General features: G+C 49.9%; 1 protein-coding gene across 2 annotated transcripts; it reads right to left on the reverse strand.

The window, feature by feature from the left end:
* Positions 1 to 2,661: 2,661 nt before the first annotated feature.
* LOC146019719 (uncharacterized) lies at positions 2,662 to 16,106 on the reverse strand. Of its 2 annotated transcripts, none has more exons than XM_083152216.1 (4): positions 15,983 to 16,106; positions 9,635 to 9,667; positions 5,092 to 5,259; positions 2,662 to 2,871 (listed from the first exon to the last, which is right to left on the reverse strand). In XM_083152216.1, exons 1-4 carry the CDS (start codon positions 16,029 to 16,031, stop codon positions 2,768 to 2,770), a joined length of 354 nt encoding a protein of 117 aa, XP_083008342.1. In that variant the 5' UTR covers positions 16,032 to 16,106; the 3' UTR covers positions 2,662 to 2,767. The 2 variants fall into 2 exon arrangements, with proteins under 2 accessions (XP_083008342.1, XP_083008343.1); XM_083152217.1 differs by having other exon boundaries at positions 9,635 to 9,664; positions 15,983 to 16,100.
* Between the last annotated feature and the right edge of the window lie 52,695 nt (positions 16,107 to 68,801).

Here is a 68,801-nt window from a genome sequence, read left to right on the forward strand (position 1 = left end):
TGGGTTATATCTGACCCCTCGCTGTGTGTGTGACCCAGGTTATATCTGACCCCTCGCTGTGTGTGTGACCCGGGTTATATCTGACCCCTCCCCCGCTGTGTGTGTGACCCGGGTTATATCTGACCCCTCCCCCGCTGTGTGTGTGACCCGGGTTATATCTGACCCCTCCCCCGCTGTGTGTGACCCGGGTTATATCTGACCCCTCCCCGCTGTGTGTGTGACCCGGGTTATATCTGACCCCCCGCTGTGTGTGTGACCCAGGTTATATCTGACCCCCACTGTGTGTGTGACCCGGGTTATATCTGACCCCCCGCTGTGTGTGTGACCCAGGTTATATCTGACCCCTCCCCTCGCTGTGTGTGTGACCCGGGTTATATCTGACCCCGCGCTGTGTGTGTGACCCGGGTTACATCTGACCACCCGCTGTGTGTGTGACCCGGGTTATATCTGACCCCTCCCCCCGCTGTGTGTGTGACCCGGGTTATATCTGACCCCTCCCCCCGCTGTGTGTGTGACACGGGTTAAATCTGACCCCTCCCCCCGCTGTGTGTGTAACCCGGGTTATATCTGTCCCCCGCTGTGTGTGTGACCCGGGTTATATCTGACCACCCGCTGTGTGTGTGACCCAGGTTACATCTGACCCCTCCCCGCTGTGTGTGTGACCCGGGTTACATCTGACCACCCGCTGTGTGTGTGACCCGGGTTATATCTGACCCCTCCCCCCGCTGTGTGTGTGACCCGGGTTATATCTGACCCCTCCCCCCGCTGTGTGTGTGACCCGGGTTAAATCTGACCCCTCCCCCCGCTGTGTGTGTAACCCGGGTTATATCTGACCCCTCCCCCGCTGTGTGTGTGACCCGGGTTATATCTGACCCCCGCTGTGTGTGTGACCCAGGTTATATCTGAACCCTCCGCTGTGTGTGTGACCCGGGTTACATCTGACCCCCGCTGTGTGTGAGACCCAGGTTATATCTGACCCCTCGCTGTGTGTGTGACCCGGGTTACATCTGATCCCCCGCTGTGTGTGTGACCCAGGTTATATCTGACCCCTCCCCCGCTGTGTGTGTGACCCGGGTTATATCTGACCCCTCCCCCCGCTGTGTGTGTGACCCGGGTTATATCTGACCCCTCCCCCGCTGTGTGTGACCCGGGTTATATCTGACCCCTCCCCCCGCTGTGTGTGTGACCCGGGTTATATCTGACCCCTCCCCCGCTGTGTGTGTGACCCGGGTTATATCTGACCCCTCGCTGTGTATGTGACCCGGGTTATATCTGACCCCCCTCCCTGCTGTGTGTGTGACCCGGGTTATATCTGACCCCCCTCCCTGCTGTGTGTGTGACCCGGGTTATATCTGACCCCCCCCCCCCGCTGTGTGTGTGACCCGGGTTATATCTGACCCCCCTCCCTGCTGTGTGTGTGACCCGGGTTATATCTGACCCCCCTCCCTGCTGTGTGTGTGACCCGGGATATATCTGACCCCTCCCCCCGCTGTGTGTGTGACCCGGGTTATATCTGACCCCTCCCCCGCTGTGTGTGTGACCCGGGTTATATCTGACCCCTCCCCGCTGTGTGTGTGACCCGGGTTATATCTGATCCCCCTCCCCGCTGTGTGTGTGACCCGGGTTATATCTGACCCCCCTCCCCGCTGTGTGTGTGACCCGGGTTATATCTGTCCCCCCCCCCCGCTGTGTGTGTGACCCGGGTTATATCTGACCCCTCCCCCGCTGTGTGTGTGACCCGGGTTATATCTGATCCCCTCGCTGTGTGTGTGACCCGGGTTATATCTGACCCCTCCCCCGCTGTGTGTGTGACCCGGGTTATATCTGACCCCCCTCCCCGCTGTGTGTGTGACCCGGGTTATATCTGACCCCTCCCCCGCTGTGTGTGTGACCCGGGTTATATCTGACCCCTCCCCCGCTGTGTGTGTGACCCGGGTTATATCTGACCCCTCCCCCGCTGTGTGTGTGACCCAGGTTATATCTGATCCCCCTCCCCGCTGTGTGTGTGACCCGGGTTATATCTGATCCCCCTCCCCGCTGTGTGTGTGACCCGGGTTATATCTGACCCCTCCCCCGCTGTGTGTGTGACCTGGGTTATATCTGACCCCCCTCCCCGCTGTGTGTGTGACCCGGGTTATATCTGACCCCTCCCCCCGCTGTGTGTGTGACCCGGGTTATATCTGACCCCTCCCCCGCTGTGTGTGTGACCCGGGTTATATCTGACCCCCCTCCCCGCTGTGTGTGTGACCCGGGTTATATCTGACCCCTCCCCCCGCTGTGTGTGTGACCTGGGTTATATCTGACCCCCCTACCCGCTGTGTGTGTGACCCGGGTTATATCTGTCCCCCCCCCCCCCGCTGTGTGTGTGACCCGGGTTATATCTGATCCCCTCGCTGTGTGTGTGACCTGGGTTATATCTGACCCCTCCCCCGCTGTGTGTGTGACCCGGGTTATATCTGACCCCTCCCCCGCTGTGTGTGTGACCCGTGTTATATCTGACCCCTCCCCCGCTGTGTGTGTGACCCGGGTTATATCTGTCCCCGCTGTGTATGTGACCCAGGTTATATCTGACCCCCCGCTGTGTATGTGACCCGGGTTATATCTGACCCCTCCCCCTCTGTGTGTGTGACCCGGGTAGATTCAGACACTTAGACGGAGAACTTTTGTTTTAATGTAATTTTATTACATGTTATTTGATGAGATTTCCCAACAGTGGCTCCATCCTCCAGTCACGGCCTCCTGTCGGCAGCGCCCCCTAGCTACTGTCTCAGGCATTGCAGGATGATGTATTGCAGCAGGTGACAATTGTTCTTTTATTTCTATTTTTTGCCTTGTTACACCTGTCCATTGTGGTACACAAACGCTCCCAGACTGAGAGAGAGAGAGAGAGAGTGGGAGAGGTGAGAGCCCTGCTGGAGGGGCTGAGGGAGGACCCTGCGGAAATAGGAGAGGAGAGTGCACTGCGGGAGTGGGAGAGGTGAGGGCCCTGCTGGTGAGAGGAAGAGGTGAGGACCCTGCTGGGGAGAGGGAGAGGTGAGGACCCTGCGGAAATAGGAGAGTGGAGTGCACTGCGGGAGTGGGAGAGGAGAGTGCACTGCGGGAGTGGGAGAGGTGAGGGCTTTGCTGGGGAGAGGGAGAGGTGAGGACCCTGCTGGGGAGAGGGAGAGGTGAAGACCCTGCGGAAATAGGAGAGTGGAGTGCACTGCGGGAGTGGGAGAGGAGAGTGCACTGCGGGAGTGGGAGAGGAGAGTGCACTGCGGGAGTGGGAGAGGAAAGTGCACTGCGGGAGTGGGAGAGGTGATGGCTTTGCTGGGGAGAGGGAGAGGTGAGGACCCTGCTCGGGAGAGGTGAGGACCTTGCAGGAGGGGGAGAGGGGAGGACCCTGCAGGAGTTGGAAAGGTGAGGACCCTGCTGAGGAATGGGAGGGGGAGGACCCTGTGGGTGTGGTAAAGGGGAGTGCACTGTGGGAATGGGAGAGGTGAGGACCCTGCAGGAGTTGGAAGTGAGGACCCTGAGTGGGAGCGGGGAGGACCCTGCGGGAGTGGGAGAGGTGAAGGCCCTGCTGGGGAGAGGGAGAGGTGAGGACCCTGCTGGACTGGGAGAGGTGAGGACACTGCAGGAGTTGGAGAGGTGAGGACCCTGCTGGGGAATGGAAGAGCGGAGGACCTTGTGGGAGTGGGAGAGGTGAAGATCCTGCAGGAGGGGGAGAGGGGAAGACCTTGCAGTAGTTGGAAAGGTGAGGACCCTGCTGAGGAATGGGACAGGTAAGGACCCTGCGGGAGGGGGAGGACCCTGCGGGTGTGGGAAAGGGGAGTGTACTGTGGGAGTGGGAGAGGTGAGGACCCTGCAGGAGTTGGAGAGGTGAAGTCCCTGCTGGGGAATGGTAGAGGGGAGGACCTAGGGGGAGACAGGAGGACCCTGCTGGTTTGGGAAAGGGGAGGACCCTGTGGGAGTGGGAGAGGTGAGGGCCAAGCTGGGGAGAGGTGAGGACCCTGCTGGACTGGGAGAGGTGAGGACACTGCAGGAGTTGGAGAGGTGAGGACCCTGCTGGGGAATGGAAGAGCGGAGGACCTTGTGGGAGTGGGAGAGGTGAAGACCCTGAAGGAGTGGGAGAGGGGAAGACCATGCAGTAGTTGGAGAGGTGAGGACCCTGCTGAGGAATGGGACAGGTAAGGACCCTGCGGGAGGGGGAGGACCCTGCGGGTGTGGGAAAGGGGAGTGTACTGTGGGAGTGGGAGAGGTGAGGACCCTGCAGGAGTTGGAGAGGTGAAGACCCTGCTGGGGAATGGTAGAGGGGAGGACCTAGGGGGAGATAGGAGAACCTGCTGGTGTGGGAGAGGTGAAGACCCTGCAGGAGGGGGAGAGGGGAGGACCCTGCAGGAGTTGGAAAGGTGAGGACCCTGATGAGGAATGGGATGGGGAGGACCCTGTGGGTGTGGGAAAGGGGAGTGCACTGTAGGAGTGGGAGAGGTGAGGACCCTGCTGGGGAATGGTAGAGGGGAGGACCTAGGGGGAGACAGGAGGACCCTGCTGGTTTGGGAGAGGGGAGGACCCTGTGGGAGTAGGAGAGGTGAGGGCCCTGCTGGGGAGAGGTGAGGACCCTGCTGGACTGGGAGAGGTGAGGACACTGCAGGAGTTGGAGAGGTGAGGACCCTGCTGGGGAATGGAAGAGCGGAGGACCTTGTGGGAGTGGGAGAGGTAAAGACCCTGCAGGTCGTAATTATATGGATACTGGATCTTATAAGGGGCCTAATTCAGACCTGATAGCAGGACACATTTTGTTTGCTAATGGATTAAAACCATGCTGCACTACAGGCAGGGCAGATGTAACAGGCGCAGAGAGAGTTAGATTTGGGTGAGCTATAGTATTTTGTTTCCATGCAGGGTAAATACTGGCTGCTTTATTTTTACACTGCAATTTAGATATTAGTTTGAAGTACACCCCCCACCCAAATCTAACTCTCTCTGCACAAGTTACTTCTGCCCCACCTGCAGTGCAGCATGGTTTTATCTATTAGCAAAACAAATGAGCTTTGCGAGTGAACCAGAATTAGTCATATTGTTTGGCCCCTGGGCCTGGGGGACACTTACCTAAGATGCCCTTAGTTGTGGCAGCATAGTAATTTCCTCTGTTCTCAGTGCCATCTGACTGCTGCACCACAGTGTGAGTTCTCTGGCAGGTATCGTACCCTGCGGCACAGACTTCCTCATTGTATTTCAGGCAATCGCGGGGGCCAGCGCAGTAGTGGCATCTTAGCCCTGTGGGTAAAGGAGAGGGAGGGGGTAAATGTACAGAAATTTGTGATTTAAGTGGCCCACACATAGACTAATACAGGTACATGCAGGACAGATGCACACAGACACAGGGCAGGTGCACACAGACGCAGGACAGGTGCACACAGACACAGGACAGGTGCACACAAACAGTAATACACCATTCCCTGCGTGCCCACTATCTATTATGTCACTGGCGCAGCTGAGAGGTGCACACAGACATATGACAGGTACACACAGGACAGGTGCACACAGACACAGGACAGGTACAGACATAGGACAGGTGCACACAGACACAGGACTGGTACAGACACAGGACAGGTGCACACAGACACAGGACAGGTACAGACACAGGGCAGGTACAGACACAGGACAGGAACAGACACAGGACAGGTGCACACTGACACAGGACAGGTACCCACAGGACAGGTGCACACAGACGCAGGACAGATACAGACACAGGACAGGAACAGACACAGGACAGGTGCACACTGACACAGGACAGGTACCCACAGGACAGGTGCACACAGAAATAGGACAGGTGCACACAGGACATGAACAGACACATGGCTCAGGACATGAACAGACACATGGCAGGTGCATACAGGACAGGTGCACACAGACACAGAACAGGTGAACACAGGACAGGTGCACACAGACACAGGACAGGTACAGACACAGGACAGGTGCACACAGACACAGGACAGGTACAGACACAGGACAGGAACAGACACAGGACAGGTGCACACTGACACAGGACAGGTGCACACAGAAATAGGACAGGTGCACACAGGACAGGAACAGACACATGGCAGGTGCATACAGGACAGGTGCACACAGACACAGAACAGGTGAACACGGGACAGGTGCACACAGACACAGGACAGGAACAGACACAGGACAGGTGCACACTGACACAGGACAGGAACAGACACAGGATAGGTGCACATAGACATAGGACAGGTGCACACAGGACAGGAACAGACACATGGCAGGTGCATACAGGACAGGTGCACACAGACACAGAACAGGTGAACACAGGACAGGTGCACACAGATACAGGGCAGGTGCACACAGACGCAGGACAGGTGCACACAGACACAGGACAGGTGCACACAAACACAGGACAGGTGCACACAAACAGTAATACACCATTCCTGCGTGCCCACTATCTATTATGTCACTGGCGCAGCTGAGAGGTGCACACAGACATATGACAGGTACACACAGGACAGGTGCACACAGACACAGGACAGGTACAGACATAGGACAGGTGCACACAGACACAGGACAGGTACAGACACAGGACAGGAACAGACACAGGACAGGTACAGACACAGGACAGGAACAGACACAGGACAGGTGCACACAGACATATGACAGGTACACACAGGACAGGTGCACACAGACACAGGACAGGTACAGACATAGGACAGGTGCACACAGACACAGGACAGGTACAGACACAGGACAGGTGCACACAGACACAGGACAGGTACAGACACAGGACAGGAACACAGACACAGGACAGGTGCACACAGACACAGGACAGGTACCCACAGGACAGGTGCACACAGACATAGGACAGGTGCACACAGGACAGGAACAGACACATGGGAGGTGCGTACAGGACAGGTGCACACAGACACAGAACAGGTGAACACAGGACAGGTGCACACAGACACAGGACAGGAACAGACACAGTACAGGTGCACATAGACATAGGACAGGTGCACACAGGACAGGAACAGACACATGGCAGGTGCATACAGGATAGGTGCACACAGACACAGGACAGGTGCAAACAGACACAGGGCAGGCACACACTGACACTAATATACCACAAACCTCTGAGCGTCTGATGCTCCTGCCATACTTTTACCCTTAAAGAGACTAAGAAACCCCACCCCTTTAAACATCCTCCCTCCCACCCCTTCCCTTTCCCTCTGCTCCCCTTTTTCCTGAAATAACCAAAACAGAGTACATTTATTAATCAGATTACAATATAATCGTAATCGCTTATGTGGCAAAGAAAGCTGAGAGGTGCACACAGACACAGGACAGATACACACAGGACAGGTGCACACAGACAACAGGACAGGTGCACACAGACACAGGACAGGTGCACATAGACACAGGACAGATACACACAGGACAGGTGCACACAGGACAGGTGCACACAGACACAGGACAGGTGCACACAGGACAGGTGCACACAAACACAGGACAGGTGCACACAGGACAGGTGCACACAGGACAGGTGCACACAGACACAGGACAGATACACACAGGACAGGTGCACACAGACACAGGACAGGTGCACACAGGACAGGTTAACACAGATACAGGACAGATGCACACAGGACAGATACACACAGGACAGGTGCACACAGACACAGGACAGGTGCACATAGACACAGGACAGATACACACAGGACAGGTGCACACAGGACAGGTGCACACAGACACAGGACAGGTGCACACAGGACAGGTGCACACAAACACAGGACAGGTGCACACAGGACAGGTGCACACAGGACAGGTGCACACAGACACAGGACAGATACACACAGGACAGGTGCACACAGACACAGGACAGGTGCACACAGGACAGGTTAACACAGATACAGGACAGATGCACACAGGACAGGTGCACACAGACACAGGACAGGTGCACACAGACACAGGACAGGTGCACATAGACACAGGACAGATACACACAGGACAGGTGCACACAGGACAGGTGCACACAGACACAGGACAGGTGCACACAGGGACAGGTGCACACAGACACAGGACAGATACACACACAGGACAAGTGCACACAGGACAGGTGCACACAGACACAGGACAGATACACACAGGACAGGTGCACACAGGACAGGTGCACACAGAAACAGGACAGGTGCACATAGACACAGGACAGATACACACAGGACAGGTGCACACAGGACAGGTGCACACAGAAACAGGACAGGTGCACACAGGACAGGTGCACACAGACACAGGACAGATACACACAGGACAGGTGCACACAGACACAGGACAGATACACACAGGACGGGTGCACACAGACACAGGACAGATACACACAGGACAGGTGCACACAGGACAGGTGCACACAGACACAGGACAGGTGCTCACAGGACAGGTTAACACAGATACAGGACAGATGCACACAGGACAGGTGCACACAGGACAGGACAGGTGCACACAGACACAGGACAGATACACACAGGACAGGTGCACACAGACACAGGACAGGTGCACACAGGACAGGTGCACACAGACACAGGACAGGTGCACACAGGACAGGTTAACACAGATACAGGACAGATGCACACAGACACAGGACAGGTTAACACAGATACAGACAGGTTAACACAGACACAGGACAGATACACACAGGACAGGTGCACACAGACACAGAGAGATACACACAGGAAAGGTGCACACAGACACAGGACAGGTGCACAGGACAGGTTAACACAGATACAGGACAGATGCACACAGACACAGGACAGGTGCACACAGGACAGGTTAACACAGATACAGGACAGATGCACACAGACACAGGACAGGTGCACACAGACACAGGACAGGTGCACACAGGACAGGTTAACACAGATACAGGACAGATGCACACAGACACAGGACAGGTGCACACAGATACAGGACAGATACACACAGGACAGGTGCACACAGACACAGGACAGGTGAACACAGGACAGGTGCACACAGATACAGGACAGATGCACACAGACACAGGACAGGTGCACACAGGACAGGTGCACACAGATACAGGACAGATGCACACAGACACAGGACAGGTGCACACAGACACAGGACAGGTGCACACAGGACATGTTAACACAGACACAGGACAGGTGCACACAGGACAGGTGCACACAGACACATGACAGATGCACACAGACACAGGACAGGTGCACATAGACACAGGACAGATACACACAGGACAGGTGCACACAGACACAGGACAGGTGCACACAGGACAGGTGCACACAGACACAGGACAGGTGCACACAGACACAGGACAGGTGCACACAGGACAGGTTAACACAGATACAGGACAGATGCACACAGACACAGGACAGGTGCACACAGGACAGGTTAACACAGACACAGGACAGGTGCACACAGACACAGGACAGGTTAACACAGATACAGGACAGATGCACATAGACACAAGACAGATACACACAGGACAGGTGCACACAGACACAGAACAGGTGCACACAGGACAGGTTAACACAGATACAGGACAGATGCACACAGACACAGGACAGGTGTGGTACTGGAGGCTTATGCTGGAACCCAGGTAACAAAGTCTGTCACTCACCAGTTGTCTTCTTTTGCGCCTGTGACACAGCTTCTGGGTGGAGAAAGAGAGGATAAGAGGTCAGTAATAATGTTCTCCCCCCAATCACCTACCTGTCTCCTTTCACATCTGCCACACACTACCAATTACAGCAATTACACTTCACACCCAGGTACCAGAGGATGCCCCCCCCCCCCCCCCCCGATGCAGGAGATATCACAGGATGTCCCCCGGTGCAGGAGATATCACAGGATGTCCCCCGGTGCAGGAGATATAACAGGATGTCCCCCCGGTGCAAGAGATATCACAGGATGCCCCCGGTGCAGGAGATATCACAGGATGCCCCCGGTGCAGGAGATATAACAGGACGTCCCCCGGTGCAGGAGATATCACAGGATGCCCCCGCTGCAGGAGATATTCACAGGATGCCCACAGTACAGGAGATATCACAGGATGCCCCCGGTGCAGGAGATATCACAGGATGCCCCCGGTGCTGGAGATAATACAGGATGCCCCCCGGTGCAGCAGATATCACAGGATGCCCCCAGTACAGGAGATATCACAGGATGCCCCCGGTGCAGGAGATATCACAGGATGCCCCCGGTGCAGGAGATATCACAGGGTGCCCCCGGTGCAGGAGATATCACAGGATGCCCCCGGTGCAGGAGATATCACAGGATGCCCCGGTGCAGGAGATATCACAGGATGCCCCCGCTGCAGGAGATATCACAGGATGCCCCCGGTGCAGGAGATATCACAGGATGCCCCCGGTGCAGGAGATATCACAGGATGCCCCCGGTGCAGGAGATATCACAGGATGCCCCCGGTGCAGGAGATATCACAGGATGCCCCCGGTGCAGGAGATATCACAGGATGCCCCCGCTGCAGGAGATATCACAGGGTGCCCCCGGTGCAGGAGATATCACAGGATGTCCCCGGTGAAGGAGATATCACAGGATACCCCCGGTGCAGGAGATATCACAGGATGCCCCCGGTGCTGGAAATATCACAGGATGCCCCCGGTGCAGGAGATATCACAGGATGCCCCTGTGCTGGAGATATCACAGGATGCCCCCGGTGCTGGAGATATCACAGGATGCCCCCCGGTGCTGGAGATATCACAGGATGTCCCCGGTGCAGGAGATATCACAGGATGCCCCCGGTGCAGGAGATATCACAGGATGCCCCCGGTGTAGGAGATATCACAGGATGCCCCCGGTGCGGAGATATCACAGGATGTCCCCAGTGCAGGAGATATCACAGGATGTCCCCAGTGCAGGAGATATCACAGGATGCCCCCGGTGCAGGAGATATCACAGGATGCCCCTGGTGCAGGAGATATCACAGGATGTCCCCGGTGCTGGAGATATCACAGGATGCCCCCGGTGCAGGAGATATCACAGGATGTCCCCGGTGCAGGAGATGTCACAGGATGTCCCCGGTGCTGGAGATATCACAGGATGCCCCCCGGTGAAGGAGATATCACAGGATGCCCCCGGTGCAGGAGATATCACAGGATGCCCCCGGTGCTGGAGATAATACAGGATGCCCCCCGGTGCAGCAGATATCACAGGATGCCCCCAGTACAGGAGATATCACAGGATGCCCCCGGTGCAGGAGATATCACAGGATGCCCCCGGTGCAGGAGATATCACAGGGTGCCCCCGGTGCAGGAGATATCACAGGATGCCCCCGGTGCAGGAGATATCACAGGATGCCCCGGTGCAGGAGATATCACAGGATGCCCCCGCTGCAGGAGATATCACAGGATGCCCCCGGTGCAGGAGATATCACAGGATGCCCCCGGTGCAGGAGATATCACAGGATGCCCCCGGTGCAGGAGATATCACAGGATGCCCCCGGTGCAGGAGATATCACAGGATGCCCCCGGTGCAGGAGATATCACAGGATGCCCCCGCTGCAGGAGATATCACAGGGTGCCCCCGGTGCAGGAGATATCACAGGATGCCCCCGGTGCAGGAGATATCACAGGATGCCCCCGGTGCAGGAGATATCACAGGATGTCACCGGTGCTGGAGATATCACAGGATGCCCCCGGTGCAGGAGATATCACAGGATGCCCCGGTGCAGGAGATATCACAGGATGCCCCCGGTGCTGGAGATATCACAGGATGTCCCCGGTGCAGGAGATATCACATGATGCCCCCGGTGCAGGAGATATCACAGGATGTCCCCGGTGCAGGAGATATCACAGGATGCCCCCGGTGCAGGAGATATCACATGATGTCCCCGGTGCAGGAGATATCACAGGATGCCCCCGGTGCAGGAGATATCACAGGATGCCCCCGGTGCGGAGATATCACAGGATGTCCCCGGTGCAGGAGATATCACAGGATGCCTCCGGTGCAGGAGATATCACAGGATGCCCCCCGGTGCAGGAGATATCACAGGATGCCCCCGGTGCAGGAGATATCACAGGATGCCCCGGGTGCAGGAGATATCACAGGATGCCCCCGGTGCAGGAGATATCACAGGATGTCCCCAGTGCAGGAGATATCACAGGATGTCCCCAGTGCAGGAGATATCACAGGATGCCCCCGGTGCAGGAGATATCACAGGATGCCCCCAGTGCAGGAGATATCTCAGGATGTCCCCCGGACCGGTGCAGGAGATATCACAGGATGCCCCCGCTGCAGGAGATATCACAGGATGCCCCCGGTGCAGGAGATATCACAGGATGCCCCCGGTGCAGGAGATATCACAGGATGCCCCCGGTGCAGGAGATATCACAGGATGTCCCAGGTGCAGGAGATATAACAGGATGCCCCCGGTGCAGGAGATATCACAGGATGTCCCCGGTGCAGGAGATATAACAGGATGCCCCCGCTGCAGGAGATATCACAGGATGCCCCCGGTGCAGGAGATATCACAGGATGTCCCCGGTGCTGGAGATATCACAGGATGCCCCCGGTGCAGGAGATATCACAGGATGCCCCCGTGCAGGAGATATCACAGGATGTCCCCGGTGCAGGAGATATCACAGGATGTCACCGGTGCTGGAGATATCACAGGATGCCCCCGGTGCAGGAGATATCACAGGATGCCCCCGGTGCAGGAGATATCACAGGATGCCCCCGGTGCTGGAGATATCACAGGATGTCCCCGGTGCAGGAGATATCACATGATGCCCCCGGTGCAGGAGATATCACAGGATGTCCCCGGTGCAGGAGATATCACAGGATGCCCCCGGTGCAGGAGATATCACATGATGTCCCCGGTGCAGGAGATATCACAGGATGCCCCCGGTGCAGGAGATATCACAGGATGCCCCCGGTGCGGAGATATCACAGGATGTCCCCGGTGCAGGAGATATCACAGGATGCCTCCGGTGCAGGAGATATCACAGGATGCCCCGGGTGCAGGAGATATCACAGGATGCCCCCGCTGCAGGAGATATCACAGGATGCCCCCGGTGCAGGAGATATCACAGGATGTCCCCGGTGCTGGAGATATCACAGGATGCCCCCGGTGCAGGAGATATCACAGGATGCCCCCGGTGCAGGAGATATCACAGGATGCCCCGGGTGCAGGAGATATCACAGGATGTCCCCGGTGCAGGAGATATCACAGGATGCCCCCGGTGCAGGAGATATCACAGGATGCCCCCGGTGCAGGAGATATCACAGGATGCCCCCGGTGCAGGAGATATCACAGGATGTCCCCGGTGCAGAAGATATCACAGGATGCCCCCGGTGCAGGAGATATCACAGGATGCCCCCGCTGCAGGAGATATCACAGGATGTCCCCGGTGCAGGAGATATCACAGGATGTCCCCGGTGCTGGAGATATCACAGGATGCCCCCCGGTGTAGGAGATATCACAGGATGTCCCTGGTGCAGGAGATATAACAGGATGCCCCCGGTGCAGGAGATATCACAGGATGTCCCTGGTGCAGGAGATATCACAGGATGCCCCCGGTGCAGGAGATATCACAGGATGCCCCCGGTGCAGGAGATATCACAGGATGTCCCCGGTGCAGGAGATATCACAGGATGCCCCCGGACCGGTGCGGGAGATATCACAGGAGATATAACAGGATGCCCCCGGTGCAGGAGATATCACAGGATGCCCCCGGTGCAGGAGATATCACAGGATACCCCCGGTGCAGGAGATATCACAGGATGTCCCCGGTGAAGGAGATATCACAGGATACCCCCGGTGCAGGAGATATCACAGGATGCCCCCGGTGCTGGAAATATCACAGGATGCCCCCGGTGCAGGAGATATCACAGGATGCCCCTGTGCTGGAGATATCACAGGATGCCCCCGGTGCTGGAGATATCACAGGATGCCCCCGGTGCTGGAGATATCACAGGATGTCCCCGGTGCAGGAGATATCACAGGATGCCCCCGGTGCAGGAGATATCACAGGATGCCCCCGGTGTAGGAGATATCACAGGATGCCCCCGGTGCGGAGATATCACAGGATGTCCCCAGTGCAGGAGATATCACAGGATGTCCCCAGTGCAGGAGATATCACAGGATGCCCCCGGTGCAGGAGATATCACAGGATGCCCCTGGTGCAGGAGATATCACAGGATGTCCCCGGTGCTGGAGATATCACAGGATGCCCCCGGTGCAGGAGATATCACAGGATGTCCCCGGTGCAGGAGATGTCACAGGATGTCCCCGGTGCTGGAGATATCACAGGATGCCCCCCGGTGAAGGAGATATCACAGGATGTCCCCGGTGCAGGAGATATCACAGGATGTCCCCCGGTGCTGGAGATATCACAGGATGCCCCCGGTGCTGGAGATATCACAGGATGCCCCCGGTGCAGGAGATATCACAGGATGTCCCCGGTGCAGCAGATATCACAGGATGTCCCCGGTGCAGGAGATATCACAGGATGTCCCCGGTGCAGGAGATATCAGAGGATGCCCCCGGTGCAGGAGATATCAGAGGATGCCCCCGGTGCAGGAGATATCACAGGATGTCCACATTGCAGGAGATATCACAGGATGTCCCCAGTGCAGGAGATATCACAGGATGCCCCCGGTGCAGGAGATATCACAGGATGTCCCCGGTGCAGGAGATATCACAGGATGCCCCCGGTGCAGGAGATATCACAGGATGCCCCCGGTGCAGGAGATATCACAGGATGTCCCTGGTGCAGGAGATATCACAGGATGTCCCCGGTGCTGGAGATATCACAGGATGCCCCCCGGTGTAGGAGATATCACAGGATGTCCCCGGTGCAGGAGATATCACAGGATGCCCCCCCGGTGCAGGAGATATCACAGGATGTCCCCGGTGCTGGAGATATCACAGGATGCCCCCCGGTGTAGGAGATATCACAGGATGCCCCCGGTGCAGGAGATATCACAGGATGTCCCCGGTGCAGGAGATATCACAGGATGTCCCCCGGTGCAGGAGATATCACAGGATGTCCCCGGTGCAGGAGATATCACAGGATGTCCCCGGTGCAGGAGATATCACAGGATGTCCCCGGTGCAGGAGATATCACAGGATGCCCCCGGTGCAGGAGATATCACAGGATGCCCCCGGTGCAGGAGATATCACAGGATGCCCCCGGTGCAGGAGATATCACAGGATGCCCCCAGTGCAGGAGATTTCACAGGATGTCCCCGGTGCAGGAGATATCACAGGATGTCCCCGGTGCTGGAGATATCACAGGATGCCCCCGGTGCAGGAGATATCACAGGATGCCCCCGGTGCAGGAGATATCACAGGATGCCCCCGGTGAGGAGATATCACAGGATGCCCCCGGTGCAGGAGATATCACAGGATGCCCCCGGTGAGGAGATATATTTATTTAGCAAATTCTAGAAGATAAGTCTCTGATTGGTTCCCATAGCAACATGCCAATTGAAATAGAAGTCCCATATTAGTAAATTTCCTCCTATTTATGCCCCGAATTACAGCTCCTGTGTACATCGCATTACTCCTCTCCCTGATGTCTCCATCTTATCCTATTCCCCCATATATAAAGTGATATAATGGCATTATCCTGTGTGCTTCTGCCAGTATTATTACCTTAACCAGTGTCATCTCCAGTCCTCTTACCCTGTATACCTTACCCCATCCATAACACCCTCTCTTACACCTGTACCCCTTCCCCTAATATCCCCTCTTACCCATGTACCACTGTCCATAATACTATTCTTACACCATCCGCTAATACCCCTTCTTACCCCCTGTACCCCTTTCCCTATCACCCCATGTACTACTTAATCCCATCCCTGGTACCTCTTCCTGATATTCCTGCATCACTTACCCTATCTCTAATACCCCTTCTTCCCCCTGTACCCCATCTCTTCTACCCCTTCTTCCCCCTGTACCCCATCTCTTCTACCCCTTTTCCCCCCTGTACCCCATCCCTCTTACCCTGCAGCAGGACGGCCGCCAGCACCACACATAGAATAATCACTTTCATCTCCTCTCTCTGTCTACAGGAATCTGTCTCTGGGGCTTATATATCAGACAGCCCCTCCCCGGCCTTTGTCACTCCCTACCCCTCCCGACCCCTGGTGATTATCTACCTGGCCTCAGAGAGTACACACAGCACACAGTCACCGGCCTAGTATATACCGTGCAGTACTATATACACCTGTACATAACACCTGGCCTGTATACACAGCACACAGTCACCGGCCTAGTATATACCGTGCAGTCCTATACACACCTGTACATAACACCCGGCCTGTATACACAGCACACAGTCACCGGCCTAGTATATACCGTGCAGTACTATATACACCTGTACATAACACCTGGCCTCAGAGAGTACACACAGCACGCAGTCACCGGCCTAGTATATACCGTGCAGTCCTATATACACCTGTACATAACACCTGGCCTGTATACACAGCACACAGTCACCGGCCTAGTATATACCATGCGGTCCTATATACACCTGTACATAACACCTGGCCTGTATACACAGCACGCAGTCACCGGCCTAGTATATACCGTGCAGTCCTATATACACCTGTACATAACACCTGGCCTCAGAGAGTACACACAGCACGCAGTCACCGGCCTAGTATATACCGTGCAGTCCTATATACACCTGTACATAACACCTGGCCTGTATACACAGCACACAGTCACCGGCCTAGTATATACCATGCGGTCCTATATACACCTGTACATAACACCTGGCCTGTATACACAGCACGCAGTCACCGGCCTAGTATATACCGTGCAGTCCTATATACACCTGTACATAACACCTGGCCTCAGAGAGTACACATAGCACGCAGTCACCGGCCTAGTATATACCGTGCAGTCCTATATACACCTGTACATAACACCTGGCCTGTATACACAGCACAAAGTCACCGGCCTAGTATATACCGTGCAGTACTATATACACCTGTACATAACTCCTGGTCTGTATACACATCACACAGTCACCGGCCTAGTATATACCGTGCAGTACTATATACACCTGTACATAACACCTGGCCTGTATACACAGCACACAGTCACCGGCCTAGTATATACCGTGCAGTACAATATACACCTGTACATAACACCTGGCCTGTATACACAACACACAGTCACCGGCCTAGTATATACCGTGCAGTACTATATACACCTGTACATAACACCTGGCCTGTATACGCAGCACAAAGTCACCGGCCTAGTATATACCGTGCAGTACTATATACACCTGTACATAACTCCTGGTCTGTATACACAGCACACAGTCACCGGCCTAGTATATACCGTGCAGTCCTATATACACCTGTACATAACACCCGGCCTGTATACACAGCACACAGTCACCAGCCTACTATATACCGTGCAGTCCTATATACACCTGTACATAACACCTGGCCTGTATACGCAGCACACAGTCACCGGCCTAGTATATACCGTGCAGTACTATATACACCTGTACATAACACCTGGCCTGTATACGCAGCACACAGTCACCGGCCTAGTATATACCGTGCAGTACTATATACACCTGTACATAACACCTGGCCTGTATACACAGCACATAGTCACCGGCCTAGTATATACCGTGCAGTCCTATATACACCTGTACATAACACCTGGCCTGTATATACAGCACACAGTCACCGGCCTAGTATATACCGTGCAGTACTATATACACCTGTACATAACACCTGGCCTGTATACACAACACACAGTCACCGGCCTAGTATATACCGTGCAGTACTATTTACACCTGTACATAACACCTGGCCTGTATACACAGCACACAGTCACCGGCCTAGTATATACCGTGCAGTCCTATATACACCTGTACATAACACCTGGCCTGTATACACAGCACACAGTCACCGGCCTAGTATATACCGTGCAGTACTATATACACCTGTACATAACACCTGGCCTGTATACACAGCACATAGTCACCGGCCTAGTATATACCGTGCAGTCCTATATACACCTGTACATAACACCTGGCCTGTATACACAGCACACAGTCACCGGCCTAGTATATACCGTGCAGTCCTATATACACCTGTACATAACACCTGGCCTGTATACACAGCACACAGTCACCGGCCTAGTATATACCGTGCAGTCCTATATACACCTGTACATAACACCCGGCCTGTATACACAGCACACAGTCACCGGCCTAGTATATACCGTGCAGTACAATATACACCTGTACATAACACCTGGCCTGTATACACAACACACAGTCACCGGCCTAGTATATACCGTGCAGTACTATATACACCTGTACATAACACCTGGCCTGTATACACAGCACACAGTCACCAGCCTAGTATATATCGTGCAGTCCTATATACACCTGTACATAACACCTGGCCTGTATACACAGCACACAGTCACCGGCCTAGTATATACCGTGTAGTACTATATACACCTGTACATAACTCCTGGTCTGTATACACAGCACACAGTCATCGGCCTAGTATATACCGTGCAGTACTATATACACCTGTACATAACTCCTGGTCTGTATACACAGCACACAGTCACCGGCCTAGTATATACCGTGCAGTACTATATACACCTGTACATAACTCCTGGTCTGTATACCCAGCACACAGTCACCGGCCTAGTATATACCGTGCAGTACTATATACACCTGTACATAACACCTGGCCTGTATACACAGCACACAGTCACCGGCCTAGTATATACCGTGCAGTACTATATACACCTGTACATAACTCCTGGTCTGTATACCCAGCACACAGTCACCGGCCTAGTATATAACGTGCAGTGCTATATACACCTGTACATAACACCTGGCCTGTATACACAGCACACAGTCACCGGCCTAGTATATACCGTGCAGTACTATATACACCTGTAAATAACAACAGCCCTGTATACACAGCACACAGTCACCGGCCTAGTATATACCGTGCAGTACTATATACACCTGTACATAACACCTGGCCTGTATACACAGCACATACTGTAGTCACACACCTGTATACACTGATACATAGTCATGGCCATGTTTGCACATTTGGATTCACCCCTGTATTACTGACAGCTGAACACTGGAAATTTATTTAGTACCGTCAGCAATGCCATGGTTAGTATGCGCATTATGCCATTGCAGGTATATGTGTGGTATATGTGTACACAACCTCAGACTTTTACCCAGCACAGTGAGGAAATGTCCCGACAGTGAGACAATATTTACTGAATAAGAACGGGAGGTGATTGTCCGCTCTGTCACTGTCCTGTGTCCTCTAACGTCTGTCTGTCCTCTGTGTCACTGTCCATCTCTCCTGTGTGTCCCTCTAGCGTCTGTCTGTCCAATGTGTCCTATAATGTCTTTCTCTCCGATGTCTGTCTGTCCTGTGTATTCTCTAACGTCTGTCTGTCCTCTGTGTCACTGTCCATTTTTCCTGTGTGTCCCTCTAACGCAGGGGTGTCAAACACAAGGCCCGCGGGCCAAATCCGGCCCTCCAGACCTCTTCATGTGGCCCGCGCAGCCGCCGCCAGCCTTCACCTTTTATTCTCGATTTTTTTTTTAAACAAGAAAGCCGCCTCTTCAGCGCATGCGCGGCAGCCTACAAGCCAGAGAACGTCTGCCCTCTAGCGCAGTGCCGCCGGTCGTCAACCCCTCCTCCGCTCCCACCTGCTGTATAGGAGCCAGAGAGAGGAAAGAGCAGGTCCGTCGTGGTGAATGGTGCTGCTGCTGCTGTGCGCTCCAGGTCACTTACAGCTGAGTGTGCACTGCACAGTGACCGGGAGCACGCTGCCCCCCACTCCTGGATAGATAGTGCGAGGAGCGCTACTCACAGGAGGGAGGGGGAAATGCGCCTGTGTGAGAGCGCAGCTGCGGTGGCGTAAGTTTGACCAAGTTGCCCGGAGGCAAGATAAATATTGGTCCCCCCCCCCCACACACACAAACACACATACACCACCTTAAATAAATACATGTTATGTATATTATGTTTAAAATTTAGAGTGTAACATTTATGGTCCTGCTAGGAGGTGGAGTCAGCCACTTAACCGTTATCGACGACTTTCAATTCACTGATTCAAATGTGCAGGGGAAGAGAGGTGCCCCTTTGGGAGCAGGAGCCCGGCGGCAGATGACTCCATTGCCTCCCAGAGTTCTGCCTCTTAAACTCCTGGCAATAATAATCTAATCCCTTGGCAATGAGCATGTAACTCCTAGGAACGAGCATGTGATCTCCTGGCAATGTGCATGAAACTCCTGGCAATGAACATGTAAACCCTGGCAATGAGCATGTAAACCCTGGCAATGAGCATGTAACTCATGGAATTAAGCAGAGAACTTTTGGCAATGAGCATGTATCTCCCTTGAAACAAGCATGAAGACCCTGGCAATGAGCAGGAACCCATGGACATGAGCAAAGACATTTTGGCAACAAGCATGAATCCCATGGCAATAAGCATGAAACCCCTGGAAATGAGCATGTAACACAAGGAAACAAGCAAAGAACCTTTGGCACAGAGCATGTATCCCTCTGGTAACAAGCATGTAACCCCTTTTTTTTTTTTTTTTTTTTTAATTCAGTAATTTTTATTGAAGATTTTGACAATAATAAACATAGGCAGAGCGACTGGACGCATTAATTATGGCTTTGTGCATATGCAATAAAGATACCTCGTGCTTAAACATTTACGTGTATAAAAGCAAATCAAGGATGTACATGTACATGTTAGCAGGATTATTCAGTATAGAAGTAAAGTCAGTGCCCGAAGGCGCCATTCGGGCAGACACTTACAAGGAGGGGGGAATATAGAGACAAGTCCCACGTATCACAGTTGGCACATATGACCATCTTGCAACCATTATGATTATGAAAGATTCGTATATCGCAAAAGCCACAAAATACAAGAAGGAATATTAGACGTCCAGCCACTAAACATCCTAAATCTACCCTACCCTCAACTAACAAAACAAAATCCCAAAAAACCCAAAGCAAATCACCCCATAACCCCCCACCCTGTATGACCTAACCCCAACCTAGGTATACCTGGATCCCATTAACATAACCCCTACTCTAACCCCAGAGGAGAAAAAGTTAGTGGCCTTTAGCTGGCGAAAGCAGCTACTCTAGCCAAAAAGAAAACCTAACTTACCCCTCCCACCCTAATCCCCCCACCTACTAACTATCCCACTAATTATCCCCTCCCATCCACCAAAATAAAGAATGTTCAAAGGAGAACTACCAGGGGCATAGAAAAAAAAAAAAAGGATATCACTACATCTATACTAGACAGACCCCCCCCCCCCCCCCCCCCCCCTGTATCGGATGATAAACGGATGGGCTAGCTGGGGCAATGACCCAGAAGGATACAAGCATATTAAAATAAAAGAGAAAAGAGATCAGGATGTCAGCTCTGCAAAATCAGTTATGGCACACCCAACTCCCCCACCAACGATAAGCTGTAGTGAAGGAATAACACATCACGCTAATAATAACTAATTAAACGAAGTTGTTAGTCCGGCCAGTCCCTCCTCCATAACAGAGCCAATTAGTCATCGGTCTCCTCATCGTATATCTAAGGATGCACACAGTCAACTGTAGTATGAAAAGAAGCGGAGTGACCGGGGCAATGGTTCGGTAATAATTAAGTTATAAAATATAGTTAGGATGTTGCACAACAGAATCAGGATATAAGTATAACAACACGGAAATATCAAAGAGAATAGAAGGGAAAATATATGGGTACACATTTTACGATTGGGCACTTGAGCTTAAAGCATCAGTCCGGCCAGCTCTCAACATCCTGGCGATAGACAGGGATAAAGTCCAGGTTTTTCCAGAGTCCCCTATAGTGAAAGGCTGAATAAGCAATATAATTAACTACCAAGTCTTGATATCGTATGTTATCCAGCGGAGATACATAAGGAATCATCAAGTGGAGTGCGGCCTCCGCAGAGTATCCAGGCTCATAGGAGTTATAAACTTTGCTAGGACTGCACCAAAAATTCCAGGGCTGTTCCATCCGGCCAAGGGTATCGCAATGGGACAAAGGTTTCAGCAGCGCCTCCATAAACCAAGGATATGGACGTAGAGAAAAATGGCAGGCAGGAAAGGAGTTTTTTAACTTCAACCCAACCGCTGGGGTCAAAGAACATAGCTGCAGGGAGTACCCATAATCAGAGGCTGGAACTGCATCAGATATAACAGGAGATATTTCCTCATGATGGAGAAGGTCCCTAGAGGTTGTAGATGGAAATGCTTCCATTGTAGGATTTACAAGTACAGTGATCACGCCGTCCAGCATATCAGCAATCCTCTGTGTTGAGGCACTAATGGCCTCTAGTATTTGATATAAGGAGCCAGACATCTCCGTAGTATAACTGAGGAATATCACCCCCGTAAAATACTGACAGTATAATGGTGGCTAGCACACCACACACTGCCAAAACAGTGTAATTATCCCAGGTACACTGTGTATGTGTCTGGATTTGTATAATAAGGTCACAGCTATATACTGCACAGTACCTGGTTAAGTCAGGGGTGTTGGTCAGGCAGGAATCGGGAAATGGTGCCGGCTGGTGTGGACCTGGACTCTCCAAGATGGCCGCAGTTCCCACTCACCACATCAGTTGTGCCGTGCTGGGTCCAGATGGCCAGGGGCAATCAGAGACAGCAGCTGGCCTGGGTGTACAAAGCGGCGGATCAGGCAGCTGACGATGCGAACAGTCAGATGGCCAGGAGCTCTGATGGCGGCCACCCCCCCCCGTACAGGAGCAGCGGCAAGATGGCACCTGCGCCTGATCTCCACCCCGCAGCAGTGTCTCGGCGGGCCGGATAACTCGGCAGCGGGTGGCTCGGGATATCAATCACAGGAGCAGAGACAGCGGGAGACTGTAGTGTGCACTGCGAGGATCCAGAAGGAGGCAGTCCGCAGATGTAGCGCGGCAGGCTATAAGACGCCACGAGGACACTCCAAGATGGCGCCCGCTCACCTGAGAAGCTCAGAACGCCTCAGGCCAAATGAGCCGCCGCGTCCACAGGAAACCGTCTGGTCGGGCTCCGAGCAGTGAGCCAGGTGCAGGGGAACTTCAGGGGCACCAGTGAACGGGTCTGGACCGCCGACGGTCCCTCAAACAGGATTATTAATAGGATGAATAGAGGAGCTCGCCTACCCTGCGACTGCTCCCAAGCTCGGCCAAGCCACGCCCCCCATGTAACCCCTTGTTAATGTGCATGCAGTCTCCTGGCAATGATCATGAATGCCCTAGCAATTAGTCTTAAACTCATGGATGAATCCCCTGACAACAAGCATGTAATTCCCTGGCAACGAACATGAAACACTTTGCAATGAGCATGGAACCCCCTGGTAACAAGAATGTAATCTGGCGATTACATGCTAATTGCCAGATTACATGCTTGTTAGCAGGGGGTTCCATGCTCATTGCAAAGTGTTTAAGTGCAAAGCATGTAACCCCCATTAATGAGTATGAATCCCCTGGCAATCAGCATGTAACCTCTGGCAATGACCATGTAACTCCTGACAACAAGTATGAAACCCCCTAACTATGAGCATGAAACCCCCTGGTAACAAGTATGTAACTCCTTGGTAATGAGCATGTCACCACCTGGCAATGAGCACAAAACCCCTGGCAATGACCATGGTACTCATGACAACAAGTATGAAACCCCCTAACAATGACCATGAAAGCCCCTGGTAACAAACCCCCTTGGCAATGAGAATGTAATTACCTGGCAATGAGCATGAAACTCACTGGCAACAATCATGTAATCTCCTGGCAATGAGCATGTATTCCCTGACAATGACCATATAATTCCTTCTGCAATGAACATGAAACCCCTGGCAACAAGCATGAAACCCCTGGCAATGAGCATGTAACCCCTGGCAATGATAATGTAATCCCCTTGCAATGAGCATGAATTACCTGGCAACAAGTATGACACCCCTGGCAATGAGCATGAAATACCCTGGTAGTGAGCATATGACCCCTGGCAATGAGCATGTAACTCTTTGTAATGACCATTTAACTCCTGGCAACAAGCATGAAACCCCTGGCAATGAGCATGTAAACAAGCATGTACCTTGTTATTGAGCACAAAACCTCTGGCAATGAGCATGTAATCCCCTGGCAATGAGCATGAAACACATGGCAATGAGCATGTAACCCCTGACAATGACCATGTAATTCCCTGGCAATAAGCATGAAACACCTACCAAAGAGCATCTAATCCTCTGGCAATGAACATGAAATACCCTGGTAGTGAGCATCTAACTCCTGGCAACAAGAGTGTAACCCCCTGGCAACGATCATCTAATCCCTGGCATTGAGCATGTACCCCTGTTAATAAGCATGAAACTTCCCCGTAACAAGCCTGTAATCTCCTAGCAATGAGCATTAAACATCTGGCAATGAGCATGTAACCCCTGACAACGAACATGAAACCCCTGGCAACGATCATGTCATTCCCTGACAATGAGAATGTAACCCTTCTGGTAACAAGCATGAATCCCCTGGCAATGATCATGTAATCCCCTGACACTAAGCATGAATCTCCTTGGTAATGAGCATGTAACCCTTGGTAATGAGCATGTAATCTCCAGACAATGAGCACAAAACCCCAGGCAATGAGCATGAAACACATGGCAATGAGCATGTAACCCCTGGTAATGAGCATGTAACCCACTGGCAATGAGCATGTAATCCATACAATAGCATACATAGTATACAGTAATGAAGGCTGAAAAAAGACGTTAGTCCATCGATGCTCAACCTATATCGCTTGCAACTACTGACGTGAGTAAGTCATATCTATAGGATTCCCTTAGTGGCTGCATCCAGTTATAGTCATATCTATAGGATTCCCTTAGTGGCTGCATCCAGTTTTGATTTGATTTCAGTAACAGTAGTTGCTGTAACCACCCCACCGGCAATGAGTTCCAGAATGTTACTGCTCTAATGGTGAAGAATCCTTAATTCAGTACGGAATTTCTATTCCTCGAGCCTCAGTACATGCCCGCGTGTCCTAAGTATAGGCCAGTAGCGTAACTAGAAAAGTAACTCCCCCCGCCCTATAAAATTCTTACCCCCCCCCAAACACGCTGATAGCGCAGGTACAGATGAACAGTACCTGCACTGCTTTAATCCGTCAGGGCCCGGGAGGAGAGCATCCTGCTCTCTACAAGTGAGGAAGGGGAAGTGGCGACCACGGTGTAAGGGGGACTCGGAGAGCAGCGGCCATGGTGTAAGGGGGACTCGGAGAGCAGCGGCCATGGTGTAAGGGGGACTCGGAAAGCGGTGGCCATGGTGTAAGGGGAAGTGCAAGGCAGGGTGGAAGGGGGAGCGGCAGCTGCGATGTAAGGGGGACTCAGGGAGCAGCGGCCAAGGTGTAAGGGGGACTCGGGAAGCGGTGGCCACAGTGTAAGGGGGACTTGGGGAGCAGCGGCCGCGGTGTAAGGGGGACTCGGGGAGCAGTTGCCATGGTGTAAGGGGGACTCGGGGAGCAGCGACCATGGTGTAAGGGGGACTCGGGGAGCAGCGGCCATGGTGTAAGGGGGACTAGGGGAGCAGTGGCCACGGTGTAAGGGGAAGTGCAAGGCAGGGTGGAAGGGGGACTCGGGCAGCAGTGGCCACGGTGTAAGGGGGACACAGAGAGCAATGGCCATGGTGTAAGGGGGACTCGGGGAGCGGTGGCCACGGTGTAAGAGGGACTCGAGGAGCGGTGGCCACAGTGTAAGGGGGACTCGGCCAGCAGCGGCCACAGTGTAAGGGGGACTCGGGGAGCAGCGGCCACGGTGTAAGGGGGACTCGGGGAGCAGCGGCCATGGTGTAAGGGGAAGTGCAAGGCAGGGTGGAAGGGGGAGCGGCAGCCGCAATGTAAGGGGGACTCGGGGAGCAGCGGCCAAGGTGTAAGGGAACTCGGGGAGCGGTGGCCACTGTGTAAGGGGGACTCGGGGAGCAGCGGCCACGGTGTAAGGGGGACTCGGGCAGCAGCGGCCACGGTGTAAGGGGGACTCGGGCAGCAGCGGCCACAGTGTAAGGGGGACTCGGGCAGCAGCGGCCACAGTGTAAGGGGGACTCGGGCAGCAGCGCCCACGGTGTAGGGGCGACTCGGAGAGCAATGGCCACGGTGTAAGAGGAAGTGCAAGGCAGGGTGGAAGGGGGAGCGGCAGCCGCAATGTAAGGGGGACTCGGGGAGCAGCGGCCATGGTGTAAGGGGAAGTGCAAGACAGGGTGGAAGGGGGAGCTCTCTGGCTGTCTTTATGAGGACATTCAGTGGCAGCGGCGGGTCACTGAGCGTCCGACTCCTCACACCGACAGCCAGACAGAGAAGTCTGCTAATCCTTACTTACTGGCTGGAGTGGCTGCTGCTAATCCTTACTTACTGCTGTGAGCGCCGTGACCCTGCGCCCCATTGGCTCCGGTTCCCCCACCACTGCTTAGGCTGCTGAGCCCTAGATACGCCACTGGTATAGGCCTGTTAGTGAACAAATCATCTCCCAGTTCCATCTGATTCCCAGTCCTGTATGTGAACATAGTAATCATATCACCTCTCAGCCTCCGTCTCTCCAGTGAGAACATATTCAGCCTGATATAACCTATCTTTGTATCTGTGACCGGACGCCTGCCCTTAGCTCTGGCTACGCCCTTCGGGTCCACAGATAGCGGTTCCTGGTCTCACGGGACCTGGCCAATAGGGGATTCCCTGTTACCGTCAGTAACCGCCTGTTACTGACTCCACCCACTACGCAGTGGGCGGGGTTATCGCTGCCACCACCAGACTCCTCCTACGTGGCGTCTGGAACCACGGATACCTCCTCGGGCCCAACCGCGGGCACCTGAGTACTACCTGCGTCGACACGCTGCTGGTGTCGACTGGTCCCCCACTAGTCACGGACCAGGCCTCTGCTTTGGTAGCTGGCAGAGCGGAGACTTAGAGACGCTGGATGCTATGCCCAGAACAGCCGGAGAACGGAATTATTGCAATTAATTCTGTTGGTCGCAGATGAAGCAGGCTTCTTGGGCAAAAGATGGTTTATTTGCTCAAGTAGAAGCTCTGAAAAGAGCCCTCTCCTAGGTCCCTAGGAGGTACAGCATACAGGTAATGTTACAGCATTCAGATACAGGCAGAAGTACAACAACTTGGGCTCACAGGCCCTGCTTATATAGGCTGGCTGACAGAAAATACACTGCATTGTCAGATCCTCCCACATACATTCAGGGCCGCCGAGAGGCAGGGGGGACGGGTACATTTTACCTGGGCCCGGGCCTATCAGGGGGCCCGGGTCCGAGGACACACACACACACTGTTTTTTAAAGTCAATTGGTGCGTACACACACTGTTTTTTAAAGTCAATTGGTGCGTGCACACCGCGCGGTTCTGTGTAGCGGGACTCGGGCGACAGTAAATTAATGGAGAAGAGGAGAGCGGCTGCTTACTGTCTATCTGTCACTGTCAGTGAGTGTGCAGTCACAGTGTGCACGGACAGTGGCAGAGGCGTCCGGTCCACCGCTGCGGAGCTTCCGTGCAGAGAGAGAGAGAGACTCTCACGAGATGATTATTTTAACATCTCGCAGGTCTGACTGTGTATCTGCTGCAGACTGCAGCAGCTGGGAACGGAACGGATGCTAGTACAGCCTGCACGTGGGTGAGGGAGGGGAATGTGCGGTGAATCCGGAGGAGCTGAGAGCCTGAGCCCTGAGGTCACTGTGCACTGACCCAGTAAATTCTAAAAACGCTGCAGTGCGTGCTTCTTGTAAGTACATTTGTCTGACCTGCCTGGCTTTATATATAACATATAGGTTCTGGCTATAAATGATCTGTGTGTATATATATATTTATATATATATATATATATATATATATATATATATCTATAGATATATATATCTATATATATATATATATATATATATATATATATATATATAGATATATGTCTATCTATATATATATAGATATCTATCTATCTATATATATATATATATATATATATATAGATATCTATCTATCTATATATATATATACAGTAGATATCTATATATATATATCTATATATATATCTAGCAGGTGTGAGATACCGCACTCAATATACTCCTGGTTCAACTCGGCGGTGCACCACTTTTAAAGGCAATTAAGTCCCAAATATATAACAGTTTTGTGGAAGCAGGCACTCACCATAGGCAATTTTTCTGGTTGAAGCGAAAAAACTTTTAATCAGTCATAGCTGGAGTCGACGTTTCGATCCTCAACAGGGACCTTTGTCAAGACAGCAAGTATCCAAAGGACTGGAGGCACAAGGCAGTGTGACCAAACAACTTCTCCACTGGCCATTTATAGCACACAGGTGCTGATTAGCAAACACTCCCACTTCCTGCCACAATTTAATGCAGGAAGTGGCCAAAAGCACCATATATATATAATTAGCCTGGTGTATACGAATATGTGTCGCCAGATACAATGGCGATTAATAACTGTGTTCAATTGCGGCAGCATGTGTTCAAAAACACTCTAAAGAAAAGCAAAATACGCTGACAGCGCGATACCGGAAGTAGCGTGCGTTCCAGAGCCCTGGAACGCACGCCAATCACGGAAGTGACGCGTGCCTCCGTCACTATGGGGGAATTCTAGAAGTGTCATGCGCTCCAGAGCCCTGGAGCGCACACGCGCGCGCCAATGGGCGCTGTGACGGATATATACAGGAAGTGCCATGCGTTCCAGAGCCCTGGAACACATGCACAAACGCGAAAAACCGGCTAAAATTATCAAAATGTGCCAGTATACGGACCATAACGGAGCGGTTTGCCTACCAGAGCCCTGACAAGCAAACATAAAAAATGATAAGGGGACAAAAATTATTACTAGAATCCCTATATAACAAAACGGGGGTGTCATGCGTTCCAAAGTGTTGGAACGCAAGACTGCGCTGAATACCATAGTAAATATGGTTAAAAATAGCACAAATTTATAATGTTCTGAACACATGCAATGTCACAATATCTAATAAAATTATATAAGATATATTATGCCTCAAATAGCCAGCAGAGAACTGCCTCATCATACGTCATACAAATGACCAAATCACTTATCCAGTATCTACATATAATAAACATATACTATAAAAACTAAAGAAGGGAAAGGAAAGAATGTGAAAAATGGGGACTACTATATAATGCACGCAAAACCACTTATGTGCACCAATAGTCTCATCCCAAGACCATATCAATTTGTGAAAAATAAAAAAATAGAAAAAATAGAAAAAATTGGGAAAAATAACATTTGCTGCATTGTCAAAAGAGATTCTTTTCAAAGAAATACATTGTAGCTTATCTGTTCATTAAGGCCCCGAGGGGCAACTGTCCCCAAGTCATAGATCCAACGGGCTTCTTTTTGATGAAGCTTTCTACTTCGATCTCCACCACGAAGTAGAGGGGGAACAAAGTCAATTAACATGCATCTTAGACTCGCCACTGAATGTCCCATTGTTAAAAAATGCTTTGCCACCGGTTTATCAGATTTTTTCTGTTCCAAAGCCTGTCGGATTGACAAGCGATGGTTTGCCATCCTTTCACGAAACCCCCTTGTAGTGAGTCCAACATAGTAGAGTCCACATGGACAGATGAGGATATAGATGACAAACGATGCCATACAAGAGAGCCTATGGCAAATTTTTATCTTCCTCCCTGTGTGTGGATGTGGGAAGGTCTGGCCCACCAACATTGATCTGCACGTAGTGCAGTCTGGACATCGGACACAGCCCAGGCGCTGTGAAGGTAACCACGTCTGTTTACTTATGCTTGGTTGCATATGTGGCCGCATAAGTAGTTGCTTTAAGTTCGGCCCTCGACGGAATGACTGCATCGGAGGTCTCTTATCGAGATGACCCATTCTGGAATCAGTCGACACGATCGGCCAGTATTTTTTAATAGCCTTTTCCATGTCGACCGAGGCCGTATTAAACGTAGATGTGAAAATCATACGATTAGGACCACTTCGTGCCTGCTTTACTTGCTTAGTCTGGTGCCTGGTGAGTGCCTTATGTAGACATCTGTTAATTGTTTTGTTCTTATAACCTCTTTCTCGAAAGCGTTCGCTCATCTCATCCAACTGGATTTTTGCAGTGCTCTCGGATGAGTTGTTACGCAGCACACGAGTGAATTGCGATATAGGCAAACTTTCTTTCAGAGAGCTCGGGTGGTGGCTGGTGGCATACAGCAATGAGTTTCGGTCAGTCTCTTTTCGATAAAGAGTGTATCCGACCTTGCCATTTTCCTTAAATAGCGTGACATCAAGGAAATTAATACTGGTAGAGTCAATGCAAGAAGTAAAACGAATGCTAGTGTCGAGGGAATTAAGACAGGACAGCATATCAGAGAACTCCTCCTCCGTGCCCATCCAAAACAAAAATATATCGTCTATATATCTTTTTAGACAAAGAATTTTGCTAGAAAACATAGGCATAATATGTACATTTTCGTATTGATGCATATACAAGTTAGCGTATGAAGGAGCCACGGATGACCCCATAGCGGTCCCTGATCGCTGTATGTAGTAATCTTTATTGTAGCAAAAATGATTATGTCTCAGGACAAGCTCAGCTATCTCCAATAGAAATTCAATGGGAGGACCATTGTGCACATTGTGTTGTAAAGCTTGACGCAGTGCTTCCAACCCACCTTGGTGGGGGATCACCGTGTAAAGCGATGCAACATCCATTGTTGCAAAAAACACAGTATCTGGAATATCACCTAACAGTTGTATCTTTTCCAAGAAATCGGAGGTGTCTCTCACATAACTCCACATTTGTTGCACGTGAGGCTGTAAAAAGCTGTCAACAAACTCAGCGAGTGGCTGCAGTATAGAACCAACCGCAGAGATGATGGGACGCCCAGGTGGATCATCCAGTCTCTTATGAATCTTAGGAAGTGTATATATATACGGACAGACTGGATGATCCACCCTCAGGTAGTCCCCCACCTCCTTTGATATCCAGCCAGCCTGAACTGCCGTAGTGACAGAAGTGTCAACCAGACGTTTCACATTCGCCATAGGGTTAGGAACAACTTTTTCATAAGTGTCTGTATCAGACAACTGTCGCCGTATTTCGGCATCATAGGCGGAGTAGTCTTGTACGACAATCCCTCCGCCTTTATCCGCCTGACGGAACACCAACTCTTTATTTGACACAAGGTCCCGCAAAGCCAAACGCTGTTGCGAGGACAGATTATCATATCTCGGCGACAGATGCTGCACAGACATCTCTTGCTCAACCAACCTAGAAAAGGTACGAATGCTTGGATTGTTTGAATGTGGATCAAACATACTAGCCCTTGAAAATGGTTTCTTGGTCTCAGATGATTCAATTGGACGTGGTCCAAAAAACTCACGAAGACGTAATTTACGTCCAAATTTGAAGCCATCTACAGACCAATCAAATTTATTGGGCTTAACAGTCGGAACAAAAGAAAAACCTAGCGTTAACAATTCACACTCAGCCTCCGAAAGTGTCTGACTAGAAATATTAAAGATCAAGTTGTTCATTTGCCCTTTGCTCCTCTTTTTCTTCCCCCCGCCGCCCCTCCTCGTGGGGTACTTTGAGGGCGATTCGAAGGGTCTGGGAATTTCCGGGTTACCCGACCTAAAAAAGATGACGAAGAGGCAGAGGACGTAAGATCCCGTGGGGGTCTGCCCTCTCCCTCAGAGTTTGATTGAGAAGAACTGTTATACCCAGAATTAGGTCTAGAGTGGTAAGGGCGATATTCTCTTCTACCTTGTGGCCTAAAGGATTCACCCTTGAGCCACCTATACACCTGGTGGTTGGTATAGTCTTGATTAACTATGTCAAGTTTTTTCTTTTTAAATGAAATAAGGTCAGCCTGGTAGGTATTGATCTGTTCTCCCAATTTTTCTAACCAATTTGTATCGGAATCGCTAGTCAGAGTCGGTAAGGAGGCTGAGTTGAGTGTTTCAATTTCTGTTTTGATTTTAGTCAATTCTGATCCCACTTCTTCAATTACTAATAGTAAGAGGTCAAGGGAACATTTATTCAACACACCACACCATCGGGTGCAAAAAGCGAGATTACCTCGCCCGATGGTGGGTGTGTTGTTAACCCTAAAACCTCTAGGGATCTTTTTGTTCCTATAGTAATCGGACAAAAACTGACCGTGTAATGTGAGGTCTACCTCCCTTTTTCTCAACTTCAACAGTTTATGATATACATCAACTGCTTTATCATTAGGTAATGACAAGAAATCAGAATGATTGAACAACACCTTTTCTGCCTCATCATCCGTAAGTGATACTAGCAATGACTGTGCTCTATTGAGAATGACATCATCTACCATAGAAATAGCAGCCTGAGACATACCTAAAACACACAGAATAATCCAACAGATAATCACGAAAAATTATTATCAGGATGGCAGGAGTGACTGAGCATACTCTGAATGTTTAGACCTGTCCAATGACCCAATGACACAAAAAGAAAAACAAAAATTGACAATGCAGCAATGCAATATTTAAAAAGCTTGATATCACATAGGCATGATGAAGCTAGGGCACACTCCTATATGCAGAAAGTCCATCAATAATTCAATTCCTTTGAAATTACTCAAGTATCACCCATCTAGGGTGAATAATGTAGGTGCTGGTATAAAGAGATCCATGTATATCATAGCTTCTCCATAAGTAGCAGGTGTGAGATACCGCACTCAATATACTCCTGGTTCAACTCGGCGGTGCACCACTTTTAAAGGCAATTAAGTCCCAAATATATAACAGTTTTGTGGAAGCAGGCACTCACCATAGGCAATTTTTCTGGTTGAAGCGAAAAAAATTTTATTCAGTCATAGCTGGAGTCGACGTTTCGATCCTCAACAGGGACCTTTGTCAAGACAGCAAGTATCCAAAGGACTGGAGGCACAAGGCAGTGTGACCAAACAACTTCTCCACTGGCCATTTATAGCACACAGGTGCTGATTAGCAAACACACAAGAGGTTATAAGAACAAAACAATTAACAGATGTCTACATAAGGCACTCACCAGGCACCAGACTAAGCAAGTAAAGCAGGCACGAAGTGGTCCTAATCGTATGATTTTCACATCTACGTTTAATACGGCCTCGGTCGACATGGAAAAGGCTATTAAAAAATACTGGCCGATCGTGTCGACTGATTCCAGAATGGGTCATCTCGATAAGAGACCTCCGATGCAGTCATTCCGTCGAGGGCCGAACTTAAAGCAACTACTTATGCGGCCACATATGCAACCAAGCATAAGTAAACAGACGTGGTTACCTTCACAGCGCCTGGGCTGTGTCCGATGTCCAGACTGCACTACGTGCAGATCAATGTTGGTGGGCCAGACCTTCCCACATCCACACACAGGGAGGAAGATAAAAATTTGCCATAGGCTCTCTTGTATGGCATCGTTTGTCATCTATATCCTCATCTGTCCATGTGGACTCTACTATGTTGGACTCACTACAAGGGGGTTTCGTGAAAGGATGGCAAACCATCGCTTGTCAATCCGACAGGCTTTGGAACAGAAAAAATCTGATAAACCGGTGGCAAAGCATTTTTTAACAATGGGACATTCAGTGGCGAGTCTAAGATGCATGTTAATTGACTTTGTTCCCCCTCTACTTCGTGGTGGAGATCGAAGTAGAAAGCTTCATCAAAAAGAAGCCCGTTGGATCTATGACTTGGGGACAGTTGCCCCTCGGGGCCTTAATGAACAGATAAGCTACAATGTATTTCTTTGAAAAGAATCTCTTTTGACAATGCAGCAAATGTTATTTTTCCCAATTTTTTCTATTTTTTCTATTTTTTTATTTGGTACTTGTTTCCTATCTGGGCGCCCACGATCAAAAACGCGGTCATCGGGGGTAAAAATCGCGGTCATCGCGGTCATCGCGGGCATCGCGGGTAAAATTGGATGGTCGCGATGCCCGCGATGACCGCGATCACCGCGATTTTCCCATAGGGAACAATAGGGAACATAAATGTACCCGCGATGCCCGCGACGGGCGCCCAGATAGGAAACAAGTACCTTTTATTTTTCACAAATTGATATGGTCTTGGGATGAGACTATTGGTGCACATAAGTGGTTTTGCGTGCATTATATAGTAGTCCCCATTTTTCACATTCTTTCCTTTCCCTTCTTTAGTTTTTATAGTATATGTTTATTATATGTAGATACTGGATAAGTGATTTGGTCATTTGTATGACGTATGATGAGGCAGTTCTCTGCTGGCTATTTGAGGCATAATATATCTTATATAATTTTATTAGATATTGTGACATTGCATGTGTTCAGAACATTATAAATTTGTGCTATTTTTAACCATATTTACTATGGTATTCAGCGCAGTCTTGCGTTCCAACACTTTGGAACGCATGACACCCCCGTTTTGTTATATAGGGATTCTAGTAATAATTTTTGTCCCCTTATCATTTTTTATGTTTGCTTGTCAGGGCTCTGGTAGGCAAACCGCTCCGTTATGGTCCGTATACTGGCACATTTTGATAATTTTAGCCGGTTTTTCGCGTTTGTGCATGCGTTCCAGGGCTCTGGAACGCATGGCACTTCCTGTATATATCCGTCACAGCGCCCATTGGCGCGCGCGCGTGCGCTCCAGGGCTCTGGAGCGCATGACACTTCTAGAATTCCCCCATAGTGACGGAGGCACGCGTCACTTCCGTGATTGGCGTGCGTTCCAGGGCTCTGGAACGCACGCTACTTCCGGTATCGCGCTGTCAGCGTATTTTGCTTTTCTTTAGAGTGTTTTTGAACACATGCTGCCGCAATTGAACACAGTTATTAATCGCCATTGTATCTGGCGACACATATTCGTATACACCAGGCTAATTATATATATATGGTGCTTTTGGCCACTTCCTGCATTAAATTGTGGCAGGAAGTGGGAGTGTTTGCTAATCAGCACCTGTGTGCTATAAATGGCCAGTGGAGAAGTTGTTTGGTCACACTGCCTTGTGCCTCCAGTCCTTTGGATACTTGCTGTCTTGACAAAGGTCCCTGTTGAGGATCGAAACGTCGACTCCAGCTATGACTGAATAAAAGTTTTTTCGCTTCAACCAGAAAAATTGCCTATGGTGAGTGCCTGCTTCCACAAAACTGTTATATATATATATCTATATATATATCTATATATATATATATAGATATATATATATATCTATATATATATATAGATATATATATATATATATATATATATATGCTGCAACGAATAGGCACTCTGGACACTTTCAACATTCAGTCAAATAGAAAATAAGACACAGCTCACACTAGCTGCAGTTGTCAACGTTTCGGGTTACTACCCTTTATCAAGACATAAAAGAAATACAGAGTGGTACTTACATATATAGCCTGTGGCTGTGACAAAAACCCGTGCTGTACAATTAACTCTAACACGCTGCAGCAGGGAGCCGGGTGACGTCATAGATGCGACTGGGCGTCGACGGGTCCGGACTCCCACTAGTGGGCGTGTCAGAGGGTGTGAGTTACCATCACCTAGGTGATACAAAAATAACAAATACATTTAAAATTTTCAGACAGTAGCAGGATAACAGTATCATGTGTATAACAATGCTCTAATGACTCACTTTTAACGGACTCATCAATGATTATACTTATGTAGCTAGAACATATTATGAAGACAAAGTAAGTGGTCCGTGGTATAGAGATAAACTATAAATTAAATAGAGACACTAACGGAGGGAAAAGCAGTATGACACAAACTGACTGGGAGCAACTACAATGTTGCTCAGGCTGAGGTGAATGATGGGCTTAATTGGAATCAGAACAAACCAGTGCAATGACCTTTAAGCAAATGGGCTGCACAGCTGTAATCAATAATCACCTTATTACAAACGGAAAACATGAATCAAATGTTGAAGCTAGGATGAGGCAGATTCACAGAAAGCAGGTGTATGAAAAATATTCATTTAAACCAAGTGGTTTTACTGTTTGTAGCCTATCTATCCATTTTGCTTCTAGTTGTAATAATAGACGGCCTCTGTCGCCTCCTCTACTATTAGGTGGAATGCAGTCTATAATTTTGTATCTGAGTGTGGGCAGAGAATGTTTAAATTCTTTAAAGTGTCTGGCCACCGGTTGGTCAGACCCTTTGCCATCCAGGGCTGCACGGATACTTGATCTGTGCATGGCTATTCGCTCTTTGAATTGCCTAATGGTCTTTCCTATATATAGGAGACCACACGGACACTTTATATAGTAGACGACGAAACGGCTGCTACATGTTAAAGGATGTTTGATCGAAATTCTTTCACCAGATCTTGGATGGAAAAAGTGGTCACCAACCTCAAGGTTGGAGCAAGTAATACAGCCTAGGCATTTAAAGTTGCCATTTTTGCGGCTAAGGAAATGGACATTGGCAGTTGGTTTTAACAGGCTAATATCATTGTGTACTACTTTATCTTTGATATTCTTGCCTCTTCTGTAAGAAGGCAAGATCTTAGTATTTTTTAAGGCTGGTAAATTCCTATCGGTGGAAACAATTGGCCAGATTCGTTTCGCTGTTTGCATCAGCGCTTCACTCTGTGTGGTGTACCGCTGGGTCCACACAATCCTGCTGTCATTATTAGTGTTGGTAGTGGAGTTCAGGGTCGTTGTCCTGTCTAACTTGAGTACTATATATATATATATATATATATATTGAGTACTATATATATATATATATTAGAGATGTGCGGCGGCCACTTTTTCGGGTTTTGGTTTTGGATCTGGATCTCCCTTCGTGTTTTGGATCTGGATTGGTTTTGGCAAAACCACCCTTGCGGGTTTTGGTTTTGGATCTGGATTTATTTGGAAAAATGCTAAAAATTGCTAAAATAATAGTTTTCAGGCCTGTTTTTGCCCCTAAAGTGTTATTAAGCTCAATAACATTAGTTTACACTCATTTCTAGACAATTTTGATCACTTCACAGCTCACAAAATCGTTTTCATTTACTGTAGTAGGGCCATAAGGTTATCCCGATGTAGCTGGATGACTAAGCTAGGCGACAGCAGTGGGCATCACATACATGTGGACCTTACACTTCCAACCTGGCACATGTCGGAAGCAGAGCAGCACTACAGGGGCAGACATTGTGGCAGTTTAATAACCCCCCCCCCCTTGTAGCTGCACTCCTCTTTTAGAACCTCCACACCATTAGCAAGAGAAGAGAACATTTGATTAGTTTAATATCTAACAAGACCCCTATCTGGCGTGAGGTCACGTGGTTTGTGAAGATACCTCCTTATCAAACTTGATCAGACAGGCTAGGCGTACGTTTTCCATTTCCTCCCTCACCACTTCACCACATTACATGTGTTCCTCCCGAAGGCACGCACTTGGTCTAGTACACTGACCATCAGCAGCTGTTGGGACTACTTCTTCCCAAACATTTATCAATCCATCCATACTATCCCAAAAGGAGGATATACTCTGGATGTCACTGATGACATCTATTCTTCCCCAATAGAGAAGGACCGATCTTCGTTCAAAGCTATACTAGTAGCTGCGCTCCTCTGGTAGAAGATCCAATCAAGTACCAAAACCCCTGTTTGGCTTGATTGAGCACTCTTCCTCATATTCAGCCAAGGAGCAGTGGGCGTTTCGTGCAGCACTTATTTAGTCTGCAAGGTAGTATCTGATTATATCAGTTTAATATCTAACAAGACCCCTATCTGGCGTGAGGTCACGTGGTTTCTGAACGCTGGGAGCATTACCAGTTGCCTCCTCATCCATCACCTAATGGGTGGAGGGGGGTGGGGTAATTGGTGGCAGGGGTGGGGTAATTGGTGGCCTCCACCTCTCTAGGACCCCAGGTTAGGAGATCCCTATATAGGTCTACCCTTATAGACCGCTATCTATGTAGTAGGGTCAATTAGTCTGCTACATCTGTCACCCAATTCACCGCTAAGGTTAATTTGTTTGAGCTGGCTGGCTAGGTGTGTTTTCCCTTACCTCCCTCACCACTTCACCAAATCACGTGTGTTCCTCCCGAAGCCACGCACTCGGTCTAGGAATGAATAAGACCATGGATGTCCCTGAGGACATGTTTTCATCCATTATGGATGGGGTGGAGAGCGAATCACCCATCTCCCCACCATTCATCCATCAAAGATTTAAAAATTTATGACGCTACAAAGAGCCAACAAATGACGCAGAAAGAGGTGCAAGAAAAAGATTTGCTGGGGCCCTGCCACCCAGCCATCCATCCATCCGGGACATCTTATCCAAAAAGAAGTACGATAGGAAGGGATAAGACCATGGATGTCCATGAGGACATATTTTCATCCATAATAGATGATGTGGAGAAAGACACCACCCATCTCCCCACCATTCATCCATCAAAGATTTAAAAATTTAGGACGCTACAAAGAGCCAACAAATGACGCAGAAAGAGGTGCAAGAAAAAGATTTGCTGGGGCCCTGCCACCCAGCCATCCATCCGGGACATCCCATCCAAAAAAGAAGTACGATAGGAATGGATGAGACCATGGATGTCCATGAGGACATATTTTCATCCATAATAGATGATGTGGAGAGAGAAATCACCCATCTCCCCAACATTCATCCACCAAAGAGGTAAAAAAATTAGGACGCTACAACAGCCAACAAAACGACGCAGAAAGAGGTGCAAGATGACATTGTCCTTGGGCCCTCCCACCCACCCTTATGTAGTATACAGGACATGCACAGTTTAACAAACCAATCATTTCAGCGACAGGGACTTCAGCGGCAGGGACTGTCAACTGTGGCTGAAATGATTGGTTTGTTTGGGCCCCCACGAAAAATAAATGGCAATGGCCATTGCACAAACTGGCTTTACAAGATGTCATCCTCAGCATCAGATTCCTCAGCCTCATCCTCTTCTTCACACACAATTAATTCGTCGTCGCTGGAATCAACCAATACAGGAGGACTGTGTGTATTAGGAGGACATAAGTGCTGGTGAAGGAGGTCAAGTTCGTGGAATTTGAAATTCATTTTTATGAACATCATCTTCTCCACGTTTTGGGGAAGTAACCTCCTACGCCGATCGCTTACAAGGTTCCCAGCTGCGCTGAAGACTCTCTCAGAATATACACTGGAGGGTGGACAACTTAAGTAAAGCAAAGCCAGTTTGTGCAAAGGACGCCACATTGCCTTCTTTTCTTGCCAATAATGGAATGGACAATCTGACATACCTATATCGATGCTATCGGCAAAGTAGTCATCCACCATTCTTTCAATTGTGATAGCATCATAGTCAGTAGCAGTCGACATGTCCATTATGCTAGGAAGCTCCTTCAGTCCGGACCAGATGTCAAATATATTTCCGGACTGAATAGCAGTGGGTCTCCTAGGAAAATTTAGCTTTTTCCTCGCAACCCCAGTGGTAGAAATTGAAGGAGAAGTTGTGTGCCTGCCACATTCCGCTTCAGCTGACAAATTTTGGAGCAAGAGGTCTTTGCACCTCTGCAGATTTGTTCCCATTGGTAACAAAGACACAATGTAAGACTTAAACCTAGGATCCAGTATTGTCGCCAAAATATAATGATCTAATTGTAAGAGATCGATGACCCTTGGATCCTTGCTAAGTGAACTAATAGCGTGATCTACTAGTCCTACATATTTTGCAGATTCACTGTGCTTCAACTCCTCCTTCAATTTCGCCAACTGCTTTTGCAAAAGGCCTATCAAGGGAATGACCTGGCTCAAGCTGGCAGTGTCAGAACTAACTTCGCGTGTAGCAGCCTCAAAGGGCTGCAGGATCTTGCACACCACGGAAATTATTCTCCACTGAGCTTGACTCAGGTGCATTCCCGTTCCTCTCCCTATGTCATAGGTCGAGGTGTAGGTTTGGATGGCCTTTTGCTGCTCCTCCATCCGCTGAAGCATATAGAGGGTGGAATTCCACCTCGTGACCACCTCTTGCTTCAGCTGATGGCAGGGCAAATTTAGCTTTTCTTGCAAGTCTTGCAATCTCCTGCACGCACTTGCAGAATGGCGAAAATGTCCACAAATTTTCCGAACAACGGACAACATCTCTTGAACACCCCTGTCCTTTTTCAAGAAATGGTGCACCACCAAATTTACTGTGTGAGCAAAACATGGGACATGTTGGAATTCGCCCACATGTAATGCACTCACAATATTGGTGGCATTGTCGGATACCACAAATCCCGAGGAGAGTCCAAGTGGGGTAAGCCATTGCGCAATGACTTCCCGTAGTTTTTCTAGGAGGTTTTCCGCTGTGTGCCTTTTACTGAAACCGGTGATACACAGTGTAGCCTGCCTCTGAATAGCAATGGGAGATGATGTTGCTGTTGCTGCTGCTGCTGTTGGTGCTGCTGCTGAAGGCAATACATCCACCCAGTGAGCAGTCACAGACATGTAGTCTTTTGTTTGCCCTGTTCCGCTTGTCCACATATCCGTGGTTAAGTGGACAGTGGGTACAGAGGCATTTTTAAGGACAGTAACAACGCTTTTTTTAATGTCCGTGTACAGCCTGGGTATTGCCTTCCTGGAGAAGTAGAACCTAGATGGAATTTGGTAACGGGGACACAGGATCTCTAGCAACTGGATTAATTGCGGATACTGGACGCACGTCTATTACCAACATAGTTGTTATGGCGTCAGTAATACGCTGTGCAACGGGGTGACTGCTGGCATACTTCATCCCCCTTTCAAAGGATTGACTTACAGTCAGTTGCTTGGCTAAGTGATCAGGACTAGCATTCCTGGTCCCCTTCCTGGAAGCAGCAGCAGCAGCACCAGCAGCAGCAGCAGAAGCAACAGGTGTACCTGATAAGGATGCTTCTGAGGAATCCAGGATAGGAGAGGATTCAGTCAGGATCATGACATTGGGTGCAGGACAACTTCCCAATCCCATAATCTCTGAGGATGGGGATGATGCAGTTGTTTGAGGAGATTGCAGGACCTTGGATTTAACAGAGAAAGGGGAGCAGGACGGTGACGCTGGGCGGGCTGCTACATGTTTGTTCACAGTTTCTTTTGACAAAAACTTCTGATGGATGCGCTGCAAATGCCGTAACAGTGAGGAGGTCCCAAGGTGCTGCACGTCCTTACCTCTACTTACAATAGCTTTGCAAACGCTACACACGGCTTGACAGTTGTTGTCCGGATTTGGGTAGAAATAATTCCATACATACGAGGTGGATTTTTTGGTCTTTTGCCCTGGCATGACAATGGGCTTTTCCACACCCCGGACAACAACTGTCTCCGTCGGTGCCTTAAAACAAACAACATCATCCCCAACATCGTCATCATCCGCATCCCTCTGTGTGCCAGCTTCACCAACAGAATCCACATCCAATTCCTCAGAAGCATCCTCAATAACCAGGTCAAAATCTTGACTGGGGATGCTCTTGCACACACTTGCAGAGGGCATGCAAATGGTGGAATGAACCTCCTCTTCACAAACAGTATTTGAAAGGTCCGGCTCACATATGGCATCCGCGGACACACTTAGACTCTCCTCTGGGATTTGTGACATTTGTGAACTCGCCTTTGTCTTAAAAACTTTCATTCTTTTTTTTGTAGTAGCAGAAGGGCTACCATCATTCTTCTGAGACGCTGTACCATCAGTCAGAAACAAAGGCCAAGGCCGTAGCCTTTCCTTCCCACTGCGTGTGGTGAACGGCATATTGCCAATTTTATTTTTCTCCGCACGTGACTTAATTTTTTTTTATGGACCATTGTAAAATTTGATTTCTGCTTTGCTTTTACATGGCCTCTAGGCCTTTGACCATCGGCCTTGCCATCATGAATCTGACTGGTGTTAGCAGCTTCAGAAGTTCTATCAGGTTGCTGATCACCCACTATTTCCTCCTCCATCATCCTCCCCCCCAAAATTTTTTTTAATACTTTTATTTATTTTTCTGATTTTTTACACTGGACACAGCCTGTGACACTGGACACTGCCCCTGGTCACTGGACACTGCAGCACGACACAGCCCGTTACACTGGATATATGTCGTCACACTGGACACAGGATATATGTCGTCACACTGGACACAGGATATATGTCGTCACACTGGACACTGGATATATGTCGTCACACTGGACACTGGATATATGTCGTCACACTGGACACAGGATATATGTCGTCACACTGGACAATGGATATATGTCGTCACACTGGACACAGGATATATGTCGTCACACTGGACACAGGATATATGTCGTCACACTGGACACAGGATATATGTCGTCACACTGGACACTGGATATATGTCGTCACACTGGACACAGGATATATGTCGTCACACTGGACAATGGATATATGTCACGCTGGACACAGGATATATGTCATCACACTGGACACAGGATATATGTCGTCACACTGGACAATGGATATATGTCGTCACAGTGGACACAGGATATATGTCGTCACACTGGACACAGGATATGTCGTCAGTCGTCACACAGGACAGGACACAGGATATATGTCGTGAGTGACTTGTGACACTGGACAATGGATAAGATATAGGCCGTCACACTGGACACAGCCCCTTGTATTAATGCTGCCCCTGTACACAGTGTACTACTCAGCAGCACTGCAGCCCCTGTGTGTGAGCACTGCAGCACTGAGTGTTAGTTAGTTAAATCACAAAAAAAACAAAGGGTTCAGGGCTAAACACAGGGCTTAGGGCTAAATAAATCACATCAGGGCACGGGCCACAGGACAGCCCCTGGACAGTGGACACTGCAGCCCCTGCGTGTGAGCACTGCAGCACGACACAGGATATATGTCTTCACACTGGACACAGGATATATGTCGTCACACTGGACACAGGATATGTCGTCAGTCGTCACACAGGACAGGACACAGGATATATGTCGTGAGTGACTTGTGACACTGGATAAGATATAGGCCGTCACACTGGACACAGCCCCTTGTATTAATGCTGCCCCTGTACACAGTGTACTACTCAGCAGCACTGCAGCCCCTGCGTGTGAGCACTGCAGCACGACACAGGATATATGTCGTCACACTGGACACAGGATATGTCGTCAGTCGTCACACAGGACAGGACACAGGATATATGTCGTGAGTGACTTGTGACACTGGACAATGGATAAGATATAGGCCGTCACACTGGACACAGCCCCTTGTATTAATGCTGCCCCTGTACACAGTGTACTACTCAGCAGCACTGCAGCCCCACAGGGTTCAGGGCTAAATAAAATAAATCACAACACAGGGCTTAGGGCTAAATAAATCACATCAGGGCACGGGCCACAGGACAGCCCCTGGACAGTGGACACTGCAGCCCCTGCGTGTGAGCACTGCAGCACCTAGTTAGTTAAATCACACTACAGGGCTCAGGCCACAAGTCTACAACACAGGGCAGTGAGGGCAGGTCACGGAGCACAGCACAGCCTGAAGCACATGGCACCGAGCACAGCACAGGGCAGTGAGGGCAGGTCACGGAGCACAGCACGGAGCACATGGCACGGAGCACAGCACAGGGCAGTGAGGGCACAGGTCAGGTCACGGAGCACATGGCACAGAGCACAGCACGGAGCACACGGAGCTTCCCAACCACCCTCTTCCCTCTCCAAGATTGGAGTGAAGATGGCGGGCGCGCGTGCGTCTTTTATAAGATCCCGCTCCCGCGAGAATCCGACAGCGCGATGATGACGTTCGGCCTCGTTATTGGTCCGGAATTCAGGCGGGAACACCCGAGCCGGCTCGGATCTGGCCCGGATCCCCGATATTCGGATCTGTCGGATCTCGGGGATCCGGACCCGCTCATCTCTAATATATATATATATATATATATATATATATATATATATATATATATATATATATATATATATATATATATACATACACCGTACAATAAGCTGATTTCAGTTTCAGGGCTACTAGGACATTTTTGTCAAGGTATACATGCTCCAAATGGTGCTGACTACAAACTATAGGACCTTGATCTATAGAAAATTTATTCAATGGTTGTTTCCAAATTGAAGTTTTTTTTTTATAAAAACACACTTCAATTCAATATCTCATTGTGGCCTTGTGGGTGCATATATTTGTAGTGTTCACACTAGGTTTGTAGGCCGCGCCCTGCGCATTTTTCTAACTTGTGAATGCACCCTGCCCTTATTTTGTTGCGGTAATGTGCACCCTTCCACAACCCCCCACCACGCTGACAGGACTTTGTTATCTGCAGCTCTTCCTGCTGCCACTGTGCTGAAAGGCCTGCCCCTCTCAGCCCTCCGGTGTTCCCCGGCGCCACTGCAGCTGCAAGTGTATGAGAGCGAAGCGCAGGGCCGCAAACTTCCCTCACCCCTCTGGTGGCTCTCGGCCATTTCAAATGCTGTGCTACTCCTGAGCCAATCATAGCTTGCGTAGCGGCAGCTGCAGTGATTGTCTGCTGGGCCGCGAGCTCCGATTGGCTCACTAGTCAGCGCACCATATTTGAAATGGATAAGAGCCGCCGGATTGGTGTGGAAAGCCTGTGGCGCTGCTATCTGCTCTCATACAGTGGTGGAGGGGGAGGCCAGACCCAGACTACCGGGGTGAGTCTACACTACAGGAGGCATTAAGTAGAGGCACTACAGGGGGCATCAAGCAGAGGCACTACAGGGGGCATTATTCAGTGGCACTACAGTGACATGATGTGGCCACTAAGAGAAAATCTCTACTTCCACCTCTGCATAGTACACACACACTCCATGCCCACTGATGACAGCTTTGTGCATGCTGTCAGTAATACGCCACAAACAGATTAATCTAGCAGCCTGAAATTAGGTGTTTAAATGTACCCAATTGTCTTGTATTTTTCTGCATTGAGGCTGTGACTGGTGTTCTGCTGAGATCGACAGGTCAGCTATTCCAAGTACCCTTCCATCTAAGAATTGGGAGTGAACACTATATTTGTATGTCTATACTATAGTGAAATCCCACCTTGCAAATTAATGTGCATGCTGTGTACTGCTGCTAATCTTTTCGTAGCGGAGCAAAAATGTCTACAGTAAATCCATTTGTGAGACGCTCACTATGAAATGATTTTTTTCACTGGTCACCACCGATTGCAAGCTCTGAGTAGTCAGGGATTTACTCGACGGCTGCGATAAAATAGCTTAATCATGGCTGGAGCTGAAATCAAAAACCTTTCCCTAACAGGCTTGGGCACTTGTGTGCTATCTCTGACACCCCCAATGGTTTTTTGGGCACGGCTAGCACTTTCTAATTAATGGTCGGCTACCAGCCCCAGAAGCCAGCTTCCTATGAATCGCCTTTTCAATGGATTGCTAATAGAAAAAGTATTGACTTAATCACTGGATGGAATTGCACGCACACATTGAAGCCCATAGGCATGCACAGTACATCGATAATCGTCCACTGTGCAAATTTGCAGCCATGCGATTAGGTCTGAATTGAGCCCTATGTGAGTGTGTTTGTGTGTACAGATGTGTCCCTCTATGTTTTCTGCAGCTTATCAAAGCGGTATTGATATGTGAAATGGGGGCCCTGGGAAGTTGTTGTACCGGGGCCCAGGATTTCTCTTGGCAGCCCTGCATACATTTACAATTTGCATCTCAATCTGACATGTTGGGGGAAATTTACCAAAATGGATTCGTAAAAAATAGGTGTATTCATAGGCAGAAATACACCTATTTTTTACACATTTCGTATTCCTAAAGATGAAACATTCGAATTTGTATTTACTAATACGAATGTCTACACCAGTCATGTCCAATGTTGGCCCTCCAGATGTTGTGAAACTACACATCCCAGCATGCTTTGCCACAGTTTTGCTATTAGAGAATGCTAAAACTATTGCAAAGCATGCTGGGATGTGTAGTTTCACAACATCTGGAGGGCCAACGTTGGACATGCCTGGTCTACACCATCGATAGGATACGACAGAAATCACCATTCAAAAGAATGGTGATTCCTGATGTACTAAGCAGCCGTACTGATAATACAGCTGCTAAGTGGTGTGAAACACCCACGCAAATACGACAGGAAAATACACCTTGCTTTCCCTGTCGTATTTGCTTTAAGCCTGCACGGATCAGTCAGATCCGTGCAGGCTTTAGTGTAAAAAAATATAAAAAATAAATAAATATTAAAAAAAAAACGGCGTGGGGTCCCCCCCACAGCTGTAACCAGCACCAGGCTGAAGGAGCCGGGGCCGGTAATTAAAAATCAGGGAACCCGACAAATAGGGGTTCCTTCATTGGGACTTGGAGAACCACAAGTCCCAGCCTGCGGGGCATTAAAGGGCCCGCTGGGTCTTGTAGTTCCACAGTATTAAAAATAATAAAATAAAACACACTGACACACACTTAAAATAAAACTTTAATACATACAAAGCCCTTACATACTGATACTTACCTATCTTCATCCCGTAGGTAGCCGTGGTCCTGACGTCCTGGGTCGGCGTTCTGCTCCATGTCGGCATCCCTGTCGGCGATGGCGTCGGCGTCCGGAGTCCGACAAAATCCATGGTGGAAGCTGTGGAAGGAAACCATACTCACCTGTCCCAGGGCGACGTAGTCCAGGGATGGGTCCTGCTGTGTTTTGGACACTCACAGACCTTCTGACAAGAGGGGCAGATTAGCATTTCATTTCCTCAAGATTTGCTAAATTCCTTCCCCCAGAAATGTACTAAGTGCATTGTAAAGGCCCCCATACATTAGGCCGACTTGTCCTTAGGACAAGTCGGACCCAATACTCCTGTGAGCCGCCCGGCAGCTCCCCGGGAGGCTCAAATACAATTTGGCACTTGATGAGCCAAATTTTACATGTGATAAATCGCTTGCGATTTATCACATGTACGGGGAGCTGCAGCGGGCGGTGAGGGGCATGGGGGCCGGTGGTGATCAGGGGCAGCAGTGGGGCGGGCAGCGGGGGTACTGAGTGCTGACCTGGGGGCGGTGTGGTCAGCAGCAGGGCTCATCAGGGGGACGCCGGAGCGGGGAGCGTGTCCTGACGCTGTAACTAGCCGGCAGCGCCTGTGTGTGATGATCTGGCCGGGCGGCGGGCGCTGTGATCATTCACATATATCATTCATTCAGCAGCGCTGTGGGACGGACGGGGCCGGGCAGTGGCGGGTATTATATTTTTAAAACACCTGTCAAATGACTAGCCGTTCTCTGATTGGCTGAGAGCTCTCAGCCAACGGTCAGTCATTGGCTGAGAGCTCTCAGCCAATCAGAGAACGGCTAGTCATTTGACAGGTGTTTTAAAAATATAATACCCGCCACTGCCCGGCCCCGTCCGTCCCGCAGCGCTGCTGAATGATATATGTGAATGATCACAGCGCCCGCCGCCCGGCCAGATCATCACACACAGGCGCTGCTCCCCGCTCCGGCGTCCCCCTGATGAGCCCTGCTGCTGACCACACCGCCCCCAGGTCAGCACTCACCGCCAGCTAAAGGTCCCAAGTCGGGTGGTCGGACGTGCAGCAGGTCCGACCACCCGACGCAGATCCGATGCGCACGGGACCGCGCATCGGATCTGAGGGGACATCAAAAGTAGCCGATTTTGGTCCGATTTCGCCCAGATCCGACTGATCTGGCCTAAATCGGACCAAAATCGGCTAGTGTATGGGGGCCTTAAGTGTAGAATGCATTCCTCAATATTCAATACAATATACACAATATATGATGCAGTCCTAGCTCAGTGCCAAACACATACCTCCCAACAGTCCCGATTTTATCGATTTTATGGGGACAGTCCCGATTGGCAGGGCCTGTCCCGCTGTCCCACCCGTGGGCGGCAGTGTCCCGCGGTGTGGGGGGGCTGTTGGGAGTCCCCCCTGTCAGCTGCTAAGCAGCGGGGAATAAACGCTGTGCGCATGCGCACAGCGTCTATTCCCGCAGCCAGGGGGCTGGGGGCATGGCTAGAGGCTCACAGAGCCTCTCGGTCATGCCCCCATAGCGGCAAAATGGGGGCGTGGCCTCGCGGGGAGCCGCGAGTATAGGCCACGCCCCAAATTAGGTCACGCCCCAGAAAAATTTGGCACGCCTTCGGCGCGCAGCAGCAGCGTCCCACCTGCTGAGCTGCAGAAGTTGGGAGGTATGCAAACATATATTCCATAAGTACATATAATCTGTGCCTGGTGCCCAGCAGCAGGCTACAACTTACATCAGCACTGCAGAAGGGGTCCTCTCCTAGCTCAGTGCCTGGTGCCCAGCAGCAGGCTACAACTTACATCAGCACTGCAGAAGGGGTCCTGTCCCAGCTCAGTGCTGCTCATACAGTTTAAAACATGTCAAGTGCCCTTGTTCTGAATAACGGCAAAGCACGGAGAGTTAACCCCTTCAGTGCTGTAGCCGCCATTAACTCTGTGTGTCCGGCTCTCCGGCCACAGTATTCTAGTGATTCGAGACCTTTAACTAGCTTAGTCGCCATTCTCTGTACCTGTTTCAATTCATTTAATGTCCTTTTTAAGGTGCGGTGCCCAGAACTGAACACAATATTCCAAGTGTGCTCTCACCAATGCCTTGTAAAGAGGCACTATCACATTGGCATCCCTTAAATCCATGCCCCTTTTAATTAATGCCAGTGTCCAGTTTGCTTTTGCTGCTGCACTTGAGCAGGGTGCACTATTACCCAATTTTTAATCTATGATGACCCCCAAGTCCTTCTTGACAGAATAATTCCCTATAATAACTCAAATTAGCCTATAAATAGCTTGTTCATTTTTGTTCCCATAATGTATTACTTTACATTTATCAACATTAAACTACATTTTCCACCTTTCTGCCCACCTTTCCAGTTTATTGAAGTCACTTTGTAGTGTTTCCACATCCTCTCCTGGGTTAATTTCTTTACTCAATTTTGTGTTATACACAAATATTGCAATTTTACGTCACTTCCTATATCAATAATTAATATTATAAATAAGGTGGTTCCCAATAATGAACTTTGCAGGTCTCCACTTTGGACCTTACACCAGCTGGAATGTATGCCGTTTACTACCACTCTCTGTCCCCGATTGTGCAACCAGATTTTAATCCAATTACAAATTGTGTCTCCCAACACTAAATTACCTAGTTTCATTAATAACCTTTTATGAGGCACCATGTCAAAAGCTTTAGATAAATCAAGCAGTATTACATCAACAGATTTCCCTAAATCCAGAACCCTACTGACTTCCTCATAGAAGCTAATTAAATTAATCTGACATGATCTTTGATGAACCCATGCTGAGCCTTACTTATCACTTTCTCCTGTTCTAAGAAATTTTGGATACTATCTCTTCTTATTCCTTCTACTATTTTCCCCACAATGGATGTAAGGCTGACTGTTCTATAATTTTCAGGGTTAGTTTGGCTACCTTTTTTTCCATATTGGTACTACGTTATCTAATACATTAGCTATGTGCCAGTCCCTTGGTACCGCCCCTGAGATTATTGATCCCCTTGTCAATGAGCATGTAATCCCCTTGGCAATGAGCATGTAACCCCTGGCAATGAGTACAAAACCCCTCACAACGAGCATGAAACACCTGGCAAAGATGATGTAATCCCCTGTAACGAGCATGTAACGCCTGGAATTGAGCATGTAACCCCCTCTGGCAATAAGCAGGTTACCCCTGGTAACGAGAATGCATTACAATGACATTGTAATTCCCTGGCAATGAGTATGAAACCCCCTGGAAATGAGCATGTAATGTCCTGGCAACTAGCATGTAATCTGGCAACGAGTATGTAACCCCCGATAAGAAGCACAAAACCCCTGGCAATGAACACAAAACACCTGGCAAGGAGCATGAAACTCCCTAATAATGAGCATGTATATATTTGGCAATGAGCCTGAAACTCCAAGTCATGAGCCTATAACCCCTTGCAATAAGCATGCAACCCCTGGAAATGAGCATGTAACCCCTTGGTATGAAGCATGTACCCCCTGGCAATGAGTACAAAGCCCCTGGTAACAAGCATGAAACACTTGGCAAACATCATGTAATTCTTTGGCAATAAGCATGAAACACCTGGCAAGGAGCATTTAACCTCTTGGCAATTAGCATGAAACCCCCTGGCAATGAGAATGCAATCTCCTGGCAACGAGCATGTAATCTCCTGGAAACAAGCATGTATTCCCCCGGAAATGAGCACACAACACCTAGCAACAACCATGAAACACCTGGCAACAATCATGTAATCCCCCGGCAATGAGCACAAAACTCCCTGATAATAAGCATGTAACCCCTGGCAACAAGCATGTAATCCTTGGCAATGAGCATGTAACCCCTTGGTACTGAGCATGTAACCACTGGCAATGAGTACAAACCCCTGGCAATGAGCATGAAACAGCTCGCAAAGATCATGAAATACCTGGCAACGATCATGTAATCAGCTGGCAATGAGCATGTAACTCCTTGGTACTGAGCATGTAACCACTGGCAATGAGTACAAACCCCCTGGCAATGAGCATGAAACACCTAGCAAAGATCATGAAATAACAATAGATTGCCTCTCGGCAATATTCAGGCGCTGCGTATGTCCTCCCCCTACAAATCAAGCAGCAGTTACGTTTAGGGATCGTCAGTCCCAATGTAAAAAGCAGAAAAGAGAAAAGGAAACTGCGCTATTTGAGGAACGATTACTACAATCAAATATTAAGAATGGTATAAATTTATTCACATGGATCTTTTACATAAATTGGTGTAATTGATAAAATAGCAAAAAATTAAAATTACATAAAGTGTACACTTAATAACCGGTTGGGAGATTAAATCTGTGCATACAGTAAATGGCACTTAGCGGCTCCACTTGTGTGGTGGGCCCTTATTTCTCTGAAAGAGTGTCCCCGCTTTTTCTACCTGTTTGGGGATGAGGTTGGCTTACTCCTCATCCACAAACAAGCGGGGACACTCTTTCAGAGAAATAAGGGCCCACCACACAAGTGGAGCCGCTAAGTGCCATTTATGCACAGATTTAATCTCCCAACCGGTTATTAAGTGTACACTTTATGTAATTTTAATTTATTGCTATTTTATCAATTACACCAATTTATGTAAAAGATCCATGTGAATAAATTTATACCATTCTTAATATTTGATTGTAGTAATCGTTCCTCAAATAGCTCAGTTTCCTTTTCTCTTTTCAAAGATCATGAAATACCTGGCAAGGAGCATTTAACCACTTAGCAATTAGCATGAAACCCCCTGGCAATGAGCATGTAATCTCCTGGCAATGAGCATGTAATCTCCTTACAATGAGCATGTAACCCCCAGAAATGAGCACACAACCCATAGCATCGACCATGAAACACCTGGCAATGATCATGTAATCAGCTGGCAATGAGCATGTAACCCCTTGGTACTGAGCATTTAACCACTTGCAATAAGTACAAAACCCCTGGCAACGATCATGAAACACCTGGCACTTCCCTGATAATGAGCAAGTAATCCCTGGCACTGAGCATGCAGTCTCCTGGCAACTAGCATGTAATCTGGCATCGAGCATGTAACCCCCTCGAGATGAGCACACAGTCCCTAGAAACGAGCATGAATCACCTGGTGACGATCATGTAATCCCCTGGCAATGAGTATGAAACTCCCTGGTAATGAGCATGTAAACTTCTGGCAATTAGCATTTAACCCCTGGTAATGAGCATGTAATATCCTGGCAATTAGCATGTAACCCCTGGCAATGAGAATGTAACCAATGGAAACCAACGAAGAACGTTTGGCAACAAGCATGTAACCCCTTGCAATTAGCATGTAACCCCTTGCAATGAGCATGTGACCCCTGGCAATGAGCATGTAACACCTGGGAATGATCATGTAACCCCCTGGCAACAAGCATGTAACCCCCTGGCAATGAGCATGAATCTCCCTGGCAATGAGCATGTTATTCCCCTCGTAAGGAGCATGAACCTCCCTGGCAATGAGCAGGTAATCCCCCTGGCAATGAGCATGAAACTCCCTGGCAATGAGCATGAAACAACTGGCAATTATCATGTAACTCCCTGGCAATGAGCATAAAACTCCCTGGTAACAAGCATGTAAACTTCTGGCAATGAGCATTTAACCCCTGGTAACGAGCATGTAATATCCTGGCAATGAGCATGTAACCCCTGGCTATGAGTATGTAACCAATGGAAACCAACAAAGAACTTTTGGCAACAAGCATGTAACCCCTTGCAATTATCATGTAACCCCTTGCAACAATCATGTGACGTGTGGCAATGAGCATGTAACACCTGGCAATGAGCATGTAACCCCTGACAATGAACATCTAACCCCTGGCAATGAGCATGAAACCCCTGAAATGACAGTGTAACACCTGGCAACGAGCATGCAATCCCTGGCAATGAGCATGTAACCCCTGGTAATGAGCACAAAACCCCTGACAATAAGCATGTAATCCCCCTGGCAATAAGCATGAATCTCCCTGGCAATGAGCATGTTATTCCCTTTGCAAGGAGCATGAACCTCCCTGGCAGAGAGCATGTAATCCCCTGGCAATGAGCATGAAACTCCCTGGCAATGAGCATGAAACACCTGGCAATGATCAAGTAACTCCCTGGCACTGAGCATAAAACTCCCTGGTAACAAGCAAGTAAACTGCCAATGAGCATATTACCACTGGTAACGAGCATGTAATCTCCTGGGAATGAGCATGTAACCCCTGGCAATGCGCATATAACCTCTGGCAACGGGCAAGGAACCTTTGGCAACAAGGTAGGTAAATATAATATTGTCATTCATTTATGTCAGTGATTGTCTGCAGGGCTGTGAGCTCCATATCTGAAATGGGTGGTGGACAAAGCACCGGGGTGTGGGGATCCTAAACACAATGTGGCTGGAGAAAAAAATTGGTACTTGTTTCCTAGCACGGCCACAATCGCGCCGGTCAAAATCGCGTCGGTCGCGTCGCAGGCGGCTAAAAAAGACTTAAATGCTCCAGACGCGATGCCCCCGATTTCCCATAGGGAACAATGTTAAATGCCTCAATTTACCCAAATCATCATAGGGAACAATGGTAAATGGGTCAGAAACCCCCCAAAACACCCCTGAACAGTGAAATGGCCCCTCAAAAGTAGTTTACGCCACCCCACGATCAACGTGAACCCGAAGCATGGCGAGCGCAGCGAGCCCGCGAGGGGCGGCTTTACGCGTCCTCCGACCTTTTCATACAGTGTGATGAGATTGATGACCCATAAAGATACCTTTACAGGCATATAGGGCACTGCCCAAAGGTGAGCATACATGTAAGGGGACGAGGGGCCCTTGGTGACATATACCTGCATACAGTGTGATGAGATTGATGATCTATAAAGATACCTTTACAGGCATATAGGGCCTGTTAATCAGGTCAGTAAAGGAGTGAGCCAGTGTATCTACATTGTGTTACTCTGTGAGTCATCCCCTCATCAGTGTATCTTTACTGCTTGTATGACCATCATCACCAGTGGAGAAACATCACTGCAAAGAAGAGTGAGACTCTTTATTATAGAGACAGCGCGTCATTGGCCACCACTGTTGTGTTTTGTGTACAATGTGGCTGGAGCCTGACTGACAGGAAGCCGGTGTTTGGTGGTGGGAGGGTCGGTGATGTCAGTACCGGCCCCGGTCACAGATTAGTGGAAGCAGTGGTTACTCACAGACGGTACAAACCTCTAGATGGTTTGGGAATGGTGTATGGATCAGCAAGGGAATATCGGTTAGCGATCCATTAATAATTCCCTCATAAATGTGCGCAGGGCAGGTTTTCCTCCTGTCTGGGTGGTCGCTTATTCCTCGCAGTCATTTACATCCTTGAACGAGTGGGATCTGAGGAAGAAGAGGCTCAGCCTGGTTACTTGTGACTCATGCTCACAGCCACCAATAGGAGACAGCAGGGGTGGGGGGGGGGGGGGGGTGGATACAGATGTCGGGGAATGATGGAGGGCAGCTGAGCATTTCCCATGTGGTGCATAGTACCACGTCAACGCGGCACCAGGCTGAAGCCATTACAGACATTGCGCAGACCAGAGCTGGATTAACAACATGCTGGCTGAGGTGGTCACCAGCTCCCCCCTCCCAAACACACACAGAGCTATAAGCTATATCATCATTCTGAAGGGGCACTGTGGCATTATGTGCAATGGGGGCACTGTGGCGTTATGTGCAATGGGGGCACTGTGGCATTCTGTGCAATGGGGCACTGTGGCATTATGTGCAATGGGGGCACTGTGGCATTACATGCAATGGGGGCACTGTGGCATTTATGTGCAATGGGAGCACTGTGGCATTACGTGCAATGGGGGCACTGTGGCATTATGTGCAATGGGGGCACTGTGGCGTTATGTGCAATGGGGGCACTGTGGCATTCTGTACAATGGGGCACTGTGGCATTATGTGCAATGGGGGCACTGTGGCATTACGTGCAATGGGGGCACTGTGGAATTACGTGCAATGGGGGCACTGTGGCATTATGTGCAATGGGGGCACTGTGGCATTTATGTGCAATGGGGGCACTGTGGCATTATGTGCAATGGGGGCACTGTGGCATTATGTGCAATGGGGGCACTGTGGCATTTATGTGCAATGGGGGCACTGTGGCATTATGTGCAATGGGGGCACTGTGACATTATGTGCAATGGGGGCACTGTGGCATTATGTGCAATGGGGTACTGTGGCATTATGTGCAATGGGGTACTGTGGCATTATGTGCAATGGGGGCACTGTGGCATTATGTGCAATGGGGGCACTGTGGCATTATGTGCAATGGGGGCACTGTGGCATTTATGTGCAATGGGGGCACTGTGGCATTATTTGCAATGGGGGCACTGTGGCATTATGTGCAATGGGGGCACTGTGGCATTATGTGCAATGGGGGCACTGTGGCATTATGTGCAATGGGGGCACTGTGACATTATGTGCAATGGGGGCACTGTGGCATTATGTGCAATGGGGTACTGTGGCATTATGTGCAATGGGGTACTGTGGCATTATGTGCAATGGGGGCACTGTGGCATTATGTGCAATGGGGGCACTGTGGCATTATGTGCAATGGGGCACTGTGGCATTATGTGCAATGGGGCACTGTGGCATTATGTGCAATGGGGGCACTGTGGCATTATGTGCAATGGGGCACTGTGGCATTATGTGCAATGGGGGCCCTGTGACACCAGGTAGTACTTATATACACACTATACAGATGGGTTTCTGCACACCACATGATCACACCAATCACATCACAGATGCAACAAAACATCACTCACCTTGCGCCAGAGACTATGGGCTGTGACTTTGGTTTAACGCACGTACAGAGGGCCTGATTCAGACGTTCTCGCTAGGCTTCGTATATTTGCTGCCTATCAAGCGAATCCCCGCGCTACCACACATCCGCTCGCATGTGGCCGCGCGGAGGAAAAATCATAAGATGGCCGCTTCCCGCAGAGTTGGCGGCAGGTGCTGACGTCATGTGACATCACCCCGAGCAGGCAGGGGCACACCTGCATTCTGACAGCGTTTCTATGGGCGCGACCGCACATGAGCAAACACCCAACATGGCCCGGGGCCGCGGCTTCTATACACAGTCACACATAGCCCGCGTGGACAATGCCGGTTCTGTATGATCTAGATGTGGGAATCCCAGTGTGGCCATAGCGCTGAGAGTGGCTGGAAGACAGGCCTTCATTTCTCACTGCTTGGTCTAGTTATATAGGAGGAATAACAAGGACAAACATCATGGACAAGGAGAGCTGAGGTCACAAGCTCTTCCAATGGAGGGAAGTGGCCGCGTGCAGCATCTCAGAAGTGATACCGATAGATTAGTATCTGGGAATCAGCGATTCGGCTACATAGGTCTGTTAATCAGTGCCGGATTAACATGGGCCTGATGGAGCTACAGCTCCAGGCCCACTCTCCAAATAAGCGGTAACTGAGGGCTGGAGCTTTCCATCGAGCCCGGCCCCGCGTCGCTAGCCCCCCGGGAACCAGAGATAACGCAGGGCAAATCTGGAACAGTTTCCCATAGGATAACATGGGACCCGCTAATTCCGACCCCACCCGGTTCCAACGGCTGCCAGTTCCCCCTCTGGCATCATAGAAGCTCAGTCAAACCCAAATCGCTGGGCCTTCAATCTGATACTAGGCTGGTCCATATGGGTTAATTGGTTTCAGAGATATTGCGTGTAAACCGATTTTTTCATTTCAGAAATGTAATTTCATGGCTGTTTATGTTCTTTGAGGGCAGATTTCTCTGGAACCAAACAGCCCAGTTTCACGGGACCAAAATCATTCGAAGCCAACTCAAAAGTTCTTTAATATGATACTGGTCTCATGTAAATGGATCTGTTGGTTTCGAAGCTATAGCCAGTTGGTTAAAGGGGGGGGGGGAGGGGGGGGTTTCTCTCCCCCTCACACCAGAAAATGCAGGGACTAGGCTGCTGTAAAAGGGGCCCACATGATCCTGGGACCATATTCCCAGGTAAATCCCTACATTTTCTGGTGTGAAAGGGGTATTATTTCAAATAGCCAGGACCTGCAGTGTTCTGAATACAGCCGGGCAGCCCCCTGCTCTCTGCCAGGCTGTCACTTCTGCCCAACAGCGGCTGTCCCACAGTTACCGCGAGCATGTATTCTCTCTTAGCAATGAGAATGTAATCCCACATGGCAACAAGCATGGAGCACCTGGCAATGAGCATGGAACCCCTTGCAATGAGCATGTAGGTAAGCAACACTTATGTAGCATCATATTTAATAGGCAATATGGTGTTTGGCATAATACATAATGGACATTATCGTGTGTGGCTTAATATGTAATGGGCATTATGGTGTCAATTTTTAATGCGCGCCTTTGTCACGCAATGTCCCTGTTTATGAAGCATATTGTGAATTTTTGCTCAATTCATTTGGTATAGTGTGTATTTTGGCTCAATCTATGTGGCAAAATGTGAAATTTGCCTTAATCAGTGTGACTCATAGTGTGAATTTTGGCTAAGTCATTGTGAATTTTGGCTCATTCCATGTGGCATAATGTGTAAGAAGCAAGTACAGTATAAGGGGGTTACTATTGTGTTGCATGATTTGTATAAGGGGTACATGGTGTGGTAAACTTAGGTGATGAAATGTTGTCTACCAAGTTTTGGCAAAGATATTGTGTGTGCGTGTGTGTATGTATGTATGTATGTATGTATATATGTGTATGTATGTATGTATATATGTGTATGTATGTATATATGTGTGTGTATGTATGTATGTATGTATGTATGTATGTATGTATGTATGTGTATGTATGTATATATGTGTATGTATGTATGTATGTATATATGTGTATGTATGTATGTATGTATGTATGTATGTATATATGTGTATGTATGTATGTATATATGTGTATGTATGTATGTATATATGTGTATGTATGTATGTATATATGTGTATGTATGTATGTATGTATATATGTGTGTGTATGTATGTATGTATATATGTGTATGTATGTATGTATATATGTGTATGTATGTATGTATATATGTGTATGTATGTATGTATGTATATATGTGTATGTATGTATGTATATATGTGTATGTATGTATGTATATATGTGTATGTATGTATGTATATATGTGTATGTATGTATATATGTGTATGTATGTATGTATGTATATATGTGTATGTATGTATGTATGTATGTATATATGTGTATGTATACATATATAAGTGACTTGAGAACAGTTAATAAACTGAAACATTGTCAGTTGGAGTAGTCATCTTTTTATTTGACCTGTTTTGACCTATGCCAGCCCCCTGCCTTTTCCAGGCATATGTAATTAGTTGTAATTAGTTGTGTAGTTACACAAATAGAGAGCATGAGCAGACCACCTATCCTGAACACGGGTCACGCCCCCCACATTAGGCACTGGCCACACCCCCTATTATTGTGCATAGTAGGCCATTGATCATTTTCAGCTCCAGGCCCATTTAGACCTTAATCTGGCACTACTGTTAATAAATAACTATGTTCCCATCCTGATGTCCTGGGGAACACTAGGTACAAAGTTACTTGGCAATGAAACAAAGATGAACCACCAAATGCGGTAACCGAAGTCCAGCGCCTGTCATTAGGTCGTGTGTCTGTCCAGCGCCTGTCATTACGTCGTGTGTCTGTCCAGCACCTGTCATTAGGTCGTGTGTCTGTCCAGCGCCTGTCAGTAGGTCGTGTGTCCAGCGCCTTTTTAGTAGGTCGTGTGTCTGTCCAGCACCTGTCATTAGGTCGTGTGTCTGTCCAGCACCTGTCAGTAGGTCGTGTGTCTGTCCAGCACCTGTCATTAGGTCGTGTGTCTGTCCAGCGCCTGTCAGTAGGTCGTGTGTCTGTCCAGCACCTGTCAGTAGGTCGTGTGTCTGTCCAGCGCCTGTCAGTAGGTCGTGTGTCCAGCGCCTTTTTAGTAGGTCGTGTGTCTGTCCAGCACCTGTCATTAGGTCGTGTGTCTGTCCAGCACCTGTCAGTAGGTCGTGTGTCTGTCCAGCACCTGTCATTAGGTCGTGTGTCTGTCCAGCGCCTGTCAGTAGGTCGTGTGTCTGTCCAGCACCTGTCAGTAGGTCGTGTGTCTGTCCAGCGCCTGTCAGTAGGTCGTGTGTCCAGCGCCTTTTTAGTAGGTCGTGTGTCTGTCCAGCACCTGTCATTAGGTCGTGTGTCTGTCCAGCGCCTGTCATTAGGTCGTGTGTCTGTCCAGCACCTGTCAGTAGGTCGTGTGTCTGTCCAGCACCTGTCATTAGGTCGTGTGTCTGTCCAGCACCTGTCAGTAGGTCGTGTGTCTGTCCAGCACCTGTCAGTAGGTCGTGTGTCTGTCCAGCACCTGTCAGTAGGTCGTGTGTCTGTCCAGCACCTGTCAGTAGGTCGTGTGTCTGTCCAGCGCCTGTCATTAGGTCGTGTGTCTGTCCAGCACCTGTCAGTAGGTCGTGTGTCTGTCCAGCACCTGTCAGTAGGTCGTGTGTCTGTCCAGCACCTGTCATTAGGTCGTGTGTCTGTCCAGCACCTGTCAGTAGGTCGTGTGTCTGTCCAGCACCTGTCAGTAGGTCGTGTGTCTGTCCAGCACCTGTCAGTAGGCCGTGTGTCTGTCCAGCGACTGTCAGTAGGTCGTGTGTCTGTCCAGCACCTGTCAGTAGGTCGTGTGTCTGTCCAGCACCTGTCAGTAGGTCGTGTGTCTGTCCAGCGCCTGTCATTAGGTCGTGTGTCTGTCCAGCGCCTGTCAGTAGGTCGTGCGTCTGTCCAGCGCCTGTCATTAGGTCGTGTGTCTGTCCAGCGCCCGTCATTAGGTCGTGTGTCTGTCCAGCACCTGTCATTAGGTCGTGTGTCTGTCCAGCGCCCGTCGTTAGGTCGTGTGTCTGTCCAGCGCCCGTCGTTAGGTCGTGCGTCTGTCCGGCGCCTGTCGTTAGGTCGTGCGTCTGTCCGGCGCCTGTCGTTAGGTCGTGCGTCTGTCCAGCGCCTGTCAGTAGGTCGTGTGTCTGTCCAGCGCCTGTCATTAGGTCGTGTGTCTGTCCAGCGCCTGTCATTACGTCGTGTGTCTGTCCAGCGCCTGTCAGTAGGTCGTGTGTCTGTCCAGCACCTGTCGTTAGGTTGTGCGTCTGTCCAGCGCCTGTCTTTAGGTCGTGTGTCTGTCCAGCGCCTGTCATTACGTCGTGTGTCTGTCCAGCACCTGTCAGTAGGTCGTGCGTCTGTCCAGCGCCTGTCATTAGGTTGTGCGTCTGTCCAGCGCCTGTCATTAGGTCGTGTGTCTGTCCAGCGCCTTTCATTAGGTCGTGTGTCTGTCCAGCGCCTGTCATTAGGTCGTGTGTCTGTCCAGCACCTGTCATTAGGTCGTGTGTCTGTCCAGCGCCTGTCATTAGGTCGTGTGTCTGTCCAGCGCCTGTCATTAGGTCGTGTGTCTGTCCAGCGCCTGTCATTAGGTCGTGTGTCTGTCCAGCGCCTGTCATTAGGTCGTGTGTCTGTCCAGCGCCTGTCATTAGGTCGTGCGTCTGTCCAGCGCCTGTCAGTAGGTCGTGTGTATGTCCAGCGCCTGTCATTAGGTCGTGTGTCTGTCCAGCGCCTGTCATTAGGTCGTGTGTCTGTCCAGCGCCTGTCATTAGGTCGTGTGTCTGTCCAGCGCCTGTCATTAGGTCGTGTGTCTGTCCAGCACCTGTTGTTAGGTCGTGTGTCTGTCCAGCGCCTGTCAGTAGGTTGTGCGTCTGTCCAGCGCCTGTCAGTAGGTCGTGCGTCTGTCCAGCGCCTGTCATTAGGTCGTGTGTCTGTCCAGCACCTGTCATTAGGTCGTGTGTCTGTCCAGCACCTGTCAGTAGGTCGTGTGTCTGTCCAGCGCCTGTCATTAGGTCGTGTGTCTGTCCAGCACCTGTCAGTAGGTCGTGTGTCTGTCCAGCGCCTGTCGTTAGGTCGTGCGTCTGTCCAGCGCCTGTCATTAGGTCGTGTGTCTGTCCAGCGCCTGTCATTAGGTCGTGTGTCTGTCCAGCGCCTGTCATTAGGTCGTGTGTCTGTCCAGCGCCTGTCATTAGGTCGTGCGTCTGTCCAGCGCCTGTCATTAGGTCGTGCGTCTGTCCAGCGCCTGTCATTAGGTCGTGTGTCTGTCCAGCGCCTGTCAGTAGGTCGTGCGTCTGTCCAGCGCCTGTCAGTAGGTCGTGTGTCTGTCCAGCGCCTGTCATTAGGTCGTGTGTCTGTCCAGCGCCTGTCATTAGGTCGTGTGTCTGTCCAGCGCCTGTCAGTAGGTCGTGCGTCTGTCCAGCGCCTGTCAGTAGGTCGTGTGTCTGTCCAGCGCCTGTCATTAGGTCGTGTGTCTGTCCAGCGCCTGTCATTAGGTCGTGTGTCTGTCCAGCGCCTGTCAGTAGGTCGTGTGTCTGTCCAGCGCCTGTCATTAGGTCGTGTGTCTGTCCAGCGCCTGTCATTAGGTCGTGTGTCTGTCCAGCGCCTGTCAGTAGGTCGTGTGTCTGTCCAGCGCCTGTCAGTAGGTCGTGTGTCTGTCCAGCGCCTGTCAGTAGGTCGTGTGTCTGTCCAGCGCCTGTCATTAGGTCGTGTGTCTGTCCAGTGCCTGTCGTTAGGTCGTGCGTCTGTCCAGCACCTGTCGTTAGGTCGTGCGTCTGTCCAGCACCTGTCATTAGGTCGTGTGTCTGTCCAGCACCTGTCATTAGGTCGTGTGTCTGTCCAGCACCTGTCATTAGGTCGTGCGTCTGTCCAGCGCCTGTCGTTAGGTCGTGCGTCTGTCCAGCGCCTGTCATTAGGTCGTGCGTCTGTCCAGCGCCTGTCATTAGGTCGTGTGTCTGTCCAGCGCCTGTCATTAGGTCGTGCGTCTGTCCAGCGCCTGTCATTAGGTCGTGCGTCTGTCCAGCGCCCGTCATTAGGTCGTGTGTCTGTCCAGCGCCTGTCATTAGGTCGTGTGTCTGTCCAGTGCCTGTCGTTAGTTCGTGTGTCTGTCCAGCGCCTGTCGTTAGGTCGTGTGTCTGTCCAGCGCCTGTCGTTAGGTCGTGTGTCTGTCCAGCGCCTGTCATTAGGTCGTGTGTCTGTCCAGCGCCTGTCAGTAGGTCGTGTGTGTGTCCAGCGCCTGTCATTAGGTCGTGTGTCTGTCCAGCGCAAGTCATTAGGTCGTGTGTCTGTCCAGCGCCTGTCATTAGGTCGTGTGTCTGTCCAGCACCTGTCAGTAGGTCGTGTGTCTGTCCAGCACCTCTCATTAGGTCGTGTGTCTGTCCAGCACCTGTCATTAGGTCGTGTGTCTGTCCAGCGCCTGTCATTAGGTCGTGTGTCTGTCCAGCACCTGTCAGTAGGTCGTGTGTCTGTCCAGCGCCTGTCATTAGGTCGTGCGTCTGTCCAGCGCCTGTCATTAGGTCGTGCGTCTGTCCAGCGCCTGTCATTAGGTCGTGTGTCTGTCCAGCGCCTGTCATTAGGTCGTGCGTCTGTCCAGCACCTGTCAGTAGGTCGTGTGTCTGTCCAGCGCCTGTCATTAGGTCGTGTGTCTGTCCAGCGCCTGTCATTAGGTCGTGTGTCTGTCCAGCGCCTGTCAGTAGGTCGTGCGTCTGTCCAGCGCCTGTCATTAGGTCGTGCGTCTGTCCAGCGCCTGTCATTAGGTCGTGCGTCTGTCCAGCGCCTGTCGTTAGGTCGTGTGTCTGTCCAGCGCCTGTCGTTAGGTCGTGTGTCTGTCCAGCACCTGTCGTTAGGTCGTGCGTCTGTCCAGCGCCTGTCGTTAGGTCGTGCGTCTGTCCAGCACCTGTCATTAGGTCGTGTGTCTGTCCAGCGCCTGTCATTAGGTCGTGTGTCTGTCCAGCACCTGTCGTTAGGTCGTGCGTCTGTCCAGCACCTGTCGTTAGGTCGTGCGTCTGTCGTCTGTCCAGCGCCTGTCATTAGGTCGTGCGTCTGTCCAGCGCCTGTCATTAGGTCGTGCGTCTGTCCAGCACCTGTCAGTAGGTCGTGTGTCTGTCCAGCGCCTGTCATTAGGTCGTGTGTCTGTCCAGCGCCTGTCATTAGGTCGTGTTTCTGTCCAGCGCCTGTCAGTAGGTCGTGCGTCTGTCCAGCGCCTGTCATTAGGTCGTGCGTCTGTCCAGCGCCTGTCATTAGGTCGTGCGTCTGTCCAGCGCCTGTCGTTAGGTCGTGTGTCTGTCCAGCGCCTGTCGTTAGGTCGTGTGTCTGTCCAGCACCTGTCGTTAGGTCGTGCGTCTGTCCAGCGCCTGTCGTTAGGTCGTGCGTCTGTCCAGCACCTGTCATTAGGTCGTGTGTCTGTCCAGCGCCTGTCATTAGGTCGTGTGTCTGTCCAGCACCTGTCGTTAGGTTGTGTGTCTGTCCAGCACCTGTCGTTAGGTCGTGCGTCTGTCCAGCACCTGTCGTTAGGTCGTGCGTCTTTCCAGCACCTGTCATTAGGTCGTGTGTCTGTCCAGCACCTGTCATTAGGTCGTGCGTCTGTCCAGCACCTGTCATTAGGTCGTGTGTCTGTCCAGCGCCTGTCAGTAGGTCGTGTGCCTGTCCAGCGCCTGTCATTAGGTCGTGTGTCTGTCCAGCGCCTGTCATTAGGTCGTGTGTCTGTCCAGCGCCTGTCATTAGGTCGTGTGTCCAGCGCCTGTCATTAGGTCGTGTGTCTGTCCAGCACCTGTCATTAGGTCGTGTGTCTGTCCAGCGCCTGTCATTAGGTCGTGTGTCTGTCCAGCGCCTGTCATTAGGTCGTGTGTCTGTCCAGCGCCTGTCATTAGGTCGTGTGTCTGTCCAGCGCCTGTCATTAGGTCGTGTGTCTGTCCAGCGCCTGTCGTTAGGTCGTGTGTCTGTCCAGCACCTGTCGTTAGGTCGTGTGTCTGTCCAGCGCCTGTCGTTAGGTCGTGCGTCTGTCCAGCACCTGTCATTAGGTCGTGTGTCTGTCCAGCGCCTGTCATTAGGTCGTGTGTCTGTCCAGCGCCTGTCATTAGGTCGTGTGTCTGTCCAGCACCTGTCATTAGGTCGTGTGTCTGTCCAGCGCCTGTCATTAGGTCGTGTGTCTGTCCAGCGCCTGTCATTAGGTCGTGTGTCTGTCCAGCGCCTGTCAGTAGGTCGTGTGTCTGTCCAGCGCCTGTCATTAGGTCGTGTGTCTGTCCAGCACCTGTCAGTAGGTCGTGTGTGTGTCCAGCGCCTGTCAGTAGGTCGTGTGTCTGTCCAGCGCCTGTCATTAGGTCGTGTGTCTGTCCAGCACCTGTCAGTAGGTCGTGTGTGTGTCCAGCGCCTGTCATTAGGTCGTGTGTCTGTCCAGCGCAAGTCATTAGGTCGTGTGTCTGTCCAGCGCCTGTCATTAGGTCGTGTGTCTGTCCAGCGCCTGTCAGTAGGTCGTGTGTCTGTCCAGCACCTGTCATTAGGTCGTGTGTCTGTCCAGCGCCTGTCATTAGGTCTTGTGTCTGTCCAGCACCTGTCAGTAGGTCGTGTGTCTGTCCAGCGCCTGTCAGTAGGTCGTGTGTCTGTCCAGCACCTTTCAGTAGGTCGTGTGTCTGTCCAGCGCATGTCATTAGGTCGTGTGTCTGTCCAGCGCCTGTCATTAGGTCGTATGTCTGTCCAGCGCCTGTCATTAGGTCGTGTGTCTGTCCAGCGCATGTTATTAGGTCGTGTGTCTGTCCAGCGCCTGTCATTAGGTCGTGTGTCTGTCCAGCGCATGTCATTAGGTCGTGTGTCTGTCCAGCGCCTGTCATTAGGTCGTATGTCTGTCCAGCACCTGTCAGTAGGTCGTGCATGTGTCCAGCACCTGTCATTAGGTCGTGCATGTGTCCAGCACCTGTCATTAGGTCGTGTGTCTGTCCAGCGCCTGTCATTAGGTCGTGTGTCTGTCCAGCGCCTGTCATTAGGTCGTGTGTCTGTCCAGCGCCTGTCATTAGGTCGTGTGTCTGTCCAGCGCATGTCATTAGTTCGTGTGTCTGTCCAGCGCCTGTCATTAGGTCGTGTGTCTGTCCAGCGCCTGTCATAAGGTCGTGTGTCTGTCCAGCACATGTCATTAGGTCGTCTGTCCAGCACATGTCATTAGGTCGTGTGTCTGTCTCCCTATTATGTAGCTGTTTATTGGGAACACCAAGGGTGACATTTAATAGGAATCTGTTTTCGTACAATGTCTCCCAAATCGCAAATGTCTGCAAATTCGCACATTTTCATGACTAAAAATTGCACCATATCGCTTTTTTTTGCTGCGAATTCGCATCTCATTAAATATTCGTATTCCGGAAAAAAAAAATGTGATATGAAAAAAAGCGATAAGGTGCGACTTCGGAAAGTGTCTAAAATCGCATCCTATTAAATGTCACCCCAAGTGTCCTATAAAAAAAAAGCAATCCCAGCCCTGAGCTAAAATGTTACTATAGAGCTACTAGTTCCACCATCAGGGCAGAATCTATGTAGGATGCAGAATGGAGAGTGGCCAGAGGTCTTGTAGAAAAGGTTATAAGGGGCCAACTCGTCCTGGTTGGCGGGAATATAAGTTCTAATAAATGACTCCAGGTCCCTTGCTCCATCTACACTGCTCTGAGGATGATAGCCCCAAGAGACCGTTAGGTTGACGTTGATGCACTTACACAGCGCTCCCTGGAATTTGGAGGTAATGTGTAATGCTTGGTTGGAAATAATGTTCTTGGGGAACCCATGAAACCTGAAAATCTCACCTTGTGAAAACAGCGGAGGAGACTGTCCAAGACTCCCCATAATGTGTTGACAAAAGGACTAAATACGGGACCTTTGCTCTCTCAGTCATTCTGTCAGTCAGTTTGAAGATTCAGGGTAGAAGAAATAGGTCTTTAACCATGACAATAATTAGGGCCCTGTAGCCTGTATTATTTCGGAGACCTCCAGCCTTCTTCTTAATAAAAAGAGCCCAGCTATTGCAGGCAATGTGGACTCCGACGTTCCCGCATTCAAGGTTATTCATGATACATTCAGTAAGTTCTTGTATTTCTGCAAGTGACAGAAAAAACCTTCCACAAGGAGGCACTTTCTATGTCAATAGATTGTTGGCACAATCCCATTCCGGAAGGACCGGCAGCAGAACATATCATTGAAGGCTTTATAAGGACCCAGCAGAGAAGTATCTAGAACAGTGGAAGTATCTAGAACAGTGGATGGCTTTGGATTTGATAGACATTCTTGGTGATTGCCAAGATAAAACCTGTGATTTGTTCCAATCCAAAACAAGATTGTCGTAACCATGGACGACCCAGTATAGTCAGGCTATGAGATGTAGGCAGTGCATAGAAGGAGATCTGTGCCAGCTTGTACTGGTCAGATCCTGGGTTTGATGATAGATGGTAGCCATTGAAATTTTACTTCATCCATCCTTCCATAAGGGGAAGGTGGGTTTAGTTTCCATGGGTTCTTCAGGAGGTACAACAGGAACAGTAAATGGAGGAGATGCAGAATGATAGTAGATCATGCAGGGCTGACAGTAACCTCTGGATGCCAGTTCTTGTGTTTTGGTCTCTTTTTTTGGAATTATTTTATTGAGTTTTGCAAAGTAGAAACAGTTGTGCAAATCTGTATTCGGACATAACAGTGAAAAAAAGTGCAAAATTGGTCCACAGAGGACAAATGAACACAGGTTGAAAGTGCACCGTCGTAATTGTTTACATGCAGCTAACCCGACATCCCGCATCAATTACACAAGATGACAGCAGCAGATAGGCCTTATACAAATACATCAATTTACATAAGCCTGTACTGGTGAATCTATATACAGATATAGACATACATACGTACAAAGAACACACACATTGGGGCGGACATAAAAGCAGATCTGTAAAGTAACCGTGCTGTCTATACGACTAAATGTAGGGAACTCACAATATGTGAATGGGAGGAGGACATTTGCCTAGGGTGCCGAGAAGCCCTGCACCAGCCCTGGGAGGACCCTAGACTCCACAAGGAAAGATTGAATGATAGGTGGCGGATGGCAACCTTGAGTAGATTTGAGAGACGTTGCCACCCCCCCCCCCCCGCCGCGATGCTGCCGCATATGTTAGTACATACAGGTATCCGGTGACGGAGGCCCCCCGCGTTACCTGTACTCTGGTGTGCGGGGGGTCTCCGTCACCTCCCTGCCGCCTGGCTCTCCCCTCACGCTGGGGACAGCTAAGCAGGCTGTCCCCAGCACCTCCTCCTCCCCCCTGCAGCCGGAAGGATGTCCGGCTGCTTCACTAGGGGGAGGCGGGGCTTACCTTCCGGGGTCCAGGAGGACCCTTCAGGAAGATAAGCCAGAGGGGGGGTCGGCGAGGCGGCGGGTTTGTGTCGGCGGGCGGCGAAAAGAAGCCCATAGGCTTCTATAGGGTATCGCCACCCAAAGGTGGCGATACCCTACACTGCGGTATCATTTTTGATACATTGGAAAATGCGGTAAAACCGGGGTTTTACCGCATTTTCCATTTGATACATCTCGTCCTTAGCCTCCAAAGAGGAGAAGATGTTGTAAAAATGTGTTTTTTATCTAAGTTTATAGCTGTGTTTGAAGGAGACGGGAATGTTTAGAACGTTAGGAAGGCCTCTGTTGGTCTTATGAATATGTGGTGGCCGGAGATTTCTCTCTAAGTTTACAATGTGAAATAATATTCCCCCTCCCCACTGGTTTAGATGCCTGCCACAGCAGCATTGGGGTCCCCATCCCCATCCCCCATTTCTGTATTCACTAATAAATAATCTGACTCTAACAGAGGCCCTTATTCAGATCTGATCGCAGTATAAACTCTCTCTGCACATGTTACATCTGCCCCACCTGCAGTGCACATGGTTTTGCCCATTTTGAGAACAAATTTGTACTGCGATCAGATCTGAATAAGGGCCATAGTGCGGAATGGCAGTACGTTAGTGAGGGAATCACCATTGACGTATGGGGCCCTTATCAGCAGTTGCAGCTACCGTGATCCAGCATAAGCCATGGTCTGAAATGCAGATTGACTCGATATTAGAGTCAATGACCCTAGAAAACAAACCCTCTGAGGTCAGCACATAACCCTATATAACGTTTGATGCGCTGCAGAAAGGCATGTATGCCCCCTTTGTGCGGGGAAGCAGCCCTCCATACATCGACTAGATGTAATTGTGGCAGAAAGTGGGTTTGCCTTCCAGGTCTCACTTGTAGAAGGTGTATTCCTATCTAACATTGCAGAAGTGGCCATATTCCAATCCTCTCCTAGAATAATCTCAGCAGTGGAGAACGCATGCAATTTATTAGGGATTGGTACGAAATCCCGGCAAGGGGGGGCATGGATCGCCCCCCCCTTTGCGGGCTCGCTGCGCTCACTGCCCGGTTTATTCTCCCTCTATGGGTGTCATGGACATAGAGGCATACCTCCCAACAGTCCCGATTACAGCGGGACAGTCCCGATTATCAGAGCCTGTCCCTCTGTCCCTCCCTCGGCAGGCAGTGTCCCGCGGTGAGGGGGGGCTGTTGGGAGTCCCCCCTGTCTGCTGCTAAGCAGCGGGGAATAAACGCTGTACGCATGCGCACAGCGTCTATTCCCGCAGCCAGGGGGCTGGGGGCATGGCTAGAGGCTCACAGAGCCTCTGGGTCATGCCCCCATAGCGGCAAAATTCAACCTTGTTGTTCAACTTAGAAGTTTATATTTAAGTTTGATTCCTGTTACATTTGTTGGACTATTGCAGGGGTGGGGAACCTTTTTTGTGCCAAGGGCCGTTTGAACGGGGAAAAAATAATTCGGGGGCCATATGTAAAAATTTCTCTTACAAGTTGTCCTGCTGCAGCCGTCCCACGCTCCGGCGGCTGCCCCAGAATAGGACTGACAGTCTCCGGCTGCTATTGATTAAGAGGAATCTCTCGAAAACTACCGACCTCTCGTGAGAATTCCCCTGTACTTGACTCCCAGCAAAGCCACCAGGCAGGTGGGAGGGCCACTCAGACCGGCTTCGGGGGCCGCATACGGCCCCCGGGCCTGAGGTTCCCCACCCCTGGACTATTGTTTGTCCTTCCTATTCTGGGACTAGCTCCTTTCCAGTGTTGGCAGTGGGGTCCAGAGGGTTTTGATGTTTTTTATACCTGCTCTGGCAGACCTAACTCAGCTTAATTATACAATTTTATTTGGCTAATTGGATTTCAATTATTTGTACCTCACTAGGTTTCACGTTTTACCTCTAGCTTAGTTCTTTTGTGTGATTCTTCACTCTTGTGTCTTTATGTTGCTTTGATTGGCCCGAAGCTCATTTCTATTTTATGTTTGTTTTTGACAGATCCTCATTGTATTCCGTTCTTCACAGAGCTGTATTTTGTTTGATAGCTCCAATATAACTTGTCTTTGCCTTCTTTCCTCTCTTATAGGTTTGGGGTGATA

The sequence above is a fragment of the Crinia signifera genome, chromosome 7 (genome assembly GCF_055691185.1).
Source record: "Crinia signifera chromosome 7, ASM5569118v1, whole genome shotgun sequence".
Classification (NCBI taxonomy): domain Eukaryota; kingdom Metazoa; phylum Chordata; class Amphibia; order Anura; family Myobatrachidae; genus Crinia; species Crinia signifera.

Excerpts from the sequence above, each read along its gene's own strand:
- LOC146019719 (XM_083152216.1), bottom strand. The coding sequence starts at position 16,031 with ATGAAAGTGATTATTCTATGTGTGGTGCTGGCGGCCGTCCTGCTGCAG. Across the intron at positions 5,260-9,634 it reads GGCGCAAAAGAAGACAACTG|GGCTAAGATGCCACTACTGC; the intron begins GTGAGTGACAGA and ends CTTTACCCACAG. Across the intron at positions 2,872-5,091 it reads CACAACTAAGGGCATCTTAG|TCTGGGAGCGTTTGTGTACC; the intron begins GTAAGTGTCCCC and ends TCTCTCTCTCAG.